The following is a 67,472-nucleotide window of genomic DNA, read 5'->3' on the forward strand; positions in this document are numbered from 1 at the left end:
CTGTAGTCGTTGCAAAGTTTTTTGATTAAGACAGGAGAAAAGGCTGTTGCAGTAATCAAGGCGCGAGGAGATAAAAGCATGTACAACAGTTTCTGCATCTCTAAAATTTAAAATAGATCTTATTTTTGCAATATTTCTGAGGTGATAAAAACATGATTGGACAAGCTTTGTGATGTATTGCTCAAAGCATAAATTACTATCAAACAGGACACCATGATTTCTTGCAACAGGCTTGATATGTTGTGACAGGTAACCAGTCGATGGAAGTATTTGTTTTGTGATATGCTTGGACCGAATGACAAGGATTTCTGTTTTATTAGAATTGAGCTGAAGAAAATTTATCGACATCCAGTTTTTTATATCACTCAGGCAATCCTGTAGTGAACTCAGCATACTGAGGTCAGTGGGCTTAACAGGGAGGTACAACTGTGTGTCATCCGTATAACAATGAAAAGAAATACCATGTCTATGGATGACATCACCCAAGGGGAGCATATATAGGGAGAACAAAATTGGTCCTAGAATTGACCCTTGAGGCACACCATACTTGATATGGGAAAAAGACGACAAGAAGTTGTTAACAGAGACACAAAACTTCCTATTAGACAAATAAGATGATAACCAGTCTAATGCAGTACCAGATATGCCCACCCAGTGCCTCAGTCTATCTAAAAGAATGCCATGATCAATTGTATTGAAAGCTGCACTTAAGTCAAGCAGCACAAGAATTGAACACATGCCTGCGTCAGCATTCATTAAAAGGTCGTTAGTGACTTTTAGAAGGGCTGTCTCAGTGCTATGATACTGACGGAAACCTGGTTGAAACTTTTCAAAGATACTATTATTTTCCACAGCAGCAAGAAGCTGCTTTGAAACAATTTGTTCAAGAATCTTAGAAATAAATGGCATCTTAGAAATCGGGCGATAATTATCTAGGAGAGTAGGATCAAGCCCAGGTTTTTTCAGGACTGGTTGGACACAAGCAGTTTTAAAATAATCTGGGACACAACCGGTAGACAGCGAGCTGTTCAAAATAGAAAGCAAATGGGGCCCAATACATTCCATTATTTCAAATAAAAACTTTATCAACATGGCAAGGAGGGATTGCTGTTCTTCAGACTGAATATGAAAATGTCATGATGCAATTCTATTTCAGTACACCCCCAATTGAACTTTTAACAGCTTGTGTGTCCACTTTGTAAATGTGCTATGTCATCAAAACAGAGCAGTTTTCTCACTTTAACCCAGAGTCATTCACACTGAAATGGGAAGCATAAATCTTGGCTCCCATTGGACACTGTGGGTGCTGACCTACTGTATCTGTAACCCTGTTGTTGTCCAATCAACAGCTCTTCCTGGTAGAGAGGACGGGCCGGCGGACGCTCCACATGCTGGGACTGGGCGGGATGTGCATCTGCGCCATTGTCATGACAGGGGCTCTCGCCTTATTGGTCAGTCTCCCAAAGGATATCAAACGTCCTGTACTGTTATGGAATTAGAGAACAATTGCACATAGAGCACAACATATCAGAAGTCCATATGAGCTTTCCTGTCAGCATGAAAAACAACTGAGACTGATTCCCTCTCTTCTCCCCCATGGCAGGACAGTGTGCCTTGGATGAGCTACATTAGCATGCTGGCCATCTTTGGGTTCGTGGCCTTCTTCGAGGTGGGTCCAGGCCCCATCCCCTGGTTCTTTGTGGCTGAGCTCTTCTCTCAGGGTCCAAGGCCAGCTGCCATGGCTGTGGCCGGCTGCTCCAACTGGACTGCCAACTTCATCATCGGCATGGGCTTCCAATATGTCGCTGTGAGTCATTTTTACCTACAGCAGATGTGGCACATTTGTACATTGTGGCAGCAGGCAGAGGACGAACAAGAGTCCGCACAACAATGAAAGTAATCCACTGCTCACTGGTTTGATTGAAGTCTGGTGGTGAAACACAATGGTTCCAATTTATTTGGTTGCTACTGTATAGATACACTGCAAATATTTCAAAATATGGAGTACCTTCATGATTGTGTGGACAATTCTGTCACTTCTTCCCATCATGCAACTGTAGCTCTAAAGGAAAGGATAGAGAAGAGCACACAGCCAAGTAGAGGTGTTGGAAAAAATGGAATCCGTAAAAAGTAAAGTGTAGCTGCACACTCTGATTGTGTTTTATTTAGGACACAAACGTTTCAGCAAGAAGCCTTCATCAGGGTGACAGATTAGGACTGTAGCTCTAGCAATTTCTGATAATATTACGAATGTGGCTCTAGTAATATCTGATAACCTTCTTCATGTGTCACGGTTAATTTGTGATCTTCCTCCCATCCCTCCGCAGCACCTGTGCGGGCCTTACGTCTTCCTGATCTTCGCAGCACTCCTCCTCTTCTTCCTCATCTTCACATTCTTCCGGGTGCCGGAGACACGGGGCAAGACCTTCGACCAGATTGCAGCCAACTTCCAGCAGCACTCGCCGGGGGGAATGATGGACATGGACCTGGACCTGGACCTGGGCAAGCCCAGCACCGAGCTGGACTACCTGGGGGAGGAGAGCCTCAACTGAGGGTCCCGGCCTGAAGGAGGGGGAGGAGGCTGGGAGAGAGAGAGATGGAACTGGGTACAGCTTGGGGTGAACTGTATATTTGAGCCTGAGTCCAAACTGAAGCCTTCTGCTCTTTTATTTTCTGTGACATGTATACTGAGGTCAACTGTTAATATATTCACATAGATAGGGGTGCCAAAGCAGAGTCTGAGGGGCACAAGAATTTAGGTGGAGGATTGTTACGGAATCAGGTCTTTACTGGTACCATGGCAACAAGAGGGAGAGTTATGTATTAGGCTGTGACAAAGAAACATTTATGGAGTAAGAGTTGACGGATATAGTTTCAAAGAGTGAGCTGTGCATGGTCACACAAGCTTTGCACCGACAAACTTGAATAAGAAAGGGGTGTCTGGACTATTGAGGCATTAACCGCCAAGGTGAACATGTGGAATAGATGGTAGAGTTTTATTCCGTGGTGAAGCACACAGATGTAGTATTGCCAGACGGAGGTGGAGAGACTTTGGAATTCCTGCACTTTATCTACAAAGACGTCCAAAGTTTTCAAAGATGGGAGGTAAAACAGTAGGAAAATAGCCATGGAGTTGACCACGCTCGCCTGTTTTTATCAAGCTGGGCGAGTGCCATCAACTGAAGTATTTTTCTGATCATGTTCATGAGAAACTCATTGCACAGCCTGCAGAAATGCTAATTTGATGAGGGCAAATCATGTATTTTAGTATTTAATGTATATAGTGTGCTGCTTTGACTGAAAATATACAACGGTGTGAGGGTCAAAAAGTTTCAATTCTTTACCTACTCCAGTAGGTCTTTGGTTTCATGGGCAAATGCCCAATGTACTAGAGCAAGATCTCTAATTGCAAGAGTAGATCTTCTCGTAGAAGAATTTTGTATTGCACAAGCCTTTAGTTTGTGTACTTTTCTGGCATCTGTCTCATACATGTGTGCCGTTTGCTGTCCATTCTTTACTAGTGTGTATCACTACCTTCTGAAGATTTGTATTGAGATTGTTCAAAGAGGACCTGTAATTTGTATAAAGAGTGAATACTGATGCAGTGGTCATGATGTGACAAATACTGTTGTTGAAATACAGCAAAAGCCTGGAGAGGCTCTGCTAATCTGTGTCAAGATTTTTTAACTGGTACTGCACGTGGGGTTTTGTACATTGTTCAATATTCTGAAGTCAACATGCAAGTACAAATACAGTCCAAAGCTTTTTTGCTGTAAGGCTGCACCCTTGTCACGGTCATGGAGAAATAAGGAGAGAAGCCTGTTAGTTGCAAACATGATTTATTAATTACAATTTTTATTTACTGACATTGCACATAATCCCCTCCAAAGAAAATCACACAAAAAAATAAGACAAAGTAAAACAAAAATAAGTTTTTCCTTTTCATCAATCCATCCTCAAAACTGAGGCAATGGGGGGTGGGGGGGTGGGGGTGGGTGGCATGTTTTAGAATTGAATACAGTGGTAGGTAGCAGAACTAAAACTCTGACTCCCAGAATGCACCACCAACCTCACACTGCTTGGTTTTCCCCTCAACAAACTTAAAAATAAAATAAAATCAAGGCTGGTTCCTCTAGTCACCTCTTTTGTGCCCCGTCTTAGTCAATTAAAGAAAAATAGCTTGGGGGGGTTATGGAATAACTGGGCTACCAAGCAGATTTTCATTCTTTTTCCATTTTTCTTTTAAAGATGTACTTTCAATTTCTAAATATACACCCATCTCCCACCTCTGTCCCCCCTTACCCAACCCCTCCCCTCTCCAGAAGTCAGTGCCTGGACAGGACAAAACAAGATAAGATATGGGGGGGCTGAGGGACGGCGGTGAGGTGGGGTGGGTTGGAGGATGGGGCAGTGCGGGGGAGGGGAAAGCAGTGCACGTGTTGCGAAATAGGTCCAGTCCCCCAGTTTACCAACCCAAGGACCTAAGAAAACAAACAAAAAAAAAAAAAAAACAAGGGAAACAGGGGTTGAGAGAAGGGGGACACAGGCAGAAAAGTAAAAAAAAAAAAAACAACAACACAGAAATAGACATTAGAACACAAAAAAATAAAAAAACACCTCTAACCCTGAAACATAAATTTAATTTCAATCTGAAATCCAGGGTCCCAGAGTTTCATCTTTTACTTTGCAACCAAAATAATCCCTGTATTCAACAGAAGACCGTAAGAGGACAAGTCCTAAGACTCATATTGGGAATCAAATTTCTTTTCCATCCCACCATAAATCCGTTTACAGGCAAAATCAACTAAACAGCCAGCTAAACGTCGCCCTCAGTGCAAGATAGCTGACATAACACCTATAACACGAGAGGCGCAACCCTACACCCTCATCCTGCCCACCCCGCCTGACCCAGGGTTGCGCCACTTTAGCGCGGGGTCCCACCTCTTGCCAAGGGTCACGTGACGCCGTCCTCCCACCAGCGTCACTCTGTTGGTGCGGGAACTGTTGTGGCAGCTGTCTGCTGCAGGGAGGGAAACTGGAGTCAGTTTAGAAAGATGGAGGTTTATGATAGATGTGCCAACTGTAAGCACAACAACCCCAATAAATCTAAATCTTTTGTATTCTGAGGTGTTTGAGCATAATGCCAAGAAAACAGCGACATCAGCCCCTTACCTCAGGTGATTTTGGTGTTTTAGGAGAGGTTTTGGGGGAGACCTTCGGTGACTTCGATGTGGATTTGAGGTCGGCTGGCTTTGAGGTCTGAGGGGGGGTACCAGGCTCCGAAGCAGACTTCTCTGTATCGTTCTGCAACAGGCACAATAAAGGCACCAAAAAATAGATTAGGACCAGTTTATCCCAGAGACAGACATCCGAATAGACAAATGTTCAGCACACCAACCTCCTTGAAGCATGCAATTAGAAAGACTGACAATAAATCTGACTGAAGGATTTTTCGATTAAATGTGTATGCATATTTCATATGTTTCAGACCAGTGTTATCTATTAAAACTATTATTTCAGTGTCTGAATATCAAATAGTGTCTCAACAAGGCAACCTTGTTGACACTTCAGGGTGAGTCATGATGTTTCCACCCCCTTGGTGGTACATTTACACCTGGCTGAGATCTAATCACAATGGAGCCGGACCACCTCCGGAGGTGGTGGATCATATTCCAATCATAATCTGTGCTGTGTGCGTTTACACCCAACTGGCGCAGATTAATATACGATTCTCATACTCACCTTAGAGGCAGAGGACTCGGAGTTCCTTTGCCTGCGGCGGCTGAACTGGCGGCGTGGTTTCTGGCCTTGGCCCTCAGCTGCTTCTCCGTTGGTCTCCTGGCCCCCGGGGGCCTCCGGCTGCTTGACCTCCTCCTGGGCCTGGGCCTGGGCCTCCGCTGGAGCATCCGCCTGCTGGCCCTCTGCTTGCTCTTCGGCAGCAGAGCGGGGGCGGAGTGGCCTGCGGACCCCCGGACAGAGAAGACACATGGTATATTCTTTCAAAACGTCTTGAGTCATCAGGCAGGTCGTTTGTGTTAAACACTAAACCTCAATCAGTAGCCTATTTATAACATCTGGGAATGAGGGAAGTAACAAGTGTGATGGTACAGAAAATTTAGGCGATGATGTCATGGTCACCTGCGGTATGGGGGCCGGAATCTGCGACGCGGCGCCCTCTGCTGGTCGCCCTCTGCTACTTCATCCTTCTGCTCTCCAGCTTCACCCTGACAGACCAAACCTCAGACCGGTCAACAAGACAACTCTAAACACCTTTAATAACAGTTTATATCATTACTTTGAATAGACTCTCTAATCCTTACTGCACTGAAACTTATTTGTGTCAGACAAATTGATCTTCTGAATAGGGATAGTGAGCAGAAATTACAGCACTAAGTTAAATTTAAGCTATACAGATGACTTTAAACTGCAAATTAGGCAGTATGTAGGATTTGTGCACACACATCTTAAGTTAATCTTTGGTTTAGAATTTCAACACTAACGTTCCCCAACATTCACTTCTCCCAAACCACCTCTATTCCTAGGGGAACAGATAAACAAAGTACTACTGCTTCCCTTTACCTCACTTCCACTTGCATAATACATTTCATTTTACAGTGGATTGTAGAGGAACAAGGTCATTCTCAGTTGTAGTACACCCCAATTTTCCTAAAACATTTCAGTCTGCACCAGTTAAACTGACAGGAAAGAAGCAAGGTTGAAACAGAATTGGTAAACAAAATGCTGTCATGAAAAAGGATGTCACTCCCTGCAGCAACATCCCTCAGTATTGAGCCTCATTAGAAGCTCTACAGGCTTTTCTCTCTCTCTGCCTCAGCTCTCCCACCTCCTGCCGCGGTCTGCGGGGTCTGCGGCGCCGCTGTACGGGCCTCGTTCCCTCGTTCTCCGCCGTCCCCTCGCCCTCTGAAGGCGGGCCCTGGCCATCGGCTGGCTTGCCCTGGTCGCCGGGCCGAGGGCTGCGGGGGAAGAACCGTCGACGGAAGCGGCGTTTGTTGGGTGCGTAGCGGCTGCCTTTGACCGGAACGCCGCCGGGTCCGGTCACATTGGCTGCTTCCGAGCCCTGTGGGATACCAAGAAAAATCAAGGACAGCACATAAAGTTTGTTGTGATACACCGAATAATCAAAACGGATCCCACAATTCTTACCTTAGCTGCTTCAATCACGTCAAACTCCACGACCTCCCCGTCTCCCACACTGCGGAGGAATTTCCTAGGATTGTTCTTTTTGATGGCGGTCTGAGGAGAGAAGATCAAGCGTCAAAAAACGATGTCAAGCTACAAGAAGTTCACTCCCACTTTTAATAAGTCATTAGGAAGAAGTTTCCCCTCGCCTTACCTGATGAACAAACACATCCTCTTTGGTGTCATTCCTGTGAGGATTAAAACCAGTTACTGGCAAACTCAGGCTTTAGATTTCATTTAATTAGACTGCTGTTGCTACTGAAGGATCTGACAGTGCGCCGGGTTTCAGTAATGTAGATAATATATTGCATGGCAGGGCAATTGACAGGGAACATTGTACCTGTTTATGAAGCCATATCCGTTTCGCACGTTGAACCATTTCACTGTGCCTTGGACCAAGGTGGCTGAAACGACAGTGGCAGCAGCTGATTAATCATGTACACTGATGACAATATTCACACAAGAGACAGTTATACAGAAATTAAGTCAGAACACAGAAACTATACACTCTTATCTGACTTGTATCAAGTGTGGCAGGCCCAAGTCGACTTGCCTACAAGTAGAAATGGGAGCTGTGTGTGTCAATCATTAACAGTAACACTTTGTCTCCCACTAGGTCAAATGGGAGGGTTCCTACACAACTGGGCCGCATTTATCTTTCTGGCCTCTTACTGTAGGTCAGAATCACTGATATGAGTCTCTGAAACCTGCACAAACAGTACAAGATTCATTTCTAGTTATCATGAGGACAAGCAGTGAAGAGCTTTACAGCTGAAACATACTAATCATGCTCATAAGCACCGATATCCTCAGATTTCTCAGCTTCTCCTGAAAATGACTAACACCTGTGTGTGCGCGCACCCGCCCCTCTGAGCGCGTGACAGTAGATAAAGGGGAAATTTAGGTCATGTGTTCACACCGCTAACCTATATTCAAACGCAAATAAACATAGTTTTAATCACTTTTTTTTTACATTACAGACTGGACTCTGGTCAGCTGAAGGTAGCCATTAAACACAAATATGTGCGTCAACGGGAAGGGAAGGGATGTCATTTAAATAAAGCATGACACCTCCCATGTAGGCCTACATTTGGATTATAAATGAAACAATACGTTTTTCAGCTGGATAAATGAGTTTTACGTTGACGTTTCATGACACGGCGGAGATTTAACCAGTTCTTTAAAATGGTTGCTCCCCACAAAACCCATGCGTAAAACGCAGGACACGTGTTGCTCCTAAAAACGAAACACTGCGTTGGGTCACAGAAAGAACTGATTGATTAGCATATTGATTGGCGATACAACTGAAGATACAACCTTGTCTAGGATAGATAATAAAACTAAGTTCACAAGTGGATAAACTTGGATTTCTCAGTTACACTGCCAACAGTCGAAAATAACTTTATCCGACAACAATATATGAGTCCAATCTCACTTATACCCAGGCACATAATAAAAAAACAAATAAACTCGGGCTTTAGTTGGTGGTTTCTAAAAGTCTGGACAGCCTGAGTTTGGGCCTGGATCAGACTCTCGCCCTACCTATGACATTCCTCTCCGGCTGTGGCTTTTCTTCCACCGGTGCCGATGGTGTTGCGCTCTGCGCCTCGGCGTCGGTCATACTCGCTGTCGGTACACTTTTGCTCCTGTGTCCCCTCCCTCCTGCTCTCTCCAAAACTTTGCTCTCCACCACGGCTAAGTTTTTATCCCGACATCCCCACGGACTGCTGGCCTGAAGCCGCGCCCTCATTGGCTTCACCGGAGCTCGTCCAGGACTCTGATTGGCTGAGCGCGGTTGGCAATTGGGAGGGAAAAATTGACAGGTGGACGACAGGTAGACCTGAGATCAGAGGTGCGACTCTGTTTATCTGCCTGTACAGACATTATGCTTTATAGACTAAACTCATAGCAAGTAGGCTATTATCAAACTGAGGTACGTTATATGAGGAGGGGTATTCTAAAGGGAAAAAAACACAAATGAATGCTTTTTTGAAAATATAGCCTGGCTGATTTTATTATAATGGCGGTTGTTTCTATGATGATCATGCCCCAAATTTTTATTTAGTAGCCTAAATGTTTTTTTCTTTACCGTTACATCACTGCCAAAGATGTTTGTGTTAAACAAAGATTGGGTTTAAATATATTTTGTGTGTTTATGATTGGCCTTTAAAAAAAACAAAAAAGTATCTACTAGCCCTTAGACCTTTTGTATATAGCCTACTGTTGTGAAACATATGGATAGTAACTGCTGGACTCAATTTATAACACAAGCTATATAACCAGGCCCCCTCGGGTAAAATTAAGGAAAAACCTCGTCATCTGTTCAAAGCTGAAACACTGTGATACCCTGTCCTTTGGTGCAGAGGTTCAGGCCAGGTTCTAATGCAAATCAATTTGGGGATCCTTGACATGCAAAAGTTTGGGAACCCCTGCTTTAGTGAATAATACCCAGCTACAGTTTAAGTATCTACCTTGGGTGCGGCTGTCACCTTGTTGGATATTTCAGCCCCTGCAGCGGTGATAAATTAGAGGCGCAGGCTGCTGTGCTGCAGTCAATATAAACAACCAGAGCTGCGTTGAGCAGTTACTGATAAACACTAATGTGACACTCGTTAATTATTTCACAGCAGTAATTTGTTACTCGTTTAATTACCTGCATGTTCTCTTACCTTCAAATGTCGCGACACCTCCGTTTCACCTCTCCGTCTGTGTGATCAGGTTAACCAGATTGTGTTAATACCGCATTTAATTGTGTCATTCTTTCACTTCATAGAATCAAAATAATCAGAATAGACTTCCACCAGGAGAAAGTTTACTTTTCTGCTATTTCTCATAAGGACGATGACTAATTTTTATGAAAACTAATTGGAGGATAGGGATACTTTTCGTTTTGGGATGATTCAATTTCTGTATGATAGGCCTAATTATTTTATAGACTAATACCACCACTAATACCGCCATAAAATAGAAATTCGTCCCATTACATGTAAAACTAATCAGATTACTGTAACGCGTTACTGAGTAACATCAGATACTAGGCTATTGAATGATCATCGATTGCCTCGGGCCCGCTCTGACTCGCTGCTGCCCCCACACACACTTTTATCCAACATTAAAGGAATAGTTCACCCCAGAATGAAAATTCAGTATTGGGCTTTTTGGACCCACAATGCAATTTTGGCTACAAAACACTTGGATTGTGTTGCACAAGCTGTTTGGAGGAAAGCTGATGGACATTTTATGTTGTTTTTGTTGTAACGTCAATAGTTTAAAGGCTGAGAGATGCAGATGTGATTGGTGGTCCTACCAACTTTAATCGAGTTTCCTCTGACATGAGGCTAAGTAGGTAATGACTGCATTTTAATTTTGGGGTGAACTACTCCTTTAACTCGCCCACTGTGGCCCTCGGCACATAGGTCATAGGACTCCAGTTTCACAGCGCTAAATTTAACCCCGCACCTCTGCCAAGTTCAACGAAACCATCCGCTGTGTGCAGAAAGCCACGGCTCTCTGTCTGAACAGTGAAAAAAAAAAGACTCTAATGAGAAGTGTAATTATTAGTAACAGAAGAGGAGGAGTACACAGAACCAGTCGCCCTGGATTAAGAAAGCTTTCAACGCTGTAATTTCAGGAAAGAGATATAGCCTGTTTGGATTTTGTTTGGCACGCCTGGAATCAAACTGCTCTCCTGTGGGTGCAAAGTCGTGTTACTCACCCAGTGTTAGACAATGATCCACACAGCATCCTAGTATAGGATAGAAGGGGGTAAACGCAGCTTACCCACCTTTTATTTTGGGAAACAGAGTTATAGCCTGACATAAATCTTGATAATGTTACATCACTGTATACTACATCATAGTAAGTGCTATTAAACAATTTACATGAAGATATGTATGGTGTTTTGAGGGAGGAAAGGCATAAATGAACGCTTCTCTGAAAATGTAATGTTTTTTGTTTACATTGGTAGTTATGATGCCTCATGATGATGACAGACTGGAGGTCAGAGTTCACCCACCTTTTCAGCCTATTTGCCACAGTGGTCATCAGACTATATTTTTCTAACTATAAATACCTGTGAAAATATCCCTTAAGATGCGTGTGTAAATGATATATCGTGTTTTCCGCGGTGTTTGTGTTCACGGAGGTCCGGCTGTAAAGTAACGGGTCAGAGGAAGATCCGAGCTGCTCTCCTCCTCTCGGTGTGTTTGTGGTCCACGCTGCTCCAGAATGAAGGGTGACCACGCATGCGCAGTGTGTGAATCGCCGAGGTTCATTTCATGGGTATTTGGATGAGAGCAGCGTTAAGCTAGCTAGAATTAGCCACGAGAAGACCGGAAAACAGGCAATTCTGCCTTCAAAATAAAAGCGTGAAATGTGATTTGTCACTGAAATGAAAGTAGGCAATTGATTATACAAAACAATACAATTCATATTCTCAGTGGAATTAAATATGGAGTAAAACTTTTACTGTAAAACTTTATTATGGTAGACATCCTTCCAGCAAAACACAGTTTTATGTTTGAGCCTTGGTGATTTTTTGGCAGCCCTGCCGAGTAAAGGGCATTTCAGCTGTGGCTTATTCTGGCTAACTAGACACTGGGAAGTGGAGGCCATAGACTAAAAAAGAAAGAGGCCCAATTTTATAGCCTTAAGGAACAATTGTGCCACTGTCAGAGGTTAAAATTAACTTTTTAAACCTAGTAGCGATCCTACAGGCCTGGTATGTTTTGATACTGAGTCTTTCATTGTGTCATTTTGGCAGCCATGTGTATGACATCATGCTTGAGTCTATAAATAGCTATGAATACATGCTGTGTAAAGGACTTTTTGGGAAGAAAAACAGCAATTGTATTTACTTTCCTCTTTAGAGATATCCCATATGTTCACTTTGGCACTTTGGTTCACTTTGTATTACTTGGACAATATGCTGCACCATATTTTTTAGGCTGACATAAATCTTTATAGGGTAAATTCATAGAATCCATCATAGTAAATAATATGAAACTGAGGTAAGTTATATGAGGATGTGGTATTTTAAATGAAAGAGCACAAACTAATGGGCTTCTTTCTAAATAGCCTATAGTTGATTTTTTATCATAATGGTAGTTGTTTGCCCTGTGATGATCACAACTACCCGCATTATGCAGAAGATTGGCCTTTAAAAAACCCCCAAAAGAACCCATCTACTATAAGCCCATAGACCTTCCTTTATACTGGATAGTAACTGCTTCCCCAAGTTAATTTCAATTTCAAAGGGGTTTTTTATTTTGAAAGTCGTAACCGGAAGTGCAGCTTTCCATTGTGTCTGACTTGACGGTGTTGAGCGGCTGGATGAGGGAGAGAGAGAGAGGTGGAGTGTCGGCTACACTACAGTACATACAGTGTGGGGTTTAGGGCTCTGGTTCTTCTCGGGCTGGCGGCTGACCTAAAAGCTAGCGCCTCCATACGAGATCAACAGCAGTCGGACACAACCGGGGAGAGAGGAGAGAGGAAAACGCCTGGAATGAAAGAGGAATAAGGAGATACAGCTAGCTGATAAAGGAGAGGAGAAAAAAAAGGCACGACATCGCAAGCGAGGCACCCGCGGAGACAGACCCCGGCCAGACGACCAGCAGCACGGACACAGGGAGGGGAACCGGGAGGAGGCATTAAAGGGAGAAGGGCTGATAAAGCGGTTAAAGTACCACAAGAGAGGAAACATATTATCACTAGGGTAAGGTCCCTGTCAAAACATCCAGCAGACGGGGCGTGTTTGCGCCTGAGCAGATAGGCTATCCCTACATGCACATGTCTGTCTGTGGCTGCTTGCATGTTATATTCACTCTGAACACCCCAGTGAAATAATAATTATCGCCTGTTTTACTAGCAGACCTCCAAAGGATCCCTATCCTATATGGAGAAACATCAGAGCTTGATTCTGAAACCTGCTAAAAGCATTCGCCTTTTACGTTGTTTGAAAGTTTTTGCATCATACAAGACCTGATTTTACTCTATAATGAATTGATTTCTGTAACGCACCTGTCTGTTTAACACACAGCATAACTTGCACTGTCTCTCCTCCTAGCGATGGTACACACCGTAGCCATCGCGCGTATTAGCTTAGTCATTACTGTACAGTAGCGGGCCAATATTCAACACAACCCTGTAATTGTGAACTTATCAGCGCGCAGCGTGGGACGACAACTGTCAACGGTCGTTGTTGTGGAGATTTACACGAAACCTGCAGCGCCTTTAAATGCCGCACGGCTGCTATTTTGCCTTTGAACTTGAACCTGTTCTCAGCAGGGCCTCGGCCCGAGTGCAGTGCGCATGGATGCGGGGACTCCTCCGTTAACGTTACCGACGGGCCGTGCACGTTCCGTACGCACTAGGCCGCAGTCAGCCCCGTCCAACACTGCGGATATAACCCACGGCGACTGGCCGCACCGTAGCATGTCGGGCTAGTTGACGTTTCTGCCCAGTTTTCACACCGCCGCTGTCTGTGTAAATGTGCCAGCAGCCGCTGCCTGAAATGTGTCATCAGCGCGGAAAGCCGCCACTTACGGCCGTTTTACGGCCTTTTACCGTTTATCGGTGGCCTGCCAATCCGAATTGTAAAACATACAACTTTAGTTAGCTTATAGATACATAGCTTATAACTTTTTAAATTCCATTTCGCTTAATTCTATTTTTTTGGAATCTGTTAATTTTTCTGAATTTTAGCCGTTATGGTAAGCGTCGATAACAGTAGAAGCACGCGTGACAGGTATGTGTGAGGAGCTCGCCTGCACACACCGGGACATGGCTATTTAAAAGTTTGACAGTTAGCAAATGACAGTTAGCCTACAGCGCGGAACAGTTTGTCCTAAACCGCGCAACTAAATATATAATAATTAATCTATTGTCATGCCGAATAATTTGTGACCATTTGATGTTTTTCTTTGCACATTCGGTGAGCAGGTCTGAGCTCGGTTCAGTTAACAGGTGCCATATTTCTGTTGCTTAATTTAGCTCGGTCTGCTCCTTTCCTCTCCCCGGTGTGTAACGTCAGTGAATTTGCTCCACAGCATTCAATGAACGAATGAATGTGTCGGTTCCTCTGTCCCACCCAAGTTTTACTCCTACCAGCCAACTCTCAGATTTCCTTCTCCGTCTGCCTCCTGAGATGATGATACTTGTCAGCGACACTGACATCCACCAGGCAACACTGACTGCTTGTCTTCTTTACCCATGAACTGTATCTAATGTTGCTACATGATAAATAAGTGGCAAGTGTATCCAGTATGTAGCTAACTACCACAATAAAGTTAAAGTTGGGCCTGACCAGACTGGGAGAGAATCGCATTTCTCAATTTCATGGTATAATTTAACAAAGGACCTGTTAATGTGAAGTTACCCAAATTATTATAACTGTCAGCACTGTGGAAATTTGACTAACACCCTTTGAAAAACTCTCCCTCTAGTCAACAGAATCAAACAGGTTTAGAATTCCAATCTACTTCCTGGTGTAAATGATGTCACCAAGTTTTAATGAATGCTGTGATTGGTCGACAGTATGCATAGTTAATCAGGTGTCCCATAGTCTGTCAGATAGCCAGCCAGATACAAACTAGTCAAAATCCAAATTCCAACACTGCATATTTGTCCCCCAAAGATAGAAATATTGTCTGCAGTGGAAGGTTCGGCTCTCAGTCTTACAAGCTAAGAAAAAATGATGCTCTTCTTTAATACAGACCAGACCCAGTGAAACACCTGCCAGCTGTGCCATTAACCGGAGCATGAACTTGCATTAATGTCTGTTTCCTGTGTCCTGGTCTCCGCAGCAGGTATGGCAGATGCAGAACTGGACTTCCAAACGGGCGATGCCGGGGCATCCGCCACCTTCCCCATGCAGTGCTCGGCCCTGCGTAAAAATGGCTTCGTTGTGCTGAAAGGCCGACCCTGCAAGATTGTCGAGATGTCCACCTCCAAGACCGGCAAGCACGGCCACGCTAAGGTCAGTACAGGCCGGAAGATTATCACTGAAAACACAAAACAGCAGCAGTCTTTGAAGTGTTAAATAAATCAAAGACTGAGAATGTTATATATTCTCACAACTGTTTTTTTTGCCAGTATTCTCCCATGGCATTTGTTTTGGAAAAACTGCAAAGCATTCGGACAGGTCTAATTCTGGGTTTATTGGCTACACCCTTCCGGAAGAATACAGGCCAAAGGGAAAATGTTAGTGAAGCATCACTGTACTGTCTGTCAACCCATTTATTTCTGGAACAAAGACAAAAAACACCCTGATTAATATTAATGCACATTAATTCACATTTTCAGCTTATAGGTGAGCATTAATGTGCCTCTTGCAAAATTATTGATAACGAAAAATGAAAACACATTTTTATACTATACGATAGTAAGTTCCCTAAGTACTTGGTTGACTAAATGGTAACACTTTTACACACTGGATCCTCATCAGATATTATATGATGAGCTTCAGCCAGGTAATGATTTTGGGAATAAACTCCTCAATTAGAAACCTGATTGTTCATCTCCTCTGTGTCGTGTCTTTCTGCAGGTCCACCTGGTCGGTATCGACATCTTCTCCGGCAAGAAGTATGAAGATATCTGTCCCTCCACCCACAACATGGACGTCCCCAACATCAAGAGAATGGATTACCAGGTGAGACGGGTGGAAAGGAGAGCTGAAGGGAAGAGAGCGGTGTAACGGAAAGAGGAAATTCAATTTTAAAGTCACATCGAAATGAAAAATGACCTTTTCACCTTGTTAGCTAATTCCGCATTGTATCGTATCGTATCGTATATCCATGTTTCTTTGATGGTCATGGATTTGTTAAAAAGTCATCATGTACAGTAATTTGTAGCCAAATACTTCAGATACTATTGTCTACTTCCTCTTGATCAGACAGTGTTTTCCCTTGCAGAGAGACTTAAAGAACTTGATACTTTTGCTAGTACGCTAAAGAGACTATTCAACGGTAAAACCAGGCGACTGATCGAACCGGTAGGATTAAGACCCTGTTCCGTCCGGTGGAATGCGTTCAGCTTGCCAAACTGAAAAGGCAGATGGTACAGGATATCCCGTTGAAGTGAAATCATCTGCTCTCTACTGTACATCCAGTCCTAGCACTCACATGCCGTTACATCAGGGTGTTCCTGTCTGGAGCCATTCAGATTAAAAAGTCCGTCCCGTACGAGTAGAGCAGGCAATAAGTGTCTGATCTCACACCTTGTCTCCTTTTCCCATCCAATTTTTAACTTGGCGTGTGACATTTGATGGTGGTTTGTTTCTTTATCAATGTTTATCAATCACTGTTTCATAAATAAATTGTCAGTATTTTGAATTGAATTTTAAATATATTTTTTCCCACCATTTTTGTAGTTTAACACATTTTTTGTAATTTTTTAACAAGATCTACTGTATTTTGATGCATTTTTGCCTGTCTGTGGATATTTATTTTATATTAGTATTAGTACATATGTGTCTATTAGTATGTATTATGGAACAAACAATATATTTGCAAAACATTTGTCAGATATATAATGGTGGAAACAGTACTTGATCTTATTAGGAGGAACTACCACAGTAAGCTGTAGAAAGTCATTCAAACTCTGAAACTCTGCATGATTGAAATATACTTTGCACGTTGCAACAGAACGTATTCAAAATACGAATCTTGCATGCATATTTGGAAAATTACATATCAAACAGTTCCGTATACCAAACAAAAAAAAATGCAGTAATAGAATATTATTCACGTTACTTAATATTTAGTTCTTGATGTCCCTTCCATCAATCAGTCATCATACAAGTCTGAAAAACACAACTGAAAGGAACAGAAAGGGGAAAAGGAGAAAGTTTCCATTTATCACAACTTGACTAATCAGTTTTTTAATCCTCCTTTCCTTTCCATGCATCCTCTGCTCTCTCTCTCTTCTTCCCCTCTCCTCCCTCCCTCCCTCTCCACCTGCTCCCCCCACTCCCTGTGCGGTCGCAGCTGATTGGGATCCAAGATGGCTACCTGTCCCTGCTCCAGGACACCGGGGAGGTGAGAGAGGACCTGAAGCTTCCTGAGGGCGACCTGGGCAAAGAGATGGAGAGCAGGCATGATGCCGGGGAGGAGATTCTGGTCAGTAGCTTTCCTCACGTCACGCGTTCAGCTGCATCTTTATGTCTCAACACTTCAGTACATGGCGTCATGGTGCCGCCTGTCTGAACATAACAACTCAAGAACAATACATGCTAGAAACTTAATACTTATACTGCAGGTTCCCCCTATAGAGAAGACGATCTGGAATATTTTGGAGCACCTTACTGCATACATTTGCATATTAATGAGGGAAAACAAACTACTATAACTCCTTCATGCTTTAGGATACAGAGTTCATGTTAATACTACCCATGTGTTATGTGAAGACAAGTGTGTTGACAGAGAAATATGTGTTAATTAATGCATTAATTATCTTAATGGCCTTCTTACCATAACTGTTTATGCTTAATATATCATGGTGATTACGGTGGGGCATTTTGCAGCTCAAGTGCCTCTTGTTGTCTATGTGATGAGATTCAGCTTAAGGCAGCAATGCCGTTTATTCACTTAATTTCATTGTGGTTACATGCACATTATTTTTGGACTAGATATAGCTACATCTCATTGCTGTGAGTTTATCAAAGTTGGTGTTGGATAGAAACCACGTTTCTCTAAAAATCCAGCAATTAGGAACTACGTTTTTTTTTCTCTCCCAGATTGACAAGCATGTATTTTGATACTGCACAGAATGTTTTGAATGAGTTTCATTGGTGCTAGAGTGATAAACTTACTTGGCACTTAAAACACTATCCAAACTTTCACTTCAAGAAAAAAAAATTTAGACATCTGAGATTCACTGCAATGGCAATCTAATACAAACATCAGGTTATGAAATTGGGAAGCATATTGAGATTAACGAACCTACTGTGTTTGACTCTATTGTGTTCTTTCAGATTACTGTTCTACATGCAATGGAGGAGGAGGCTGCCATTGCCATCAAAGCCATGGGTAAATAAGGCACTGCAGGTAAATACAGAGCTACAGCTGCATCGACACCCAGCTGTCCTCTCACCCCAGCTACCGCCTGACTCAAGCCTGCCTGAAGAGGAGTGTTTGTGTGTGTGTGTTGTGTACACGTATGTGTGTGTGTGCGTGTTACACCACAAGACACCAGCATGTGCCATGCCAGTGCAGTGTGTGTGTGATGTCATGTACATGTACAGTATGTTGTTCATCAATGGACCAAGGGGAAGGCAACTCCAACAACAAGAGTCAAGAGACTGTTACCAAGGTGTGGTTGTAGGTTCACTAATGTATTATAATAACGATATTGCCCTTTAAAAATGTGTAGCACATTTACAATAATGCACATCCGCTATATTGGAAATATTATTTTCCACATCCTTGCATAGCATAATGAGTTTTTTTAGTTGTTTTTGCCATGTATATATTTGTTTGAACTGGACATATTTTGTTATCAACCGAGATTTTAAGTTTTATATTTGACAAAATGCAATGAAGCTCGAGAGTAACTTGATAATGAGTGTATTGAAAATGTCACGATTGTATAAACTGATGGTTTCTGAGCAGTATGCTACCGTGGATTTGCCTACCCCTTATGCACTTTCTGTTTAATGTTATTATGAGCATGCCATGTGTATCGCATTTACTTAGAGCCATCAAATATACATGAAAGCTTATCGTTCATATTGTATTTTTGAGCAATGTTGTATTTTTCCGCGCAGTTTGAATTGTGGGCAGCATTTCATTTTACAGCCTGATCCGTATTGCAACAATTTACCCTGACTGACAAAACCGCTTGCAGCATTATAACAGTTACTACAGCGTTGGATCAGACGTTATTATGCACTTTATTACCTGCAAACTGTGGGCTGTAGAATACAGTGTTCACAAAATGTGTTCAAGTTGTTGGTTGTGCAATGTTTATTCTGGAGAGGTTGATTAGTTTTAACACTAATGGATTTGTGTAGTGTTGACGCACTAAAATATATTGCCCTCTTGTTTCTTTTCTTTCCTAAAGATGTCTTTCCTCTGGTTTCTGTCTTCTCTTTCCTTCTTCTCCTCCCTCCTTCCCCTTGTAATTCTGTTACAGGGGCAAACAAGATGCACTGGACCTGGGGAAAAGGAGGGGATATTGCCTCGTCAATGCTATTCTCCCTCTTTTTCTTTCTTTTTTCTTTCATTTTTCGTACTCTCTCTCTCCCTCTCTCTAACACTCAATACTTTCTGACCCTCGTTTGGGTTCAATTAGAGAAGACATTTAATAAATAATTGGAAATGGCAAACAGTAAAAACATTCTCTATGTACATGCACACATAATGCCACATCTGAGTCAAGACGTACAGACTAAAAAAAAAAAAAAAAGGAGAGAAGGGTAGAGTAGAAGAAGGTCTTCTCTCACAAATGGTCGGCAATGATTGAGTAGGTCTGCACATATTCAGTAGCTACCTACGATCAGGGGAAAGGTGGTGATAATGTCACAACTGTGTTTTTTTAAATAAACATGTTCCCCTGATTTATCAAGGGCTTCAAATCTAGATCTGCATTGTTTATTCTGTTCTGGCTTGTTCAGTGGGGGTGCCACGTTCAAAACGTTGATGTAGAAGTGTGCCATACAGAACAGAACTGACGCTGAATACATGACAAGATTTTGTGTCTTTTCTGTATGGCACTTTTCTATTTTGTGATTCCTCTGAACAAGCCCCTCCTTCTGTTGTTTAATATTTCATGGAGCATATATGACCTGAAACCTGTCTATTAAACAAAAGTTATCAAGATGGCACACCAAGGTTCAGTTTCTTTTTTTTTCTCAAGTAGGGTTTCAAACTCGGCTCCACGCTTTCCTTGGATATCTGAAGAACACACCATGCTGTCGAACATACTGATGTCTCCTCATCTGAGCTCTTAAGTCCTTCAGCCAAAATTCTCTTAACTTCATTCACCCCTTAAATCCCTCGGTAAAGACCCTTAGACAGGGCCTGCAAACAGAGCAGGTCGGAGAAAAGACTGGATTACACAGAAAGTATAATCTATAACACACTCCAACATTGTGCTAGGATTCAGCAGGCGGACAAGTTGTGGCATTTTGGTATCCTTAATTTTTGTCTTCATACATTAAGTCCAAACTGCAGAATGTCTCCCCAAAAGCCAAACTTAAAGACGACACAAATTGTTAGATGTGGTGTGTGTGCTTATTCTTTTATTTCAACAGCATAAAGCTTTAAAACAGCATAGACTTGAACTTAATTTCTACTAAAGAAGGCGAGAGAAAAACACTGAAAATCCTCCATCATTCATATTTCGCAGGAGAAACGGTCGTCTCTGTACTGATGGTAACCGACCCTGGTCCTGCAGAGCTAACGGGATCTGGCTTTAGTCGCCACCCATCCCTTGACACATTGTGATTATGAACGCTAGTACTCAAAGAACAGGCTCTTATTCAGGCAATCTTGCTTTATACAATATATTATGAGCATTGTTTAAGCAAAGTAGCACTAACACGATGCCTTTGCTGTGTAGTTTAAGTGATAAACAATTTTACAAAGTAAACATATTTGAAGTTATGTTAATCAAGGCTGGATGTTGACAAACACATGAAGAGATCAATCTTGACGATTGCTGACCACTGATCAAGGAAGTTAAAAGAGCAAAACAAAGCCCAAAAAGAAGATACAATACTACACAAGAAGTGAAACTCAATGCCTATGGCCTAATTCAGCCTAATAATTTGGGGGCTTTTACAGTCAGCCATCATCAAGCAAGTTCTGAAGGGGTCGTTCCGTTATCCGTCTGACAGATTCTGCAGGATCACGGGTGAAGCCGTGAAATCTCAGCGACAGTGGTCACCTTGGCGAGGTTAGGCAGCGGCGCGGGGGTGTGGCCGTGTTTACTTGCCATGGTGATAAAATCTCTGTCCGCTCTGGGCATGAGGGAGGAAGGCGTGGCGAGGAGCGGCTTGGGGAGAACTCTGGAACGGAGCCTGGCGACAGAAACATGAAACAACGTTGGCGCGGTGATGAAAAAATGACCATACATGACCGCATATAAAACTTTTCTCTTGGGCGACGGGCCTCATATGAGACATTTTTGGTAGTAAACAAGAAGTGTACATCACAGACTGAAAGGCGTAATGACAATATAGAAAGAAAGATGTGTCACTGGGTCATCATGACTCTGCAAAATAATTTATAGCCAAAAACCAGGGGGAAAATGCACACCCGTCCCCTGGGCCCAATTTAAAAAACACACCACCTTCCCCCCAGCAACAAAAAAGATAGAGAACTCGCCCCCATTTTTGACCATCCCTCGCCCCCGCTAAATCTCGAACACTCCCTTACAAATCACAAGGAACTAAAGACACTGCGGTGGTATTACATAACTGACGTCTCAGATAATGCAGAGTGGGTGCTTGTGCCATTTGACTGGAGTATGAGGTGATGGAAAGAGCTGTGTGTGTGTGTGTGTGTGTTTTGGGGGTTAACCTTTGCAGTGGGGATCTGGACCGTCATTGGCGGTGTGGGCAGCAGGCCGGCAGCAGAAGCATGGAGGGCTTGAGGGTGCATCGGCCTCAAAGCACCCTGGAAAAAAAGGTAAGGCACGACATGTGAGGTAGAGGGCAGAATGAGGAATATGCTCTAAACCAGCTACTAGGTTCAATTAAATACACAGTGAGCTCCAAAAGTATTTGGACAGCAAGACATGTTTGGATGTTTTGGATCCATACTCTTATTACTTGGCAACTGTGTTTAAGTCCAGTCTGTGAACTTTGAGGATATTTTCATATCAGATGTGGATGAACAGTTGAATGACTATGCATTTTTTTACGTAGCCCTGCCATTTCAAGATGCCCAAAATATCCCAAGAGATAATAATTCAATAAAATATCATTTTGCATATACAATCAAAATTGTATATAGGCATCAGTAGTCTGTTGATGCTCTGCTTTCCAGGTGCTCTTCCCAATATGTATGCATCCCAGTGTATCTTTATGGGGCTTCTGCAGGACTACACTGAAGGATCAAAATTTCAAATGGCCTTACCGCATCAGTGAAGCCTGACTGTTGGTTGGCGTGCTCCAGCTGCTTCTGGAGGGGTATTCCTCCCCCAGGGATAAAACCTGCAGAATATATAGTAGACAGATTACCATAGGAACCAAATGATTATATACAGCAGTATACATAGAGTTACTCTGCAACTGATCCTGCCTCTGGTTGACAATTATTAATGGTTATGAGAGATCTCTAGTAAGAGAATTTAATATGCAAAGGGGATGAAACTGCAGTGGGACCACAGGGAGTGGGGCAGCAGGCTGAGGAACTGACCAGGCTGGGAGGTGAAGTGACTGTGGACAGGGTAGCCGGGCTGCTGGTGGGGGAGGTACTGCATGGCCTGAAACGCAGACGCACCTGGGGAAGGGAGGAAGCAGGAGGGTCTTATTACAATTACTAAATCCCACTGCGATGCGGTCACTCAAATTATTGATCTCTGAGTTTCTCCAAAGTCATGACACGTGCAAAATGACTTAGTAATAAGAAAGTGAATGACGGCATATTGATCTACTGACATTCAGAATGCACACCCTGGAGAGAAATTCATTGTTTTTTCTTACTCTTAGAAAGTGACACAGTAAGTGTGATCCCAGCTAACAGAGGTTCATTTGGTTCAAAGAAAAAAAAAAATCACATAATACTGCATTTGTTGTTGCAGGTGCATTGTGTTGAGACCAAAGTGTTGCATGCATTGCATTTATTCCACGCATTCCATGCATTGATAGTGCATACGTAAACTAAAACAAATGGTGTTGTGCCCCATTTTTTCCAGGCTCTCCATGAGGTTTTCGAGATGAAAACATTTTGTCAGTGAATCAAAAAATTTTCAACAAATTTTTTTGTTGTAATACCACTTTCGATAACCAACTCTAATCGGTTTCTTCTCATCACATTTGAGCCATGGGATCCTTGCGTAGAACTCTGCACACAGTTTGCAGCAACATAAATGCATTACAGATCAAGTGTGATCCTAGCATAACACACACACCTCTGATCTGGGAGCTGCTGGCGAAACTGACTGGTACCGAGGGTCCGGGGGCGTAGGTGGAGGGATGCTGGGCCTGGGCCACCCCATAGGGCTCATGAACCCCCTGACCTCCGCTGAACTGGCCATGCTCTGCTGAGCTTGTGCTGAACCCAGGCTGCGTCTGGTAGTGACGTCCCTGCAGGAGGAGGAAGAAGGCTGGGTAAATAGTCTGGTATACTAGAGTCCTAAATTCTTTTTTTTCCTGAAAGACGTTTGTTAGTTTGTTTCTCTGAATATAGGTGGATTAGAAGAGTGGTGTATGAGTATTGGCTTCACCCAATCCCCTGCAACTAAAACCACAAATGAAGTTTGCACACACACAAAAACTAGTCAGAGATCAAACTCCACACAACATTGTAAGGCTGACTAACAGACAGAGCAACAAGCAGGTACTCCATTTATCCCAGAGGGAAATTCAATTGTCACAGCAGCAACACACTTGAAACACAATAAACACATTACAGTGAATCCATACTCCAGTTCACTGCCTGTGGAGAAAAATCCAGAGAGAGGGATGGAGGGCAGAACGGTGACATTTGGTGGAAAGACAATAGTAGTTTGAGTGCAGCACTCACCGGGATCACAGGAGTCGGAAACAGCTGTTTACTGCGTTCTCCTAGCAGCGCACCGGGTCGACTGTGGCTGACTGGACTGCCTGAGAGAGGAAAATAGAAGGATCAGCGCACTAGTAATAATGTGATATGGATAATGGCATTTTCCCCCACAGCGCTGTTGCCATGGTGCTGTGGGCATCAAGGGGCAAATTCAGGTCAGTCAGTCAGGGGTGAGACACTTCACTCCTCACTACCTGTGAGCAATCAAACTTCAATACGGTTTACATCGCTTTAGAAATCATTTTGCACAAATATGGTCTGTTTATTGAGCGGTATCTACTTAAAAAGAAGCAAAAGTTCCATCAATGTGAAAATGTATCCTTAACTACAATCTTTGCACCTTAGCTGTGATTTTTCACACAAATCCCAGACAAATCCTCTTCACATGTTCAGAAAGAAATAATCTGTCTTCTCTATCTTTTACTATTCATGTCAACATCTGAGGAAAAAACCTGTGTTGTTTATTGGGTATATACTATTGCTGATACATTGCTTATCCACCAACAGGTAGGACGGTTTGGTCACAATTCAAAACTCTGTCTGATATGGATTATAATATTTACACTTTTACAATGCGTTTTGAAATCCTTTTTAGCTAGCTAACTGCAAAATCGTGGGACTGTACAGAATATGTGTGTGTTTCTTTGCAATAACAAAACAATGGATTTCATACACAAAACATTCTCTGTAATTCAGATGATGCTATATGATGCATAAAACCTAAAAGTATCTTACCTTGAATGCTGAGGAGGTGCTGTCCTGCGTGCATGGGCAGACTGGATTGGTAGCTGGCTGACGTCAATGTTGTGATATCACTAGATAGATAGACAGATAGATAGATACTTTATTGTCCTACAAGAGGAAATTTGGTTCCACCCTTTATACACAGCCTCACATACATGTACCCACATACCCACCACACATTATTCATACAAAACAGGAAGACCACAATACATTAACAATACATTGGCACAAGACATTCAATCAATGCATTGAATTCAGAGCTTCAATGGCAGAGGGGACAAAGCTCTTTTTAAAACAGGCCCATCTCCAGGTGAGGGACCTGTACCTGCGACCAGATGGAAGCAATGTGAAGAAAGAAGTAAGGGGGTGAGTGGGGTCCGGAGTTATGGTTAGTGCTCTGCGTATTATGACAGGTGGTACAGAAATACAAGTGGTCTTTAGTTAAATCCTCGATTCTGACTAAGCCTTGATAACAGCACCATCCTCTCACACAAAAAGCAAACATACCTTCATGTACGGAATTAAAAACAAAATCTCTGAATCCCTTACTACCTCTGCTCCTTTCTGCGTCTCTTCTCCTCTTCATGGAGGACTTTCTTAAGCTGTAAGAAGAGCTGGTGTTTCTCCTCTTGGAGTCCCTGAAGTTTCTCCCCCATCTTCATTACCTGAAATTCAGATGGCAAAGACACATTGAGCTGAAAGTACTGATGCTAAAAGAATATCACAAACTTTTGGTGAGTAAGCTCTTTGATCCGCATACATTGTATAATGAGACTTGGTACCATCTTCACCCACGTGTTTTGTGTATGATGAGCTAGCACAGACCACCTACTGAACATAGTGAAGATGAATTTGCAAAAGCTCTAGCATGTACTGCAGTGACGATAATAATGCTGCATACAGAGGTGAAACTGCTACCAATCTTCTCGTTGCACAGTGATGAGTTGATCAAAGAGCTTATTCTCCAAGAGTCCTTTGATATGATGTTGTAGTCTTTTATGGAGGTGTGAATATTTGTGTTTTATCTCTTTCCAACCTGTTCTTTAGTTTCCTCCAAAGACATCCTCTCCTCTATTTCTTTCGTCCTCTTCCTCTCTTCCTCCTCCTTCATCTTCTGCTCCATCATTTTGTCCACCTCTTCCTCCTCTGACAATTGACAGTTGTTACAGTGTTACACACTTGGCACAGCAATCATTGTCTATTATATATTCACATACACACTCCCAGTGGCACCGCACCTTGCCTCTTGCGCTCCCTCTCCCTCATGATGTGCTTATGGAGGGCTCTGGCCATCGCGTTGGACAGCTTGGGTCTCTCCAGCAGAGCGGGCATGGTGACAGGCAGTGGAGGGGCCAGCTGGTGTAGGAGAAATGTAGTTTACAAGTAGTGAGGGTTACGTTTACAAGAAAGAACTGCTTTGCAAATTGCAACGTCTATAGCTGAAGAATAGATCTAAACGTTAAAGGCCTAGCTTTCTTAGCTTTTAAGCTAACAGTTCTAGCTTGGGTAACATTAGCTGCTGCTATGCATTATATACAGTACTTAGTAGTGTTAGTTATCTATATAAATGGTATTACTTGAGATGAAGATGTGTGGAAGTTGAGTATATCAGGTAGCGGTTAACGTTACACGAAAAAAATTCCTTTGAACGTGCCCAAAACGTTAGCTAGCATTAGCTATTTACGCAGCTAATATTATCCGTGCTAGTGCGGCAAAGTTGAAGTGGAAAACGGATATCTTACTTTCGTTGCTTTGTGGGTCGTTTAATAAAAAACCTAACCCTGTCACGGTTTGGATTTGAGGTGGCTTAGCTTTGTACTTCTGCTGTAATTCAACAAAATAAAATCCAAACTTTTCCCCAAAACATAAACATAGCAAGGGGGTTTCTGGTCAAGTAAATATTTTAATATTGTACTTCCTGTGTCAAACAAAAGACGACATCCGGTTTGCGGTCTGGGGCTTGTCAAGATGCATTCTGGAACTGGTAGTTTTTCTGTATTTCGGCCTAGCTATCCCCGATGCCTTAGTCAAAATAAGAAAATATAAATGACAAATGAATCAAAATAAATCCCTGCTGACCAAGACCTTTACACTGAGTATGGACACATTGTAAAAACCAGTTCAAACAATCTAAATGTGAAACAGTAGGCCTTGTCTTGAGCCAAGCTGGCTCCTCAGATACAAAACGTAAAAAACACCTATGGCCTTGCACAACTAGGGCAGGCACACATGCAGCCACAAGCTCTCTAATATGATAAGGCACTTAGTGCAACTGTGGCAAAACAAAGCTATTAAGGTTGAACTAAATCAGAATTTCAGCATGTATGTTCAGTTCACTTACACAAATAAATGCCCTGAAAGGCATGGACTAAACTTCACCAGGGTTGTAATTACTAGGGACCAGACCAGTCCATCTGGTTAGATTCCAGTCCATTCCACCACCTTACATTTACAGTTTAGCCTCTCACTTACACACACACAAAAACACAGTTAAGTTGCATGTCTTGCTTTTACTTCCCTACAAAGTCTTTTTTTTTTTTTTTTTTTTACAAAGGATGCTATCCTGAACAGTACCACATATTCAGTATCCATCTTACAGTGAAAATAAGGAAAGCACTTCATCAGCACACCTCCATCTTGGCTCTGGTGAAATCTCTTCCTCACCCATACACTTAACACAACTGATGCAGTAGGAGTGGTTGTCGGCACAGAGAATTGCAGCTGCGGCCGTGGTGCTGACATCTCTGTGGCAACTGGTTGTTAAATTAAAATTATCAAGGGAAAAGATACAGTGTAATAGAAGAGTAAAAAATGCATGTGCAGTTCCGTAACAGATCGTTCACACCAGATAACATATAGCCTCCACATGCACTATGATATTCAATAAAGACAAGAAACACAGTTAGCTTTTTATCACATTTTATCATGTATGGTCATGAGTGGAGAGAAAGAGCCAGTAATGCAGCTGTATACCGAGTTCAAATCTTTTTTTTTTTTTAAAAAAAGGAAACAAAACTTAAAAAAGAGAAATTGCACTCAGCTTTACAATACCTTTAGAAATTAAGCCATCTAAAATTAAGAACAATAATAACAACGATAATCATAATAGCAGTCAAAGTAATAGTCTTACCACTGAAAGCAGAGACAGAGGGAAGATGATTGTTTAGTCTGAATTCTATTATACTCCTTACAAAGATCATATGCAGGGCGGGAAACTATGATTCTTATTCACTGGCTTTAGTGGCTGGTGGATTACAAAAATTCACTAGCAATTGTAGTTTTTTTTTTTAGGGGAAAATAACAGCTGTAAAACAGTTGGTTATCTGTCAAAGTAGCTGATACAACAGACATATTTACCTGCCACAGACAAATTTACCTGGTGGCTGCTGTTAATTTCCAACCCTGGTCAAACGCAACACATCCTCATGCAAACTATAATGACTATAATAACCAATAACTATCTTCATTGTCAATAAGAGCTGATTTTAACTTAAATTCACATTCTGTGCCTTTCATCCCTTGCCTTTGAAATAACTGCAATTACGGTCTAGTTCTAACACCAAATTCTCTCTCAGTTTTGTAAAGTAGGATCAATACACTACAGAAAAACTGGCCATGAGACCACTTAAACAAAGACACTATCGAAAAGAAAACAGGAGGCAAATACAATTCAGACTGCAGGAGAATAATAAAGACGTAAATGGATGGGAGAGGGGGAAAGGATGGGTGGTGAAAGTGCATTTGACATATTTACTCTGGGAACTCTAGGCTGCTGAGCTGGATTTAATATTTTAATGAATGGTGGAGGTCTTGGAGAGGTGGATGGGTGGGGGTGGGGTGATGGTAGTGGCATCAGATTTCCCTTTGGCTGTCCCCATACACGCTCTCATCACTGTAGGCAATGTAGAGGAAAAAGTCCTCTTCATGATGCTCCTGTGAATGAAAGAAAGTAAGAAGGATATAGAGTGTGAAAGAGGCAGATAAAAAGCCGTTATGACATGAAAAACAGAAAAAAAATAGCTCAATAAGCTGATAAAGACGCAGTTTGAGAGCAGGTCATCGGTGGAGAAAATTAGATAAGACTCCTACCTGGTACAACAGTCCCATGGTAGCTGAGGTGGGTGGAATGACGTTGTTTACAAAGAAGAAGAGAGCATCCTCAGCTCGCAAGTGGATTCTTTTCCGGATGAGGAAGTAAAACTGGCCCACTATTAAAGAGCGTGAGAGAGGGCAAGGACATTTTTTAAAATGTAACTAGGAGATATCAGTGTCTCTATAACATTGTCCATTTTTGGCAGCTAATACAGTTTTTAATCTTACGGTCTGTTCTGTTTACCTGTCAGGTCGGAGGGGACAAGGTATTTCTTCTTGTCCAGATCTCCTATTCTGGCTTTGGGGGCTTTCTCCACAATTACCTGAAAAGGAGAAAAAAAAACAGTGACACTAAAATATTAAAGACTTGATGTGCTCTCAGCAAATGAATCTAGTTATCTTTTCCACTGAGCAAAAGTTGTGAGCATTGAGTAATTACTTCAGCTACTGAGTGAGTAATATTTCACCTGTTTCACATTTCTCAGAAAAGGGATCTGAGAACACACCCTAATGTTCAGTCAAATGCTGATTAAAATAGAAAAAGATTTAATCTATGTTGTTTTTTTTGGTCAAATAGTAACCTGGGTCAACATTTTTCCAAGATCGCCCCCAATATTTTGTCAGTGGTTTGGAAATAGGCAGGTTGATTTTCTTTACTGTTTGGGCAACCGACCTAGGACACAGAATAGACGAGTGGGGGAAGGGTCAATGTGAAACCAAATCTTTAAGAGAAAGAAACAATGTGCTTCTTTCTGTTCTTTCAAAGAAACAAGCCTTAAAACCAAGCAAATGCATAACCTAGATTTGGGGAATAGACAACTTGAGACAAAGCATTATTACATTAAAACAAATCTATTACAAAGTATGGCTAGGAGCATTACTACTGAAACCAAATTCCTGCTATAGCTACATATAATACTTGTCATGAAGAGAAGCTTGAAAGACAAACTATCTTAACCCACTGGCAGTTTTGACCTAGCCATTCTCGTTTAGTTACTATGGGTGATAAAAGGCCAGGGAACATGACCGTTAACAATCTATCTACAAGAGGCAGTGCGACGTAAACAAGTGTCCTATTAGTTGACACCACCTATTTTAGGGTACACTGCCGTTGCCATTTCAACATGCAGCCTAAAGCTATAACCAGGTTTTAGTATACATCTAGCTACCTCTCCGTGAACACTTTTAAAGTATGATCAGCCAGCGTACACTTGATATTTCTTTCACTGTGTTGAACACCCAAGGTACGGCTAACGCTGTAACTAGCGAAACGTTACTTGGTTTATCAACCGACTGAAACTGTTCTTTCTCTTTGTATCGGTAACGTTAACATCAGAATTGTGGGTATTGTGGTTGTCATTGTAACGTTGAATAAATAAACACACACGGGCAGATTAGTAAATTAAGATATCATTAGCTGGCCTGTATGACATTTCGGGGCCGTAATTCCTGTTGTTGGTTAACATTAATATTACTGTGTTGTTTTCTAACGTGGCAGTCAGTCAACCGAGGAGGAAAAATAACAAAAACTGTGTGGGTAATTAGCAACCTAACAGTATCTGTTACTGTTTAAATTTAAATATGTACTATAAATGGCACAGTAAGCTAGCAAGCAGCAGTCGTAACAGGGTATGGTTAGCTACAGCAGCTAGCTATCTCAAACGGCTATCTCGTTTGCCAACAACACCGAACAAGCTAAAGTGTTAGCAAGCTAACGTTCGCTACTTACTGGTACCCTATCCGGATACTTCTTCCTTATTTTCTCGCCTTCGGACCGTCTTTTCTCAAAGGGGTGCTCCTCTTTGTACTGGAACTTCATTGTTAAAGAAATGACAGACAACTAGTCGGTCACTCCGGGGTGTATGATTGCGGTTGCTCAAGGAACGACTCAATTCGGTGACACTCGACAAAAACAAATGTTGCTAGCTAGCGTTACTTAGCTCGCTACAGCTGTTTTCCTAGTGCGACTGCGGCGGAGGGATACAATAACAATATGACGTAGCGAGTCTAAATCGCAGAATAAAAGTCATGCTGTTTAGACACATTGACATTATTCATGGAGCGATACCCAACGTTTCTTCCAATAAACATTCGTCTTTTGAAGTAGTCACTGTGTGGACCGGTTTAAATACTAGGATCACATCTTTATTGGAACTATTTTATTTTGATCAACCACTGCGCGTAAAACCTAGGGGAGGGCTGTGATGAGGCATCTGTCCTTGTCATATGACCGAGGCCCTGCGGTTGCCAGCCAAAGAGCCCTGCTGAAAAAGAGACGCAACAACACGCAATTTTAGGCGGAGGGTATTGTAATTTTGTCTGTGCAAGGCAGTGGTTGTTAGTCCCACAACATCCAGGGGGTTCCCAGAAAAATGAGGACTGTTTAATCCACTATCCACTGACTAATTTGGGGATTCCCAGCAAAATGGGGTATAGTTTACACTGACAGTAGCCTATAGACAGTTAAGCAATAACTAGTAGTTACTACCTTCAAGCCCCATTTTGGCAAACATCCGCCCTGCTGAAGTGTCCTTGAGCAAGACGCCGACTCCCTACCAGCTCCAGCAGTCCTGCTCTGCATCTGATTCTGACCTCTGACCTCCTTGAAGGGGGTGAAGTGAAAAGAGAAGCAATTAAGGATCACATTATTACCATTATAAATGATTGCTAATCACAAAAGTCTTCACAGATGGGCTTCCTTGGGACAAAATCTTATAAAATGGGGGTCCATTGTCTTGAGCTGTTGAGCTATTGCCAGTTAGTATTAGATTAGATTAGATTAATTGATTGTCATGATTACTAGCCAATATTGGGAATTGGGAACAAGGAACTACAATTTAGAAGATACAAGGCTTACTAGCCGAATTAATTACTTTACTTAACTATAAAGTGCTGCTGCCTATTCAATGATTAGTAAAATAGATAATTGAAAACATAAACAGGAATAGTGGCTGTTAAATTTCGAATAGTGACCAACAATCATTGGATTCATTTCTGGTAAAAAAAAAAGTAACGTATTCATGTCAATATATTTACATTATTAAGTAAGATAAGCCTGAGAAGTGAATGTTAAAACAGTTTTCTGTCCATAATATGCCCATTTCCTTAAACACACCCTCATGGGATAAGGTGACAACTGGGTATTGCGTAAGAGACCATAGTTCCCTGAGTCACACTGAGCTCGACTTCCGTATCTCTCCCTGCTCATGTGATGCCTCCACCTAAACTGACCTGAGTGCGTAATACTCTCCTGATGGTTTGTTCTGCGTTGAACCACAGGCAATCAGCCAGACTGCATGAATCTGAAAAGTCCCTCCCTCCTTCATTCCACAACACACTCCCACCTCGCGTTCACAAAACAGACAGACTCTGAATTAAACTTCCCCCTTCTGAATGCTGGAAATTCAAACCATACTACTAACTGATGAGTTTGAATGATACTACATGTTTGTTTGTTTTTCCAAAGCTAAACTGTATTCTTTCACTATCTCTACCTAAGCGCTATTAGATTACATACACAGCTATTATAATAGCTTTAACTTGTATTTACTTTGTAATGGTCAGGCCTGTGAGGAATGCAGTTTTTGTTTTGTACCTTATGAGGAGTGTTGGGCATAATGTGTATCAGTGTACTGCTAGTTGATCTCAGCCCATTCACAGTATTAGAAGATTATCTCTCCACTTCACCCACCTTGTTTCAGTGATTGAAAAACAATGTTTGAAAATTACTGAATGACTTGTTTTTTATTATTCCGTCAGTTAGTTTTAGCAGTAGTTTAGGTCTATTTTTTCCTCAGTGAACATTTGCTTTTTTATTTCAGTTTACAAAACTTTTTAGTGACTAGCCTGAGTTTCACTATTGTTTCAGCATTTCCATCTAGATAAAAACATACAATTGACTAGTGAATAGTTTTTAATTGATATTTTAGACCAGAGGAAAGCACCTTTAGTGTCTCTGAAAGAGTTGTCTTTGGATTGTTTGTTATACATGATATACAGTACTGTGAAAAAATATCCCCCCGTCCCATTTGATTTTCTGGATTTCTGCACATTGTTCACATTGAGTTTGGTCAAACCTTTTCATGCATTGTGGGACTTTATAGAGGGAATCTGAAATAAACAAAATGACACTCAGGTTTGCTGCTTCTTTCATTTGTTTGGTGTGCAAGACAGTGGGGATTCTAGTATTTTTTAAATGGGGGAGCCATGGGGGTCCGAGGACCATAAGCATAAAAATGAGGTTGAGAGTTAAAAATGAACTATAATGAATATAGTTTGATTGTTTTTAATCAATTGTGTGTACCCAGGATTCAGCAAATAAGTTTTAATATGCTCAGAAACAAATTATTAAACAAAGTATTACCTGAAGGACAAAGTTTTTGTCACTGCAAGGACTAATTTGACTTGTATTGTCCAATGATTAATTAGAAAAACAGACTATGGACTGGACGGTGAAATGTCTGGAAAAAACAAAACATAAAAACCTGTCACACTCTATGAGGGGTGTCAAAAAGGGCGCCTTGGTCACTTAAAACAACACAGTCTTACATTTCAGGCAATTTCAATGTGTCAATCAGAGTTAAACAGCCAATGACGTACAGGAAAATTTGGGGTGGCACCAAGGATGGCCAATCAGATTTCAAGGATAGCCAATACCACCCCAGCCACCCCTGTAGCTCCGCCCCTTGTGCAAGATGATCTAACATGCAACCTTCAAGTGAGAAAAATAATGCCCACCAGTTAACACAACCAAATTAAAGGGATAGCTTGGGACAGTTGTTCAAATATTTTGGTTCACATATCAGGCCTGCTTAGGGCCAGTCCTGTCCAATAAACATCTGACAAACTTTGACCCTTACCATCGGAGTGAAGTTATCAGTGCACAGGTTCTTCTTTACCTTCAATATGTCTTGCAGAGATTTTAGGGTGTAGGGCTCACTCCGCTTCAGCAGTGTGGAATACCTGTGTCACTTGTGAATGGGATTTGATTCCAGCTCCTGTGGTTTCAGTGAAACAATAAATTATCTTCTTTCTGCCTTCATGTGAAAGCGCAGAAGGTGCCATTTTCAGTAGATTTTTTTTCTTCATGGACTTCCATAGTAAAATGAGAGAAGAGAAGGTGTGCTGAAAGTGCCCCCTCCAGAAATAATATAAGTTAAGGAACAGACACTAAAATATATTATTTCTTTCTGAAGAACAAACCCCAACCATAACCATATATAACCAGGTCACTCTAAAGTGGGTCTTCATTGGTTTAAAATGTACACAAAATACATCTATGCAGAACCAAGGATGGTTTGTTGTATAATGGTTTCATATAAAACCATTGATTGTTCTTATTGGTTATAAAACAACTCACTGTAGAACCAGTAAGATAGATATCTGCTGCGGTGGCTCTTTTAAGAGCTCAACTATCTGCCATTCATCTAGGGAAAATACATGTAATTGATGCTTTTTCCTCAACACAGAATGGAAGTGCACACACACACACACACACACACACACACACACACACACACACACACACACACGACCTGCAGCCTTCAGGACAGAGGAGCATGAATGATTGATCAGTATATCTCATTATTGATGCTTGGTTTGTGTTCAGCAACTACCTGTGTGCTCAGACTTACAGGGTTGACCAACACAATATAGACACAGCAAAATTCCTGTGGGGCATAAAAAAAAAGCACTTTAGTGCCATTTCTGTTTCTCCTTTACACATTATTTCAATCATGAACACTCAGCAAACTATAATCAAATGTGCACTGCTGAATAGTTAAAAGAGAAAAATACAGCGGTGACTGCAAAAACCTAAAAACAGAGGCTGGGAACTGTTAGATTTGTACTAGTAGCCTTAAAAAAGTTAATTAGCCTACATTTACAAGTGATTACAACAATCAACAGATCAAAGAGAAATGACAAGCCAGTTGGATCTGAGACGGTGCTACATGGTACCATATGAGATACAATACAGTTCTTAAATAAGTACAGCTGTTGTCAATTGCTTTAATTGTTTAAAGGCTAGAGGAGGCTCAATGTTACATCCCATGCAGATTCCTTCAAGAAGGGGAAGGAAACAAAAACCTTAAGCAACCTTAAGACATCTGTTTCATCTCCAGTTTTGGTTCTGAAGGGGACATTTTTGGAAAAGCCTGAACCAAAGTCATCTCAAGTAAGTCAGGGGCAAAATACTGGAAAGACAGTTGCAGTTTCCTGTCACACCACATGATGGCAGCAGATCATGAGGAAAAAAAGTTTGCCTGCCACAGAAATACAGCATGAATCCATCTCTCAGGTATCAATACTTCTTTTGCAACCCAGCAAAGTAATTCACAGTTGACAAGTTGTAAATTATACGCCTCGAATATATTACAAAAAAGACCGCAGGAGAATAAAGAGTATAAAAAAATAAGCTGGATAGGAATTGGTCGATACTGACAAGTGTTTTATTAGTAACACAGACCTGGAGACAGAGCCAATAAGAAGCCGTTGTGAGCCTTGACAAGACTGACATTGTTCAGAAGGCATTTAAAGACGGAGGGTCTAATAGTTGAACCCATACAGTAAGGGGAGCAGGTAAAAATTGAAAGGGGCAGGCTGCAAATTTTTTGAATCAAATACGAAACCAACTGCAACAAAAACAGAAGGGAGAGAAATTAAGTGCAAGTCCTATTATTTGAAATTAGGATGGCATCAGATGGCAAAAGGGGGGAAAAGCGAAATGTCATGGTATCCAGAAGTCATATTATCATACATTATGGTAATAGAGAAACAATCAGATATTGAAAGGCGGCACAGCAGTCCACATATCTTTACAAGCCATTCTTTTTTTCTCACAACTTTTCAGTCCAGTCTATATCACTGAGTCCCATAAGGAGCTTTGGGGAAAGTGATGGTTGTGGTTGAAAAAAAAAAATAAAAAAATACTCCGGCTGCTTGGCTATTTATCCAGAAAAACTTCTGAGGATGGTACGTTGCAAGCAAAACTTCATCACATCACTTACATTTATCCGTTCTTGTGAAAAAAAAAAAAAAAAAAGTACCTCAGGAATTCAGTCAGAGCCAACAAACCACCTTTGGGGTATGAGGTTGATCTAAAAAGGGGTGGTTTCGTATTTTCCCCCTGCCCCGGTCGCTCTGTGAGGTTAAGACAGTAAAATGATGGGTCGTCATCTATTGAAGTGCAAAGTCCGAGGTGATGAAGAATAAGAAGAAATAATAGAGAATTGTCTTTGTTGCCTTGCTGATTCTTCTCCTTCCCCTCGCCCCAATCGTCAAAAAAGTTTAAAAAGACTAACGAACGCAGCAAGCATACTCCGACTCACGTACACAAACTCTCCATACGCACACAGTCAGTATCAGGAGCTATAAGGCAGAAGAGGCTCCGTTTTGTTTTTGAAAAAAAAAAAAAAAAAGAAAAAAAAAATTTACAAATAAAGAATCAAGAAGAAAAAAAACAAGCTGGCTCCCCCATCCCTCCCCAGTAGTTTCCGGGCTCTGATGATCCCATACTGTTCATCCCATGGTAGGCGCTCACCCCACCCCTCTTCTCCTCAGTACCCTGCTGCTGAGAGAGGCTCCTAGAGGGCTGGTGGGTCGTCTGTGTGGGAATGGAGGGCAGGACGGAACCGGCAGAGAGAGAGAGAGACAGAGAGAGGGAGGGGCCGGTCAACAAGCCCCGCCCCCTCTCGATTCAGCCAATCACCAAAGCCGGTGCTGGTGGAGGTTTCGACTGAGGACGGAGCGCACATCAGCAGTGAACCTAGGAGAGAGAGCAGAGAGACGGTTGTAGGAAAAGGCCTAAATCAGTCGGTACTTGCTGTTGGTTATCAGTGTTATGTTGAGAAGATGACAGAGGATTGGATGGTAGAGCTTAACAATTAATAATAATAAAAAAAAAAATCCAAATTGCAATATGAACTGCTGCAATTTCCAAATTGCAGAGGCTGCATTTAATTGCTGAAGAGAGAGGGGCGTCCAAAATGGATTTCTGAAGAAGGTGTTTTAGAGCTGCAGGTAATCTTTGGTCCATGAATCAAGTATAATATTGGTGAAAACCTTTCACCATACTACTAAAACTCAGCGAATTCTGTACACTGACTTTTTTTTTTTTTTAACAAAATCACTTTTCTTTAAACAATTTTAAAGTTCTAAAAAATGTATGACAAGAAAAACTTGTGAACTTGTGATTAAGTTGCAGTTTAAATCACAATTTTTTGTCGATATTGTTCAGCCCTACTGGATAGGTGTAAACATAAAACCAACAATTTAAACCATGAGAGCCAGCTGGAGCTATTAGCTTGCACCACCAACAGATCACTTGAATACAGGCAAAGGTGCAGCAAAATGCCATGGCGGACAGTGTAAGATGGAGAGTCAAGGTGTTCATATAGTCGATTTTCATGCTTATTTCATCACGCCTCTTACCTTAGTGCATCCAGCATAGGCAGCAAGTTAAGAAGTGCTGTGTCACTAGGGTCGCTGAACCAGGACTTGATGGGTATTGCATTGTCTGGAGGGGAAAAACACCCAGAGAACCGTGTCAGAGAAAAAGACATGGTTGTGATTACATGCCGTTCTGTTAACAAGGACATCGAGTGTTACAACTGCTGCAGATTTAATGTGCTGTTACAACAATTACAATACACGTCTTGTATTGGAAATGAACAGCTGAGTTAGTTGCTCTGCTCCTGGCCCGTCACAAGGCCTCATTTGATTTTGTTTGCTAAAGTCAAACATACACACAGAGGGGAACACCCTTTCACCTCAAACCCTTACCAAACTGAGGAGGGTGACTGGTTTTAATAACATCACTAACACTTAAACCCAGCAGCACATGAGAGGATGTGAAATTACTTTAAATAGACAATGAACACCCATAACATATGCTTAATTGTTTATGTGAGAGAGAGAGAGAGAGATGAGGTAGAGAGACAAGTTAGAACTAGACTTTAGATTTCAGATATTCAAATTTGTCTAAGGCACACATGATTCATCTTACTGAAACGTCAGAAACTGAAGACGGGCTCTCAAGCGCAGTTATTTGCATGGTACAATGTAGAAATCCCTTGATATTTTGCATTTCACATATTTCAAAATGTATTCAGCGACTATTTTCCCTGGTCTTGAGTGTAAGACAGTAAGAGGCAGAGAAACAGTGAGTCAAACTGATGTAGGTGTATGTGCGTGTGTGTGTGAATCTGTGTGTGTGTGAGGCTGCAGTCTTACCTGGATGGCTGCGATAAGCGCCAGGCGAGTTGTCCAGGATGACAATACTGGACAGGTCATCATGTACTACGGACAGGTCTTTAATATAACTACCTAGATCCAATGTACAATGCTGTGCAAAGAAAAGAAAACACAAACGTCAGTGATGCCGTCAAAAGGGGTTTTAGAGAAGGAAAAAACTGTTCCAAAGCAGCAGTTTTAAAGGCCCAATAGGACCAAAGAGCTAAATCAGTGTCATCAGGAATCACATTACAATAATTCCTGATATGGCAGAATGGCTGCAGATCCATGAGGTCTCAGATTTCGTAAACCCATAGATAGATACATGCAGCATTGTGTTCAACGGTTAAGCGCAGTACCTGTCTGTAGTATCTGCGTTTCAGGATGTTCCTGTTGTTGTCCAACTTGTCTGCCACTGCCGAACCATAGATCTCCATACTGGCTGTGAACACCACCAGCTCGTACCACTGGCTCACCTGCACACACGCACACACACACACACACACAGAGTACAAGGATACCAGTTAGAGTCAGTAATTAGTAAGTCACCAAGATTAACAACTTAAAAATTCTATGCTTTATGGTATTAGATAGTGTGAGAGTGCAGCAGAGTGACAGGTAAGAGTCAGAGTGAGCGACAGGATGAAAGGCGACCTGGACCATGAGCAAGACCCCCAGCCCCAAGTTAATGTTCCAAGCACATAGACAGTAACACTGATCACAGCAGTTGTTCAAACAGCACTCACCACTTCTAAAAAGAAGTCAACATGTGGCCTTTTATGTACGAAGAATCTGACTGGGTGCTTATCAATGACGACCTGCGTGGAAAAGGAAACAGAAGGACCCATTTGGTTTAGATAAGAGTGGTGTTTGGGCTTGCCTGTGTTAGTGTGCAAACATGCACATGTACGTGTACGTGCACGCACCTTGAGGATGAAGTCTGGCGGTGTGCCGGGTCTAACTGTGGGTCTGAGGACCCCGTCATGGTGCGAGTGGATCAGAGTCTCGTCCAGGTCCAGAACCAGAATCTTCCTCTTCACTGCATCTGGAGATACACAGAGTTTGAATAACAAATCTTGGTAAGACACATACATGTATGATACTTTATATACGCATTGGGAAATTCTCTAAGGAGGTCAACAGCACAACAGTAGAGCTGGTAGGGATTCAGTGTCTTCCTCGAGGATACTTGTTGACATGAGGCTTGAAGCTGGGACGTCCAGTTGAAGGACGATCACTCTAACCACTAGGCCTCCCTTCACCACACTGGTTGACTAAACTCGAAAGTAAAAATATTATTTTTAGCCCCGTGTCAGCAGGGGCTCTATGGATCGTATTGTTGGTCGGTCGGTCGGTCAGTCGCTCTGTTCACCACTTTTGGTCAGGTGGGTGAAAGTGTACCGCAGGGAGTTAGATTGCAGACTCTCAAGACTCTCAAGAGTTCGATTCCCAGCAGGGACGCTTCCACAAAATGCGACGTCGCAGAGCTGTTAGACCCTTAGTCTTGCTCATCTAATAATAAGAGTGCGCTTTTGAGTCAGGCTTGAAACAGACTTGAAATAAACAAATTTGATTGGTAGTACAGGTATCTATCAGGCTAGTAAACAAAGGAGTTGCAGTTTTGTAGGTAGCAATTGGTTGCAGTTTTGTAGGTAGTTTTGTGCGTGGGGTGGGGTAATTTTGGTTGAGACTCAGGTTAATTCCAGGGTGAATTCCAGGATTAGAATGGCTCTTATTTGGACACTTATATCATGATATGGACAACTACGCTCTAATTGCAAATGCAGCTTATTTTTGGGGGCTGACTGAGCAAAAAGACTACGATGGATTCTAATCGATTTACATTTGTCAGCTGTCGGGGGCGACCGCAGCTAAATGAATGTAAAGGAAACACTCATTGGAGATAGGACCTGGATTACATGGTGAGCAGCTCTCCAGCTTGGGTCACTGCTGTGATGTGCAGGGTGAGTTTCAAGAGGTGAATATAATAGAGCTGAAGAGATCTCATACATTCGATTGGAGGAAACACAGTCCTTTGTCAAATTCAAGACTGTGCTTTTGAATTAGCTCTACACAGACCAGAAGGTAGCTCATCTAGAGTACACGCAGTAGTCCAGGCTACCATAAATGCCGCCTGTAACGTTCGCATTTCCTCTTCACTTCCAGACCACAAACTCATCTTGTCACCATTACAAGCAGGGCAGGAAACAGTTCTGTCCACAAGCCACAGTGGCAGATGGATTCAGAAATTTACTCGCTAATTTCACTATTTTACCAGCCAAATATGATGTTTAGAATAGAACAGTACATCTAAACTACCTACTTTTACTCTACCAAAATTTACCTGTGTTTTAATTTGGCGCCCTGGTTACAGGTCTTCAGAAACGCAATATATGCTGCGTCTTTGTAACTACAGGCATGATGTACGGTGCAATTCAGAACGCCTAACATTATTTGCATTTTACATTGTTCATACCACGTCCTTAAGTGTTTTACACGTCTGAAGCACATGTGTTATGTATTAGCTGTCAAAAAAAAAAACAAAGCTGTTTTGAACTTGTAAGACCCACACATGCTTCAGTAAAACTTGGTAAGAATGCAGATTTGCAGTTGTGCGACAGACGAGTCGTTGTCTGGGGGGCATTCAGGCGGCATATCCTCAGCAAATTCACCCTTGCACTTCTTACTGTCAGTTTGGCTTGTAACTGTGGTGACGCAGGAATGTAAGCTTATTCTACTGTCGCACTCAATGTAACTCACTATGGAAAAGAGCTTCAGCCAAATGCCTAAAATGTAAACTCGATCTTTCTTGGTATTCCATTCAAATTAATGAGAGGAAGAGTTTATACTTATCAAACTAACCAGTATGTCATAACAGGTGCACTGTTCAGGGTGGGCAATGTGAGAGGAAAGACATGACCCAGCTGTGGTTTGGATCTAGCCATCTGATCCATCTTAATAGACTTACATGCAACATTAACCCAAAGACCTGACACTAGGATGACAGTTGACAGCTCGTCTTGAGTTAACACACAGGGAGGAAGTGACATTATGAGTGTTCCTGTCAGTGTGTCTCAGCAAAACAACTGTGGTGATGTTCATTTACTCTGGGATGAGGAAGGTCACGATAGAAGGATTCACGGTGTGTGCAGTATTGTTGTAGGTAACTTTTCCTGTCTGCCTGTCATTTCTTCCTTGGTTGACTAGTTTAATCTCACCTTAAATTTCTACATTACATACATGTTGTGATAGTGACCTAGATTTATGTCTATAGCTGTGTCAAATCAGGATCAGGCACATATCATGTACTTGTGAAGTCGTAGGTTTGATTCAGACTTATGACCTTTGTCACATGTCATCCCTTCTTTCTCCCATCTTATCTCCGCTCCACACTATCCAATATCACGAAACATAAAAAGCAAACAGGTCTATATACACAGGATGTGTGTTCATACATGTAAAGGGACCGAACAACAATTTTCTGTACTTTTCCAAACGATTGGTGCAATTCTTAACCTTTCCAGACTTATGTAGGAGCCTTGACAATCTAGCAAAGCAGTCATAGCATAAAATCAATATTCAAAACTGGACAAAAAATTATAAGTGTACTCACTGAGTCTGTTTCTGGAGATAGGCGACAGTGGCAAAGTGTCATATCGCACCGTCTGATACTGGATTATCTGCAAATGAACGAGGCAAATGAAACAGTCATGTTAGTGCTTCATTTCAGAAGACCAGGTGAACACAGAATACAGTTGAAACAATAACCCATATACTGGATGAGGTGAAGTTAGTCCCATCATGGACAGATTTCAAATATATTTTATGAAAGTCAGTTTATGGATGCTAAATTAAACTAGTGTTGATCCTGAGTGCAACTAAGCCTCCAAACCTCCCATTCCCTACTCCCAGACTCTCTAATCGGGAAAATGTGCCTGTCTCTATTTCCAAGGCAACAGCATTTTGTGTGACTTCGCACAGAAAGACAGAGTTAGATTAGTGTTTTGGCAATCGTTGGGGGCATTTCAGAAGTGGCTTTCTTTCTTGGTCTTAATCCCTCAGATCCATAATCCATTAAAAAAAGAAAGCATCACGGTTGAGATTTAACTCTGCTTGACTTAAAGGCAGAGGGATGCACAGCAAAAGTACACCGCCAACATCTTGATAAAGTCTTACGCTATGCATAAATCCTGAAACTTATATTTGGTCCTTTTAGACAATACAACCTCAGCACACCTGTTCTCCTCTTTTACATCAACACAGATGAAACAAGAGAACAGGGGAAGACAGCATATTGGAGTATTGAAATGCACCCAGGTGTGTCCGCCCCATGGCTGCTCCTCTCTTCAACTTCTTTGCTCTCCTCTAGTGGAAATGAGTGAAGATACAGAGAGGCTCCTTTCCAGTGTCGCTCTCGCCCCGGGGCTCTGTACTTTTCTCCATGAGGGCTATTTTTATCCCCCCCAGCTGTCGGTGGGTGTCAGTGGAGCATGGGGCACAGGCGGAAAGGGAGACTTGCAGGGTGACTTTGACTGAGCCTGGGCTGCTTGGTACCTAAACCTTGGACAGGGCCTCCCTCTTTGTCCCCTCCCACTGCTGCCTGGCAGAGCGAGCTCAGGGGAAGCCTATTGGTGGCAGCAGCTGCTGGGCACCGCGGGGGGACCTGACCCTCGGCTCAGCTCGCTGTACCTCCAGGAGCGTCCATCTGGCCCCCGGCCCTGCAAACGTTGACCAAGCCCTTTGCCTCCAGACTCAGCAATGCTCTGGTCATCCCCGTTATTGTATCAAGGAGATTATATGCAGAAGCATTACGCTGCATTGTTGTCTTTAAGATTAATAAAAAAACAGCTTTTTGTATGTTTGCATACAGTAGCATGCAAAGGATTACGAAACGGTAACACGCGGCCCTATTATGTGTAATCTAATTGAGCTTTTAATAATACAAATTTTGGTAAGTCAGTCCACTCTACATAATGTGGTCTACTCTTTCTAAGGGATTTCTAACTTGCCGTTTTCAATTTCATTCAATTTGCAAACCAAGAAGAATAGTCAGAAGGAATACTTTTGTGCCATCTTAAAATAACTGAAAAATCTAACAGAAGACCTTGAATCCTACCCAATTCACAGATAAGAAGTTACTGGAGAGGCGTCTGATTAAGCCAGAAAGAGACAGGCTTAGTATTTTAGTTTATATTAATAGTTTGCGTTCAAGCTAATGACCGGGTGCATTCTTAAAATCCTAGGCTGTGAAATGTTTCAGCAAGATCACCTGTCCTAAATTACTCAATGGCTATCCAAAGAGTCCCTTACATTATATTCCTCTCTATAAGCACTCACTGGATAGGGACATTGTGCCAGTGCATCACACGTTGTGAACAATTGAGCTAAACTGTGAGTGAGAATGAGAGAAAGAGAGAGGGAGAGAACAGTGCGCTCTCTGTGCTAACATAATCCCTCTCACTTTACCCCTAACCTGGACTGGACTACTCACTCTCAGGGCCTGTTGACAACACGTGAGTGTGAGTGCTGCACAATAAACTGCAGACAAACCTCTAACAGCAAGACTATTACAACACAGGGCACTACTCCAGCTTTGTTGCCTTGATACAGAGTTAAGAGTCAAAGTCCACTCATATTACACCACATATACATAATATCTATAACAACAACTCAACAACACTTGTGTATCTAAGTTACAAGCAGGCAGCCTCTGTCACCTTACATGCCATGTTTATTGTCGTGGCATTAGTGGGCAGCTGAAGGTGACCGCAGGCTTGTACTGGCCACTCCATACATCAAGAAGCGTTTGGATGTGGGAGGCTTCCTCTCTGCACTGTAGTTGGATGGGTCATTCATTAAAACCATCACATCACACCAAATTAATGATAAAAGGTGGAAGAGTACGGCTTTTCAGATAGTGGTCTTTGTTACCATCCACTCACATGATGATAAAACTTATGTTTCACAGAAAAAACATGATTGCTGCACATGTTGGGACATAAATAACCAGAAAATGAATATCTAGTTCTAACACAGATAAGGAACACGGGCCATCTAGCTGAATGAGAGGGCAAATTGAGAATGCTTGTTGGTGAATGTGATTTGGAGAATAATGTACCGGCATATGGGCGCCATGGCAATATCATAAGGACTTTGCTCACTTGTCACAAAACACCCATGCAACACAATCGATTAGGAAATAGCTTTTAAACCCCATGCTCACCGTTCGTAGGTGCTTCCTGAGAATGTACAAGATGAAGCCCCATATTCTGGACGTTACGCCAAGGAAAGTGCGGATGCCAAGTAAACACTGTCGGGTCTTCAGCATGTTGATGAGCACGCAAAGACCCCACAGCAACTGAACTTGAATTCGTAGCTGATGGCACGCTTGTCCGAAGTTGTTACGATAACTACAAGGAACTTGCTTGCTAGTGATATTCAAAATCCGTCTTTAGCCACAGCAGCCACACTAGCAGTTCAAATTAACAAGAGGCCAAGCAAACGTGTGAGTACCTCGCTCTGCACACTTGTGGCACAACTATCACTGAATAGAGTGCATTCGCATCGTAACGATGATAGAATGAGTTTGTAAAAACGTGGACGTGGTCAAAAGTAGACTGCACGACGTCTGCTGCTGCTGAATGGATCTTACCACGCAGCTCGCTGACAAGCTAGCTCAGTAGCTGTGTAGCAGCTAGCTAGTAGCCAGCAAGCTATCGCTAGCTCGATAGGGTGACCACCTTGAACCTTGGAGAAAAATACCCCAAAAACTTTCGGGCCGCTCGTTGTCAAGCACCACTTCAATGCGCCTTTACTCTACGTGGCGTCCAAAGAGAGAAAATGTTTGAAAAGTTCCCAAAAGTCAAACCAGTCGGGATAAAATCAGTTTGTAGTTCACTGCAAATCCGGAATGAAACTGCGAGCCGCCATCGCCGCCTTGCCGTCACTTCCGCGAGGAACCCAATGGTTGCGCGCAGCACGTCCACGTGGAAAGAAAATAAACAGACGTGGACGAGCAACAGTAGGAGGGCTTCCACTAGATAAAAAAAATGACCAATCTGGTCAGTTTTACTTATTTATACTCATTATGTTCAGTCGATTTTCACCTATTCTGGTAGTGGTTCTAGTGCAGGTTAACATGAGTATGATTTCTGGCAAGAACTCAACCAGTATTTTAAATATCTCCAAGGGAGAGCTTCAACAAGTTTTCAGCTGTCAGCAGACACTTAACACCAGAGGGCTTGCCAATGGCACAGTCAATTCAAAAAGTCTGTAACAAATTAATCTATTGAACACAAACTCTCAGCCATCTAATAATAATCTCTAACTATAAAATGCAAATAGCATCACATACATATTTGGTGTAACTTTAGTGATGTTATTTATAACGGGGTGATTTTAGTGAAAACCGTATTACTTGTCACTTGGTGAAACTATTGCAGAGTTGGACCATAAATAATGATTTGAGCAGATCTCAATTGATGAGATCCATCATCCAACATCGTTTACAATAAATTAACAGATTGATTACTTGAACTCATGTATGTCTGTCATATACTGACAATCATGCTGTAAAAAGGTCAGAATACACTTTGAAAATAAATATTAATTCCAATAAACCACTGTGTGAACAGTCAGTGATTGCATGACAGTGTTTAAATTGACGCACTATACTGTAATCCAAGATTAGGACTTTAATACTCAAACTCACACCAGTGCAATGGTTAGCAACAGAAACTACATTAATCCAGTGACATGATGTAGCAAGCCCTTATAAATTCAACATTTCTCATCCATTTTTATAAACAAATTGTGGTCACTGAACTCAAGCACATGTACTGACAAATGAATTGGCTGTTAGTTACATAATGTAATATATAAAATAAGAGTTGGGTAATATTTTGCATCATTTTATTCAACCACCAAAAAAATAACAACTGAGATATAAAACATTTTTTTAAACACAACACAGATTTCTTACAGAATCATTAGGGAATTTGTTAAGAGTTTCAAACTTCCATAAGATAGTGTTAAGGCGGTGATTCTGAACCACTGAAAACGTCTCAATGAAACAGGGCACTTCTTTGCTTTCAGTGGCTTTTCCGCCCCGGGCCTAGACATCCAGATCATCATCAGGGTCTTCCTGGTCGTAGTCGTCGTTGGCATCGGGCTCATACAGAATCCGCCCTGAACCCGGGCCTGAGTGAAGGAGAGCTGTTTTCCTGTTAGAAAAAAGAAAGAGGGGAGTTAAAATAAAAATATTCAAACAAATGGAATGCAATCTGTGAATAAAAAGACCCATAACAATTGTGAAAATGTTGCTCACTTCTCTTTACTGAAGACAAAGGGAAGTGCCAGTTTTTCCTTGGCTTTGCGCTCTGTGTCGGATAAACGGAGGTTGAAGGTCAAGTTGGCTGTTGGGTCCGCCTAAGGAAACAAGACAAATGCAGGGTTGTCAGTCCCTCCATGTCTGTGCCCTTTCTTTATTCTATTTATCAGAGTATGGTGTACAGATATGGAGCACCTCAAGTTCCTCTGGGTCAGTCTGCATGGTGCCAGGATGACTGGGCTTGCTCTGTACTGTGACTGTAAGATCCTCTTTGATACTGAAAATCTCCTCCTGAGGACAAACAAATTAACTCGTCAATAATTTATGACATCAGTGTAGGAACAGAAAATGGTAATCCCAAAGGAAACTCCTCTTACATCTTGCATAACCTTCCCCGATTTTGAGCGCCTTGTTGTCTTTGCCACTGCTTCGTCTCCCCTAAGCCCAGGTATCACAGTGACGACTGAAGTGGCCAAGTGGCAAACACTTCCCACCGTACCCCGCTGATGCATATCTGAGTGCAGCAGGCCGATAATAGTTCTCACAGCTCCCCCTAACGAAAACAGAGGAAAAGATCCTAAATAGTGGCATGGACTGCAAGGTCTCACAGTTCCACTTTACTCTGGAGTAAATCAACGCAGATAGTCTGTTTGACAATAGCTAGTTAGCACTCAGATGTATTTTTAAATAAAGATTTGCACTGGTGTCATGTCAAGGGTGAAAGTGCAAGCATGCAGGTCTCAACAGAGGTTACTGACAGTGATTTATTATGGTCGTCATGGTTTGGTTTGTGATCCTTACAGTCGCTGTTGGAGCACTGAGTTCTTACCTTCATCCAGTTAAAAAACAAAGACATTATTATTATACTGATATGCTGACATTAACAAGATGATATCAAACCTTTTTTAAGTTGCTGAAGACTCTGGCAGATGGCAGGAGGACTGAGATGTCTCAGAATCCATGAAAGAGAGTCGATCACCAAGGTAACTGGTTTGTGTTGCTGTGTTTGCTTGATGACATTTGTAAGCTCCTTCAAACTGAACTGGTGAACTGTGAAAGGTGGCTGTTCAGTCCAGCCAAGGGGGTCTGCGTAACCATTATGAAAGTGCAGCCTAAAGTGATAGAAACAAATGATAAATGGTTAGTTTGACAATGAGTTAAATAAACTGTCTCCCAAAAAGGACTTGTGTCCTTAGTTACCTTTGCATGGATGATGCGTTCAATCCATCTTTGATCTCCTCCTCACTAACCTCAAAGCCCAGCACATGGACAACTTCCTCCCTAAACTCAAATCAAAGGTTCGATTAGTTTTTTAGCAATATCTGTCAGCAATTATATAATATTACAATAATTATAAAAAAGGTATACACTGTAAGTATTACTTTGCCTACCTGTTCAATGCGGCATTGATGAAGCTCTTCAGAAGGGGTCGACCAGAATAACTTGCAGCATCTACGAATGCAAGTTAAGTTTGACAATAGTTTAATGATACTGCTTCTTTACTTACAGGCAGGCATGGCACTGTTAGCCATCAAGAGCACTTACCTTGTATTATAATAAACCCTCCAGCATCAGTTCCTTGCAATAATTCAGGTAACATGGTAGAAGCGGACTGTAGCAGGTCCAGGCAGCTTCAGCTAGCTAGCATGTTTCTGATTCACCACCAGTTTACATCTATAAATGCCACGATAAACACCCGAGAACTCAGTATTTGGATGATAAAGAAGATCAAAGCTTGTAAAAGTGAGAATGGCGAACATCAAAGACAGCAAGTCAAATTCCACAATAAGTTTAGTTTTCTCTCCTATCCGAGTCCGAGATGATTAGGTAGCATGTCAGGGACCGCCGTGAAAACTTCATATCCCACAGATCTACTTTATCTCGATCACATGTGGGAAATGTAGTTCAGCAATGTTTACTATCAACCCGTGTATGGGTGAATGATTATATAACCAACTACAATACCCAGCATGCCCTACAGGAAGCCACCGCGCTGGCAGCCACAAGAGGCTTCTGCAGTCAGTGCGCGCGCCGCGCAAGACAAGACCGTGCGGAATTGTATTTTTAGTCAAACTCCAGTCGTTTTCTGTGCGTACATTGCAAGAAACGAATAACTTCAGCTGAAAAAGTTCTCGTTAGAGTGTTTTTGTGTATGGACCTACACAGGTATTAATCGTGCTCATCCAGCGGGCTTTTACGTTTTGCTACACTTCTAGTTTGATTGCGAGGATTATGTATGCAACAACGTTAGCAGTGACGAAGAAAAATGAGCTAGTACAGCTAAGCGACACACGAATTAACGTTAGTTTTCTGTCGGGCAACGTTAGTGTGGCGACGGTTTAGACGCGGTTTCCTTTGGAATAACTCTTGTAACGGATCAACGGGACATTACAACTTCGACCTATAGTGGACTGTTTTTGGAAAGAGTTGAAATCGGGGGTCCGCGCCCTTGGTCTGCTGCTAAAGTTGCCTGTAAGGTGCAGTCACGCCGGGGGAAAGGCACAGCGCGACGGCTGCTACTCTGGCTAGCTCGCCTGCTGCTTCTACTTGGATCGAGGCCTTGTTGCTGAGGCGACAATGCTTGAAATAATGTCTGAGCACCAAGGTATGTTTCACCAGTCTCAACGACAAGCCAATAATCACACTGTTCATGTTGGATTTCAATATATTCATTGTTAACCTAGCTATCTGTTGTGTTTTGCGGGCATTAGGCAAAGCTGAATGTGGCTAACGTTACATTTGGTGGTGTATGCTAACATTAACGTTAGCTAACGTTACTTCGCTTGTTCTTTTACAAATGTTTTAGAATACAAATGTTATCATCAAAATACTTTGAAAGTTAGGTTAATCCTAAAGCAAATATCAACCTGGTAACGTTAACTTATAACGTAATGTTAACGTTGTATTGCAGAGTTAAGTTAGCCTGCTAGTTAACGCGCCGACACAACAAATACTAGCTCGCTAATTCGCTACAGGAAACAATTCTGTTACTTGCGTAACTTAACAGTTAATGTTAACTGTTTAATGTAACGTTATCGTTAAATTGGCCTTAAATTGTTTAGCATGAACGCAGGCAGCAGTAGTGACATGATCGGTTAACGTTGCACCTTGCTAACACCAAGCTAACTTGGCTAACGATAGTTAGCCACCTAGCTGTACTTCGAGCTAAGTTAGCTAGCTAACTGGATGGCTTGCCAGTACTAGTCCACTCACTTACGGGCTTTAGTTACAATCCACATTAGCCAATTATAATGCGCTTACTCAAGAGTATTTCCGCGGTAGGAAATCAAACGCGCTAACTTTACCGAACATAACTTGTTGCTTGTAAATGACCATTCTCGTTACAGGCGACATAACGTGTTGGGTTAGCTTCTTCCCTAGTTGTCAGCTAACATTGGCAAGCTAACATCAAGATAATGTAAACTAACGCCAGTTTAAATATTGGGTAGCCATTGACTCTAACTCTATTAACTAGGCTAGGTAATAATAATGCGTATTTGAAGATGTTAAATGAATGAACAATAAGGTACGGGTGATGAAGAAATTCAGCCAGTCCGAGTTAAATTTAGCTAGCGAACAAGTGCTGACTGACCGCCGTGCGGTTGATGGTAGGGTGATGCTAAATTAACAGTCGATGATGGTCTTGGCCACAATTTTCCAAGTAGATGGTTGTGAGTGAACTCTGATGGTCAATCTAACGTTAACTAAACGAACGCCACTCCGATAATGTTAACATACACCCCTCACCAACACAATAACACCACGATTGGTTAGCGATGTTAGCAAGCCCGCTAATGCTAGCATTAGTCAATTCGTTTGTCAGCATGCCCTGAAGCGAATGTATGCAAGGTTACTTTATTTATACTGTGTAAAACATATGCGAATCAAGAATAGTTAAATGTACTTGTGACTCACAGAGTTGCTTTCTCTCCACCAGATTCACTATTGGCGTGCAAAACGGAGCCTCTGGTAAGTACACTTCTTATCAGTAGTTTACTTAAGACTTTGAGAGTTGTTTGGATGAACTTCACCTGTGGATGCTTGTAGACTTGCTTTAATATTAAGACTTTTGCTTTCTGCAGCCTCCAGAGAGGAAAAAGAGGACTGTTGAGGACTTCAACAAGTTCTGCAACTTTGTCCTGGCATATGCCGGTTACATCCCCAGCCCAAAAGAGGTAAGCTGCCTAATTATGTTGTTATGAATATCAAAATTGCTCACATTTACAGCTAAGTTGCCTCCCATGTTCAAGTTGTGAGAAAATACCCTCAAAAAATGTCTTTTCTCTTTTTTGCAGGAAAGCTCATGGTCCCCTACATCCTCCAGCTCGGCACACAGTTCGGGGCTGTCGGCAGACGGTGGTGGTGGAGGCAGCAGCTCCATGGGTGCGACTTGGGGAGACGGAAGCTCTGACATCCACACCATCCACACGTTTGTCCGTAAAGCCCGTGCAAATAAGGGCAAAAATATTCGCCGCATGCACTCAGATAGCACTCTGCTGGACAAGATGCGCCTTAAAGACTCCCTGTACGAGAGCCAGGCCAGCACTAAGGCAGAGCGCAAGAAGGACAAAAAACTGAAAAAGTTGTCTCTGGGTTCGGCCATGGCAGTGGTCGATAGCGGCAGCAGCGAAGGCGAGAAGAGAGCGCGCATCAAACGCAGCAAAAACCCCAAACCGCCGAAAGCACCCAAGAAGCTCAAGAGCTCAGCCACTCAAAGCGAGACAGACTCTGAGGCGGGCCATACACACAGCGAGGTACGACCTGTCAGGGAGGAGTTGGCGGTGCACGGGGGCTCCTCCCCGAGCTCGCAGGGGCTGGGGAAGATGCAGCCAGAGGAGTCCATCAGGGAAGCGGAGATGAGCTCCAGTGAGGGCGAGACCTGGATCGCAGATGAAGACATCATGGTGGAGTCAGGTGTGGTGAATATGTTTGAATCTTTGAATTATTATCTCTGACACATCTGATTAGGAAATTGTCAATACCAAACCCTATGATGCTCGTCTCTGCTGTCTGTATCTTTCTATCCCTTCTTTGCTTAAATAAGTACCCAGTGCGGACTTGTCCAGCTATAACAGCCTATAACTCTATTCCCTTTTTCAACACAGGTGACGACTCATGGGACTTGATCACCTGTTACTGTGGGAAGCCATTCGCGGGACGGCCAATGATCGAGTGCAACCAGTGCAGCATATGGGTGCACTTGTCATGTGCCAAGATCAAGAAGTCCAACGTTCCTGACATCTTTTACTGCCACAAGTGCAGGGACTTGCGGCGGTCGGGACACAAAAAAGACACCTAGACATGAAGGGGATGGGAAGGATGACAACCCCCACCCCCTTTTTTTGCTGTCCTCCAACGCCCGTTGTTTTCTTTGATGCCTACAGCTAAAACAGCCTAAATTCTCACCTGGATGGCAACTGTATTGTCAGTTTGTAGGATTTCTTTTGACAATCACAACCATTCTTATTTATCTCAGTGTGTTTTTTACTTTTTTGCCCCTGTGAAAACTGGACAGAAGGCAACAATGACAGTGGAGAATCATTTATTTGTAACTCATTAATTCCTATGTTGATTGGCTTTATAATTATATACTATGCTAGTGATGTGCACAGAAATATCCACACCTTGGTTTTCATGGATGTTCACAGAAGGTGCATGTCAACTTATTGTGAATTATTTCTTGAGGATATCAGACAATATTTTGTCTTTCAGTGTTCCAAAGAAAACTGAATATTTTCTGTTTATCACTCTAAGTGAGAGCCACATTCTCTCAACTTTGAATCAATGCGATTTTCACACCTTGACAAAATGTATAGCTAAAGAGAAGGAAAATGTCACTCCTCTTTGTTTAGAAGTATCTAATAGTGCTAGATGGGCAGCTCATTTTATTTTTGACTGTATTTTGGCAATTTATTTTCTTGTTCGTTTTCAGTTAGCAGTTTTTTTCTGTCAGTGGTGATCACTGAGCATTAAGACCTAGAGATCTCACTCTAGAATAAACTATCTTTGTATTCAAAGTACCACACGAAATTTGATTTTTTTTTCTTTTCTTTTTGAACTGCATCTAAATTGCTGAATTTCAAATTGCACATAGACAATTGTGTTTCAACAGTGCACTTTTTAAATGTAAGCCTAAAATACCATTTCCTCTGCATATTAGGGTGGTATTGGAAATATGATTAGCTACAACTGATGTAATCTGTACTTAGCATGTAGCTGTTTCTGTACATTCGCGGCTCAGCGCTTAATGTTTCTCCCTGTCTGGCTTGTCAACCATTGATAGCCATTTACCATGAACAACATTTTAATTCGAACATTGAAAGCTGTTAAGTTTTGCTCTTTTTGTTTCCACATTTTGTGTGTTTGTTTTTCATCTTTTGAAAGTCATCTGATATGGGAGGGTGATGTAAGATGAAAGTGGGCCAATGCTTTACAATGTCAAAGTGGCTCTGAGACTTGTGCATGAATGGTTGTAAAATATTTGTTTTTCTATTTCATGTTATTGTTTATTTCTTAGCTTTCTGAGAAGCGGGGAGGAGAGATGCTCCCGTATCAGAGAATGGACGTATGATTGTCTCACATCGAGAACGAAGTTGACTGTAGTGTACAGAAAATAAGTTGACGCCGCACGAGTTGTGGCATTCGTTTTATGTTGGTTGGTTTTATCATTTTGCTTTTTCTTTCGTCGGTGGGAGAGTCTTGGTTAGTCCCCAGTAGCAGTTGCACTCTCACCACCACTCCTTCAATTCTGTGTACATACCCTGTTCTTTGACAACTGTACATATGTGAAAGTGAAGAGAGAAAATAACCAAGCAAATACTATATTTTCTGCATTCTGATATTGTTTTCTTTAATTGTAGCTCGAAAAATAAAAGTCTTTTGGGGAACATACAGGTGGTATTTTGAGTTGTACATAAAATAGACATGTAAAAAATATACATTCATTTGAAATGCATGTATTTTTATTATCACTTTTTTTTATTAGATTTAAGCACACAGCAGTGTTTGTCATGTTTGTGTTTTTTACCACTAGAGGGAGATGGTACAGGCATGTCACTTTGTTAGTGTGGCAGTAAATTAAATATGAATAAATATCACTGTAAATCTCATATCAGGTGCACAAAAATACTGGAACAAATTAAGCAGCATGGAGGATTTGGTTTGGAGTTGAGAAAACATGAGCCAGCAGCAAAGGCGATAACTTTATTCACTGTAATCTTCCCAGTCGACGTCAGGCTCGTCCTGTAACACACATACAAATGTAATGTACTCAGTTCATTGTCTCTGAGGAAAGCAATGTCCTCAAATCATAGATGGTAAACCACTGTTATATATTAGACTGGTCTTAGGCAGGGCTCCTACTGTCATGGAAAACCTGTACATGTCATGCAGTTTGAAATTTGTCTTTATGGGAGTTATGGAAAATGATAGTCATCCAAACAGTTTAGTAATATGGAGTTTTCAGGATTTCTTTTTTTTTTTTTTGCAATCAACCAAGTCATTCATGTCAAGCTTGGCTGCTTGTAGATTAGGATCATTTGGAGGGAAAATTAACCTAAAGCACAAATTTCCATAATATATATGTCACCACCAGTGAACTAAAACATGACCTGGGACGTTCAAATCAGCTGTTAAAACAGTAACATTTGACCATGTTAGACACAGATCAATACTGATCATGAAAACTCTGCCATATTACATTGAAGGCCTATATGTATACACAGTGTGTCAGGCATTTAAATGTCATTGTGCAACAAGTTGATTTGCATCGGAAACAAGTGAAATTATCTCACCTCATTAAGAAAATCAAGACTTTAAGATTAATACCAGATTATATGACTATTTTTTGCAGTGTAGCTTCTATTGTAGCCGCAATATCAATAGTTCCCAAGAGTGTTTGTCTCTAGTGTCTCACCTTTCTGTTTCGGTAACTGGACAGTAGAGAGCTGCCGATGGAGTCCAGAGGAGCTACTCTCCACCTGTAGACACAGTGAAGGAAAAATCTGAGCCTCAGTCTATTACAGTGACTGTCTGGTAACTGTAGATGCATCAGAATCATCATTCATACTAAACATTCACACTATACTGCACAACTTACTCTTTTCATCTTCCTATTTCTGAATGTGACCAAACACCATGAATCCAGGCTCATTTAACTCTACAGGAGATCCATTTTACTTCAGAAAGCTCTGAATGCAAAAATCAATAATCTATGAAAGCAACGACAGATTTATAGATGCAGAAAACAAGATTTTCAAATGTCTGTTTGAGTTATATTGTAAATTTGGAAATACATTTATGGTGTGATTCTGCTGAAATACAAATTGTCTCACATTTATTCAGATGATGATTGACATAAGTTGAGAGTTATTTGTTTGAGCATGGGAAGATACATTTGCGGTCAGACATTTTGCAGACATTTGTATATCTTATTTTCTGCATCTATAAATCTTGTTTTCTGCATTCATTTAATCCTGAGACTAATCTAACCCCATACAGTGTGTCTCTTTTTTCATGCTGGGTCACACATGTTTGTATGCACCTGTGCGTGACAGACTACATAACTCTTGGGACTGATGCTTTGATAATGATAACTCATATCTCAAAGTAGTCTAAAGTCATTCAGACTGTATGCTATAAGGTTTCACTGTTGTCCTCACCTCTTCTCGTTGTTTTTACGGTGGCTGTGGTGGGACAGGTGTTCCAGCGGGGTGAGGAAGGCCGCAGACTGAGAAGGGCGGCCGTCCGGACCCCGGCCCGTCTCCTGGCCTGTCTCCCGGCCTGTCTCCCGGCCCGTCTCCCCTGCATCCCCCACAGAGAGGTCTCCCCGCTCCGAGCGCTCAGGCAGGCGGGGGAACAACTCCTGGTCCAGCCAGCTGACATCCTGAGGACAGGAGACAGACAACAAAACAATGATCAGAAGGTTAGAAGAATTAATGAATTCAAGTTTGCATGAGTTTGTTGTAAAGTTTGTGTACAAAGGCCTACCCTTCTCTTTCTGAATCTGTTTGGCAAGACGAAGGCAGACGTCTCCTCCAGCAGCAGGTAGAAAGCCAGGAAAGGCAGCACACATCTGGAGCAAAGCATCTGAACAGACAGAAATAGACGATCAGAGTCAAATTCAACTCTTAGGTCTACTCCAGCAAAACCCCACTGATACTAAACCAAACTAGGGTGCTGCCATGGATCACGTGTTCACCTCAAATCTGTTCTCCTCTCTGTGGAAACTGCAGATCTTCAGTCCTCAAAGATGCTGCTTCCAGATCCAGATTTCTCTGTGCTGGCGGCTGGTGCGGAGGGTTTTTGTAGCTGTGCATCTGGGGCGGGTTTATATTATGAGACTGGGATCAAGGGCTGTTTAGGCTAAGTGTGTGTGCGTGTGTGTGTGTGTGTGTGTGTGTGTGTATTGGTGACTTCAGACATGCCAATTACATCTGCTGCCTGGCATTGTCATCATCAGTGTCAAACCTCTGAAGCCACACCACACACACACACACACACACACACACACACACACACACGTACACGCCTCCCCTTCCCCTCCTCCCCTCCTCCCCTTCCCCCCCTCCCCTTCCCCTCCTCCACTTTCCTTTCAGCAGATATGAGGATAGATGAGAACATGATAAGGGCAGCGCTGTGGATGTTGTAGTTTGTTGTTTACAGGCTTGTGTTGGGGTTGCACGTTACCTCCCAGCTGGCTTCAACCGGTTTCACCTCATTTGTATTTGAACATTTTGGCCACATTAAGGTGTCCTAAATGTCCACTCTTATCAATATAATGGCAGATGTTCTGTAAAAAAATTGTATATACATTTATTTATGAATGAGTCTTTTGTGTTTTTTGTTTCAATAAGGTCATCCTGGCCCTCCCAAGAATGATTTCTTATGTCATGTCCCTTCTTAATTCTTTTGTCCACTGGAAGAAATGATCAGTGTCTACCAATCAGATTCAGAGAAAGCTTTATTGGCATGAATCAGGTAGTATTGCATGTTGCCGAAGCATATTACAATAGTACAGGATAAAATAAGCTACAATACAGATGAATACGGTACAATTCCATTCACTCTCCCTCCTCGATGAAGTGAGATTTCCCATCAGCCTTTAGTTTCCCATCAGCCTTTAGTTTCCCATCAGGCTTTAGTGTGTTTGGGTTTGAAAGGCAGGAGCCACAGAGAAGCACAGAGACAGATTGATCAGAGATTGCTTCATGATGCCAGTGTGTGTGTGGCAATCTGGACGGCTTGATCGCTCCGTTTTGCCCAATTTCACCAGCGGATTGCCACCCAAACCACCCTATTCCCCCTCCTCCCACACACACACACACACACACATACATACACACACCCGCTGCTCCTGTCTCCTGAAACCAAAACAGAGAGGAGATAGTGAAGGAGGGATGGATTGAGAGGTGGGGAGAGGAGGAGGAGGGGGGTGGGGTTCGGCCTGGAGTGTATGCGCGTTCAGACACGTTTTCACTTTTCCTCTTTTCCCGCCCTGTCCTAATTACTTCTATTTTTGGGATGGCCAGGCTCGCCAGACATAGAGCTAGTGCTGATAGATCAGGCGAGTATAAATAAACCGCGGCGAGGCCCTGCAAGGCGAGTCAGCAGGGGCAGAGGCCAGATAGGCTGCGCTGATTACCCCCATTATCAGGGACGGCTCATTAGGGGCCTCTGAGTGTGTGTGTGTGTGTGTGTGTGTTGTATTTCTATTCTTTTGAGGACCAAATGTCCTTACAAGGAAACAAAGATGAGGAAAATCCTTCAAAATGAGGACGTTTTGCTGGTCCTTACTTCTTTAAAGGTTTAGTTTAGGGTTAAGATTTGGGTTTAGGCTAGGGTTAAGGTTAAATTAGGGGACTGATTTGTGTTATGTTATCTAGGCCTACTTTAGGAGGAAGAAGAAAGGTTAGTTTAGGGTTGGGGCTTAGGTTTAGGGTTAAGACTAGAGTTAGGATTAGTTTAGGTAAGGGTTAAGGGTTCAGCATGTAGAGGAAAGGGTTAAAGTTAGGGTTAGGGGTTTGGGAATGAATGTAGTCAGTGAAGGCCCTCACAAGTAGTGTAATACAAACGTGTGTGTGTGTGTGTGGGTGGGTGTGTGATAGAACCATCACAGCTTCATCCACCCGTTTCTGTGCATGTGCATGATTTACTGATTTATGATATAATGTGTACTGTGTGTGTGTGTGTGTGTGTGTGTGTGTGTGTGCGTGTGTGTTTGTGTGTCTAGAGCGACGTCCCTCACACCCCGCCCCTGCCCAGCGCCCTATAAGTATCCAGCATTGCAGCAGGTGCCAAATATAGACTCAGCAGAGACTGTGCCCTCGGAAAAGTTTCACCAAATGATGTAAACAATAAATAAATAAATCAACCAAAAGACAAATAATGAGCTATAGTCTTAACTTTCACAGATTGAGAAAATATATCAAAAGCAGTTGTTAAGAAAAAGTTTGTGAGACCTTTTATTCTGAAAAGCGAATGAAAGCCCTGTTAAATAAGTCGTTATAATAAGTTATTTTCATTTGTATTTAATAAAGCTGGACTGCCTTGTATATGATACATCTATGTCAGCAGGAATTAAGTAGATTAAACCCATAACTGTACCACTATACTGGACATCAAGCTACTTTTGTTTTGTGGTAAGGTTTCATATTTTGTGTGAATGGTCATAGTGTTTCACCTGCTTATTCTGAAAGGTTTCATTATCACATAAATTGTTTAAAGGGGATTTTGCACTGGAACGACACCCAGAGCTCAGAAATGGACTTGTTACGAGCCTTTTTCTAGAATAGTAGTTTTTCTAGGAGTAGAATAGTTTAGATTGGTTTAGATTATTTTAGTTTGCTGTGGCTATTTTACTATACTTTAGCTATATACTGTATATACAGTAGCCTATATATATATATATATATATATATATATATATATATATATTTTTATACTTATTTTAATTTGGTTTTATTTATTTCTTTTTTTTACTTTAGTTTTGTTTTCATGCAACAGGTCACACAAGGAACTTGGCAGAATCGAAGTTAATTTGGTTGAATTTATTTTAGTTTAGTTTGTTTCATTTAGTTTGGTTTGTCTTAATTTTTCAAGTTTAGCTCTTTTAGTTTAGTTTAGTTACTTTGTTTCATTTATTTTAGTTTGGCTTATTTTAGTTTCGTTTCGTTTCTTTGTTTCATTTAGTTTAGTTTGTCTTACTTTATTAAGCGGAGTTCATTTGATTTGATTTGATTTGACACTGGGACCTTGGCAGAATGTTTCGGTCCAGCTGACTCCTGGCTGTTGTCGCCCTCTCGCGGCCCTGCAGCAGCTGACAGGTTGAACACGCGCCGTGTTTATCTCCGCTGCCGAAGCTCTGCCCTCCTCCTGCTCACACTGATAATAACATGTTATTACCATCATGCGAATCCTCAGCTGCTTTGCTGCAAAAATACATTCACGAGAGCAGCTGTGACGGCTGATATGTGATAATAAGATACATGTGACTAAAACTGTGACAATGCAAGAAGAAATCACCATGCGGCTGCCTTCATCTGTCAAAATAGGAAAATGTGCAGGTTGTTGATCGTCTATATGGCGCTGCAGCTGTTTTAGACGTTTTCTACTGTCAAAACAAAATATACAAACGAATACATGCTTGCCTATTTCTGAATATGCACTACAGTACAGTGGGCTCCATGATACATTTTGCAGGTCTTTCCTGCTCGCTGCATGGCTGTGAGCAGCTCCGATTTTGACTAAATTTGGTTCTGTGCAGCATGTGTTCATGCAGCTACACGGAAGCTTCTTTAAGCATCATGTGAGCATGAAGGGGAGGAGGATATTTCAGAAAAAAACAGAAAGTATGAGGAGGGAGGAGTGACAGCAGGCAGCGACACAGGTTAAGAAAGCCAATGCAAGCAATTCAACTGCGACCATAAAGCGACTCCTCCGCTCGATAGATTAGGGGGTTTTAGCTGTTTTTTAATCATTATTTTGATTTTTCTGGTTGGAGCAGAGAAGCAGCCAACAACTCGAGAGGTAAGATTCTTTATCTTTTACCCCCATTTTCTATTGATAAGTGAAGGATTAGAACGTTTTGCCTTGTACCACCAGGCACAAGGGTGTGTGTGTGTGTGTGTGTGTGTGTGTGTGTGTGTGTGAAAGAGAGAGAGAGAGAGAGAGAGAGAGAAAGAGGCGGGGGGTAGATCAGTGTCAAAAAGTCATGCATTATGCTTTAAAATGAAACACTGGTGACTGTCTCTAAACTGGAAATTCAGGTTGAGTCATTTCCCCTATAATCATCAGTGTGTTGTGAAATAAAAAGCAGGCAGAGCGGGGTGGGATGAGGGAGAGGCGAGGTGGATCTCCACACACACACACACACACACCACACCCACTTTCCATGCGTCTTGTCCTCTTGCCCTGCAAAACATGAAACATCAGGAACAAAAGAACCATTTGCTCCGCATTAGTTTCCATTGTGTCACTAAAAACCCGCGTGTTTCCCAGTGTGAGCGCTGAGAACTGGACTTGTGGACTCCTGACTTGGTTGTAAACCTGAACCGGATGAACTGATGTGGTTTTATGAGGAACAGGAGGCAGAGTGTGATTGGAGAAGTCACTCAAAATGATGATATTATGACTGAATGATCTGGGTTATATGTTATTGTTGTGACTGTGTCTTATTCTCTCTCTCTCTCTCTCTCTCTCTCTCTCTCTCTGTGTGTGCAACCCCTCCCCATGTTCTGATTTACACCCCCCCCTCTCTCTCTCCCTCTTTCTCTCCCACTCTCTCTCACTCTCTCCCTCCTCCTGTCATTCCTCCAGTTTCCCATAGCGACCCTGGGAGTGGACCAGGAAGTGTGACCTCCTTTCAGTCTCTTTCTTAACCGCTCACCATGTCTGCTCCTGGTAAGTGGAAAATACCACTAGATTTGTTTCAGATCTCTTTGTTTAATTAAAGATACCATCCAGATTAATTTCTCTGGCCTGTTGTAGATGCAAAATAAGCTTTTGTGGGACTTTCCTAGCTCGTTACAAGTCAAAATAGATGGCTATTTGTGGATACAGCTGTCACAAAGTGTCAGTCCTGGGATCAGAAGCTCAAACGATAACTTCCAGATTGGAAAGTAATGTGTGTTGTGCTGCAATTACTGATTGGGTTTTGAAGAAGAAAGTTTCTGCACAAGTGAATTGTTTTCTGATACTGATGTGAGAGCTGTGATGTGACCACCTCAATCTTTATTAAATTTTGTGGAATAAAGATAAGAAAAATCCATGCTTTGACCATGGTGAATAGATTTTTTCTCTCTGTTTGTACTTCTATCTTAAAACACGGGCTGAGACAGCGACTTTGTTGAATAGTTCAGGATCTTGGCTAGACATCTGGGTGCTTTTCCCATCGTGAGCCTTATTTATCTTACACTCCTCTCTCCATTATTCACACAGATTACAACCCGCCGTTTTGTCACGTCGCGTCCTGTAGACTTTGTGAAAGTATTCCTCTCTTTTCATCTCAAAAGTTTCCGTCATATATTTTCCTCCAGTGAGCATCATCACTGTATGTAGGGAGTGAAGGCCGTGTTGACGCCCTCCAGATCCCACGAGGCCTCAAGAGAAACCTTATCCTCCCCCAAAAGTGGTGAAATATGAAAGGAATGTTTGCATGAAAACTGAAGTGAAAACACCCCGACATTTCACCAGCCTGTCCGCAGTATTCTTCCATTCGCTGTCCAAATTTCATTTTCCTTCTGAATAGAAAAGAGCAGAAACACGGGAAGTGGACAGCGCTGCTGAAGGTGCCGGTGTGTGTCACTCTGCTGAGTCTCAGTGTGTGTGTGTGTGGGCATGTCTGTGCTCGGGAGGGAAGCCTCTGGTTAAAGTTTTTCGAGTTTTGTTTCCCTCAAGTGGAGGAAGGAATGCGGAAAGAGGTGGAGCAACAAGTAACAAAGTTCATTACTCACATCCTCCGTTTGGCTTCAGGCTCTGGTTAAAATGACAGATCTGCGTTTTTGACTGTCGTCCTCAGTGATTTGAGACTTAAATTTAGGAAAGTCTTCATTCCATTTATTTAGCTTTCAGTGGTCTGTGCAATCAGAGCGCTCATGGTCTCAATCACGAAAACCCCAGTGAGGTTTGATTGGGTGCAGTCTGTCGATACCAAATAGTCAAATGACCTCCAAACCAGGTTAGCAGACGTGTTAGGGACCATTGTTGGACCGTCTGACGACAAAACCTGTTTGGTCAGCTGAGAGTCAAGTTGCTCACCACAGCACACAAGCAAATACTCCTGAACCATCAAGACTCATGACATCATGGCGTGTGACACTGGTTTCTGTTGTGGGAAGGAGCTGTGGTGCGCCAAATAACACATAGATTATGAGAGAATAAAAATTACAAAATGTATACCAACACAACATCAAATGCAAGATATTCTGTATCTGTATCTCTATATACTGCACCGAAAAGAAAAAGAACATGCAAGTAGCATCCAAAATAGAGGCGGGAAATTCACAAGAAAGGAGACATTTCAAGTCTTTTTGGTTGAGTTGACACCACCGGCTGAGAGAGAAGAATAGATAATTATTTATGTAAATGGTGAATTCTATTGTATAGTACTACCTGAATGCCATTTCTATGTCCTGCCGTTGTTTGAACACTTCTTTCTTCTGTCTTTTGTCTTCTTCTTTTATTCTTGAACACCAAAGGACCACAATGGAAATAAGCCCAGGGATTTCTTGTTTTTTTATTCATTTTTCAAGTATATACAGCTAACTTGTCTCTGTCTCCTTCAGAGCTGATAGCTGTATATCTTGTTTTTTTAAATTGCATCAAATAAAATCAATTAATATGTGGAAGTGTTTGGCCATAGGATCGTCCAAATCGCCTTCCTGAGAGCGGTTTTGTGTTTTGACACGATCCTGTAGATGTAATTTAGTTCGTCCAGCGGAGAACACATGACAGTCAGGACATTCCAGTTTGTAAATTATAAACAAGACAAGGTTGGCGCCTCATGCACGGTGGTGTTAGGATTCTTTTTATTGAGTAGCCATTTAAGGTAATTGTCCACAATCCACATATTATCCCTGGCTACTTTAAACTCTTTCTGAATGACTGTAGGCTGACTGATTCAGTATTCTGTCACTGAAGTGGATCCTCTTGAACCTGATGTCCTCTGTAAAATACAACTGTAGCTGCCCCTGTATTATCGTGTTGAATAACAATGTGTCTGCCTTGTGACATGTTCTGTATTGTTTGTATTGTTTTTGTCTCAGAAACTCAGGGCACAAAAGAACAAACAACATCTGAACATCAAAAATCCACTTTCTGTGTGTAAAAGTTGTGATGATGTTTATATCATTAGCAAACGTTGAAGTGCAGGCCCGCATTTTGAGATCAGAGGGCATGGGAAAGTTTTGAAAAACTGATTTTTTTTCATTTCTCATCAAGAGTCTTTGCACACACAAGATAACTGACATGCTCAAACAAACTGGATTGATGCTTCAAACAGAAAAAAATATGAAATATATGATCGTGTCTCAGTGGATACTTTCTTCTTAAGAGATAATTAACAATATGCAGCATTTGGGCCGGCACTAAAAATGAAGTTAAATAGCCTAAGAGTGGAAAAAAAAATTCTTTGGCTGGTGACACAGTTGACACACCCATGTCAGGTTTGCAAGTAAGAATTGCTTCACTTTCAAGCTTTGAACCAGCAGTTGAAGCCGTTACTGATTAGTGTGGTTTGTTTTGGTCAGATAAGAATCCAGAGGCAGTTGAATGTTTGCCCAAATAAAGACTGTTATCAGTTAAGTGTACTCCAAAATCAATAAAAACAGAATATAAAGAAATAAAACAATGAAAATTTAAATCTGAAAATACTAACACATCTTTATGTGCTGCAGCCCTGTATATTTACATGCTGTCCTTCCCTCATGTGGTCTTTTCCTGTAAGCAGTGTCAATCTGCACTGTGTGTGTGTGTGTGTGTGTGTGTGTGTGTGTGTGGCTTGGCTGTCCGGACGTTGCCTGATAGGAATAACAAATAGTTGCAGACGTCCTCTTAATGGTATTGTTGTCCCAGTGGGGGAATAGCAGGACGCCCCACACACTTAGTGAAAGTGACTTGCTCCCTCTGCGGTGTATCGTACTGTGATGTGGTGCAACGAAGGCCTGAGGGTATTTCCACGTGTTTCTGCATAATGTTATTAGTGTCTGGCATTGGAAGATAGGAAGTTAAACCCAGGTGTCGGCATGTAAAAAACATCTGATCAAGATTCCTGAGATTAGATGTTGAAACCATGTGTCATATGTTTCATGGATACAATGAACTTCTGTCGCGTCCAGGATGAATTTGAATGTGGTCTGGTTTTGGTCCGGGTGTCTAATAATAGTTCCTACTATAAAATGAGGAAAACTCTGTCTGGCTGTCTGCATCCATTTTGCTCCTCAATGGGTTGGCCAATCAATCTGAAACTGCACATGGGCATTGAGCATTGGCATAGGCAGGGACTGACGAAGCTGATTTTTCCATTTTCCCAAATTTACGCTGTTTATGCACATTTTTGGCAAGTCTGCACGTAGTTGTGGCGCGCGCATCCCCGAGTATGGACTAGTTAAATTATTAAAATAAAGTGTAATATAATGTTGAGGTGAGACAGTATGTGGATGATGTTTGTCTTTTCCCCAGGTTACCCCGGCGCTGCCGGCCAGGCTCCCTACCCCATGCCCCAGCCTGGCGGATACTCCACAGCCCCTTACCCCGTTCCCCAGGGGGGGTACGGAGACCCCAGCCAACCCCCCCCGCCAGTAGGCTTCAACATGGGCTACCAGCCTCAGCCTCATCCGGGACAACCCGTCATGTACCAGCCAGGGCCGGTGGGCCATGGCCCGGCTCCGGGCCAGAGTCCCATGCAGGGGCCGGAGTACGGAGGGCCTCCGGGGGGGATCTCCCCCGCCCCGGCCTCAGCTCCAGCTGTGGTTGCTGTTGGGGTCCCACCTGGGCTGGAGTACCTCACACAGGTAGGCCGGGGAAATGAGCCAGGGGCAGCAGGAGTACAGTTGCTACTGCAAGAAATGTATTGAGTCTTAAAATCCTGTTTTTCTTAAAACGAGTGAAAGATCAGCCAGTGGAGTGAGATAATTTCACTTGCTGGAATCGACTCCGATAGAGTAAACCACAGGAAGCTACACTTGAGACCGCTGTGTATGTGGCACCCAGGAGGCTAAGCTGTAGAATGTCTGTTGTAAGGGAAAGCGTTCTTGCTAAGTACCTCATTGTGCATATTTCACAACAACTTTGTCATATTTAAGTGAAATAAATCGCCACACTGTGGATGTAGCCATAGTCTACACAGCTAGTTTCTCTGACACAGTGAGCGAGCCTGATACCTCTTGGCCAATTAGCTATTTATGTAGACAGACAGAAAGAAATGGTCGGAAAAGCAAAATCAACAGCTACCAAGAGTTTCTGTTCAGTTTTGACTCCTTGGCTGAGAGGGGAACCTGAGGAGCCGACTCTTTTGGGGTCGACTCTCCAACACCAAGACGAGTATCAAGATAGTCTCACTTGAATCAAGAAAATTCTTGAAACAAGTTGATTTGTCCCTATTGGCAGATTTTTTCACTTGTTTTAAGAAAAATATGACTCTAAAACTCTCAGCACAAACTAACTGACATATTCAGATGGATATCTAGATTTCATCATGGCTGTTGTTTAATAAATACGATATGGTTATGGTGTTTTGCAGTTTATCTCTCTCACATGGCTTCCTCTTGTGTTTCAGATTGACCAAATTCTGATCCACCAAAAAGTGGAACTTCTAGAAGGTAAAGCTTGTTAGTCTTCCCACAACGTTTCCTCAGACCTTAGTAAACAGGAAGGCAATCTTTTTGTTCCTCTGGCTAGCTTCAACCCACTCATTAATAAATCAGAAAGATAAAGTGACCTCAGCCATCTGACCTCTTTACTTATCTGTGTACTTCCTTCTTCCCACCATGTCCACCCTTTTCCCATTCCACTTTCCCCCGACTCCTTCCCTCCCCTCTTCTCCCCTCTTCTTCCTCCTCTGCCCAGCGTTCATCGGGTTCGAGACCAACAACCAGTACGAGATCAAGAACAGCCTGGGCCAGAAGATCTACAAGGCCAAGGAGAAGAACGACTGCTGCACCAGGAACTGCTGCGGCTCCCTGCGCAGCTTCGACATGAAGATCAAGGACACCATGGACAGAGAGGTCATCCGCCTCATACGGCCCTTCCGCTGCGTCTCCTGCTGGTGTCCCTGCTGCCTGCAAGAGGTCTGTGTGTGTGTGTGTGTGTGTGTGTGTGTGTGTGTGTGAGAGAGAGAGTGAGTCAGTGAGTGTCAAAAGCATTTCTGAGTGACCTTATCTTATATTGATTTAGCATGCCCAAGACCAATAATGTAACAATTCACAAGTCTATTGAGTGCCAAACTTGCCCTGAAAATCTACTTGAATTAGTCCTGGGCAAACAAACACTCCTTGATATCTGGATTCTAATATTTGACCTAAGTGTTGTCATGCTGAGGTTCAAAGATAACTGTGTTGTTGATATCGTTAATATTTAACCGTATTGATCTTCTGTACAGTTTATGACTCTGGAGATTAAGCCAGGACTTGCTAATGCTGTTGATTTACAGTTTTAACTTCACTGACCTATCCCCTAGGCATATCTTAACAATAAACTTTATTTATAGGGCAACTTTTGAGATAAACTGAAAAAGAACACCAGATAAGGAAAACGGTAAAAACAGCCAAAACAAAAAACAGCAGTGATAAAATGAACAGATAATAAAATAACAGAGATGGTAGCGATCCGTCTAGACAAAAAAAAGTGAAAGCAAGTTTATAAAAGTATATGTTTTTAGGAGTGATTTAAAAGAAGACACAGAAGAAGCTGGCCTGCTTTCCTCTGGCAGCTTGTACCATAATGTGGGTTTTGGAACGGCTAACAGCGGCGTGCCCGAGGAGCTCAGGCTGCGCTTTGGCTTGTTTGGGGATTAAAAAGCTTCATGCCTCACCCCAGTCGTCTCCAGCCGTGTGCCATTCAGAGCAGAGTGTGTGCAGGTTCTCACTCCAACCAAACGCTACAGCAGCTGATTTCACAGATTAACACACCTTCAACCAGAGAGGAGGAACTTATAAGTGAATTCAGCTGCTGTAGTGCCTCATGTTTAGAAGCCGTTGCCTTGTGTTACTGTTGCGTTGCTGCGTGAGGAGGGGAACCGAGCGCCGGTTACACTCTCTTTGTGCGGCAGCTTGCTCAGGCAGGGTTTTGTTAAGCCTCTGAATGGCCCTTTGTCAGTCCAAACTATCTCCTAGACTCCCCTGATCCTCTGCCATCCCTCCACCTCTGAGACCTTCCTCTCTCTCTCTCTCTCTGTCTCTGTTTAATCACATTGTTGGCAAGCGGGCTACAGTACGTTCCCATGGGCCCGAACCCAAGCCTGCACCCTCACTACAGTGCTGTGCTCTGTTTACCGGCCAGACAGCAGCCATGTGAAACATATTATCTTTGTTATGCCACAATCGAGCAGTCACCGGCTCACTTATCACTCTTCTGCTGTCCCACGTGACACGGTGAGGAACCCCGTGATGTTTTATTTATAGCCGCAGTGTCAAGGGTTGAGGGCAGATTTTAGCGCTTTCTATTTCTGTGCTCGTGTGTCTTACTCGCACCTGTGTATGTCAACCACAGATGGAGGTCCAGGCGCCGCCCGGCACCACCATCGGCTATGTGAAGCAGGACTGGCACCCCTGTGTGCCGCGCTTCTCCATCCAGGGAGCCAACAAGGAGACGCTCATGAAGCTGGAGGGGCCCTGCTTCGCCTGCAACTGCTGCGGGGACGTCAACTTTGAGGTCAGCCTGGAGTCTTGTTGTGTCGGCTGGGGAAACTCGGCTCCTTTGGGTAGATTTAATGTGGCTCAGCAGAGCAGGTTCAGTGACAAATCCATCCTCAACGCCCCACAGCTATACAATCTAAACCGAAACCGGAGTTAAACTTTACTTTATTGAGTAAAGTTTGGGCTTTGTGGCCAGAACTGGAACTGGCCAGAACAGTGTGACTTACTGAGGTATTATACCACTTCCTCTTGCAGTCAGAGATATTCACCTCCCCAAATTCAAAACCATATGCACATATT

The 67,472-nt window shown here is 42.3% G+C and overlaps 10 protein-coding genes across 14 annotated transcripts in view; 4 read left to right on the forward strand and 6 right to left on the reverse strand.

Moving 5' to 3' along the window:
* Positions 1–4,126, forward strand: part of LOC139911466 (solute carrier family 2, facilitated glucose transporter member 4-like) — a 17,327-nt gene extending 13,201 nt beyond the window's left edge. Inside the window, exons 9-11 of the mRNA XM_071899001.2 lie at positions 1,350–1,451; positions 1,604–1,807; positions 2,328–4,126. Of these exons, the coding sequence (XP_071755102.2) occupies positions 1,350–1,451; positions 1,604–1,807; positions 2,328–2,552 (531 nt within the window). The 3' untranslated portion in view covers positions 2,553–4,126. The remainder of the gene's footprint in view (positions 1–1,349; positions 1,452–1,603; positions 1,808–2,327) is intronic.
* An 855-nt stretch (positions 4,127–4,981) lies between these two features.
* On the reverse strand, positions 4,982–8,857 carry LOC139911469 (Y-box-binding protein 2-A-like). The gene is made up of 9 exons (XM_071899004.2): positions 8,743–8,857; positions 7,541–7,604; positions 7,355–7,388; positions 7,165–7,254; positions 6,845–7,078; positions 6,139–6,224; positions 5,743–5,959; positions 5,173–5,304; positions 4,982–5,035 (listed from the first exon to the last, which is right to left on the reverse strand). Exons 1-9 carry the CDS (start codon positions 8,819–8,821, stop codon positions 4,982–4,984), a joined length of 990 nt encoding a protein of 329 aa, XP_071755105.1. The 5' UTR covers positions 8,822–8,857.
* A 3,728-nt stretch (positions 8,858–12,585) lies between these two features.
* On the forward strand, positions 12,586–19,775 carry LOC139911475 (eukaryotic translation initiation factor 5A-1). 2 transcript variants are annotated; one of them, XM_071899012.2, is made up of 6 exons: positions 12,586–12,913; positions 15,003–15,175; positions 15,743–15,847; positions 17,184–17,315; positions 18,170–18,242; positions 19,330–19,775. In XM_071899012.2, the coding sequence occupies exons 2-5, from the start codon at positions 15,008–15,010 to the stop codon at positions 18,230–18,232; spliced, it is 468 nt and encodes a 155-aa protein (XP_071755113.1). In that variant the 5' UTR covers positions 12,586–12,913; positions 15,003–15,007; the 3' UTR covers positions 18,233–18,242; positions 19,330–19,775. The 2 variants fall into 2 exon arrangements, with proteins under 2 accessions (XP_071755113.1, XP_078147904.1); XM_078291778.1 differs by having other exon boundaries at positions 18,170–19,775.
* Positions 19,776–20,415: 640 nt separating this feature from the next.
* Positions 20,416–26,555, reverse strand: gps2 (G protein pathway suppressor 2). Of its 2 annotated transcripts, none has more exons than XM_071899017.2 (11): positions 26,414–26,555; positions 25,910–26,027; positions 25,708–25,817; positions 25,224–25,336; positions 24,663–24,742; positions 23,889–23,968; positions 23,275–23,449; positions 22,560–22,643; positions 22,278–22,354; positions 21,720–21,815; positions 20,416–21,217 (listed from the first exon to the last, which is right to left on the reverse strand). In XM_071899017.2, exons 2-11 carry the CDS (start codon positions 26,001–26,003, stop codon positions 21,125–21,127), a joined length of 1,002 nt encoding a protein of 333 aa, XP_071755118.2. In that variant the 5' UTR covers positions 26,004–26,027; positions 26,414–26,555; the 3' UTR covers positions 20,416–21,124. The 2 variants fall into 2 exon arrangements, with proteins under 2 accessions (XP_071755118.2, XP_071755117.2); XM_071899016.2 differs by having other exon boundaries at positions 25,221–25,336.
* A 1,898-nt stretch (positions 26,556–28,453) lies between these two features.
* On the reverse strand, positions 28,454–30,725 carry LOC139911467 (gamma-aminobutyric acid receptor-associated protein). The gene is made up of 4 exons (XM_071899002.2): positions 30,493–30,725; positions 29,008–29,086; positions 28,761–28,879; positions 28,454–28,604 (listed from the first exon to the last, which is right to left on the reverse strand). The coding sequence occupies exons 1-4, from the start codon at positions 30,580–30,582 to the stop codon at positions 28,524–28,526; spliced, it is 369 nt and encodes a 122-aa protein (XP_071755103.1). The 5' UTR covers positions 30,583–30,725; the 3' UTR covers positions 28,454–28,523.
* A 4,469-nt stretch (positions 30,726–35,194) lies between these two features.
* ctdnep1a (CTD nuclear envelope phosphatase 1a) lies at positions 35,195–44,930 on the reverse strand. Of its 2 annotated transcripts, XM_071899013.2 has the most exons (8): positions 44,218–44,930; positions 41,608–41,674; positions 38,921–39,039; positions 38,741–38,812; positions 38,354–38,470; positions 37,995–38,106; positions 37,194–37,278; positions 35,195–36,528 (listed from the first exon to the last, which is right to left on the reverse strand). In XM_071899013.2, exons 1-8 carry the CDS (start codon positions 44,320–44,322, stop codon positions 36,468–36,470), a joined length of 738 nt encoding a protein of 245 aa, XP_071755114.1. In that variant the 5' UTR covers positions 44,323–44,930; the 3' UTR covers positions 35,195–36,467. The 2 variants fall into 2 exon arrangements, with proteins under 2 accessions (XP_071755114.1, XP_071755115.1); XM_071899014.2 differs by lacking the exon at positions 38,741–38,812.
* Positions 44,931–45,695: 765 nt separating this feature from the next.
* elp5 (elongator acetyltransferase complex subunit 5) lies at positions 45,696–48,166 on the reverse strand. Its single transcript, XM_071899021.2, has 8 exons — positions 47,869–48,166; positions 47,715–47,775; positions 47,524–47,604; positions 47,224–47,435; positions 46,701–46,876; positions 46,519–46,614; positions 46,321–46,421; positions 45,696–46,216 (listed from the first exon to the last, which is right to left on the reverse strand). The coding sequence occupies exons 1-8, from the start codon at positions 47,921–47,923 to the stop codon at positions 46,108–46,110; spliced, it is 891 nt and encodes a 296-aa protein (XP_071755122.2). The 5' UTR covers positions 47,924–48,166; the 3' UTR covers positions 45,696–46,107.
* Positions 48,167–48,373: 207 nt separating this feature from the next.
* Positions 48,374–53,243, forward strand: phf23b (PHD finger protein 23b). The gene is made up of 5 exons (XM_071899007.2): positions 48,374–48,928; positions 50,261–50,292; positions 50,406–50,498; positions 50,619–51,237; positions 51,429–53,243. The coding sequence occupies exons 1-5, from the start codon at positions 48,901–48,903 to the stop codon at positions 51,620–51,622; spliced, it is 966 nt and encodes a 321-aa protein (XP_071755108.1). The 5' UTR covers positions 48,374–48,900; the 3' UTR covers positions 51,623–53,243.
* Positions 53,244–53,280: 37 nt separating this feature from the next.
* On the reverse strand, positions 53,281–55,676 carry LOC144543551 (uncharacterized). 2 transcript variants are annotated; one of them, XM_078291763.1, is made up of 6 exons: positions 55,523–55,676; positions 55,312–55,410; positions 55,107–55,207; positions 54,984–55,070; positions 54,239–54,302; positions 53,281–53,565 (listed from the first exon to the last, which is right to left on the reverse strand). In XM_078291763.1, exons 2-6 carry the CDS (start codon positions 55,408–55,410, stop codon positions 53,527–53,529), a joined length of 390 nt encoding a protein of 129 aa, XP_078147889.1. In that variant the 5' UTR covers positions 55,523–55,676; the 3' UTR covers positions 53,281–53,526. The 2 variants fall into 2 exon arrangements, with proteins under 2 accessions (XP_078147889.1, XP_078147888.1); XM_078291762.1 differs by having other exon boundaries at positions 54,984–55,207.
* Positions 55,677–59,209: 3,533 nt separating this feature from the next.
* LOC139911477 (phospholipid scramblase 2-like) overlaps positions 59,210–67,472 on the forward strand; it is a 9,888-nt gene continuing 1,625 nt past the window's right edge. The window contains exons 1-6 of the mRNA XM_071899015.2: positions 59,210–59,349; positions 60,139–60,222; positions 64,000–64,331; positions 65,096–65,138; positions 65,386–65,606; positions 67,027–67,188. Coding sequence (XP_071755116.1) covers positions 60,210–60,222; positions 64,000–64,331; positions 65,096–65,138; positions 65,386–65,606; positions 67,027–67,188 — 771 coding nt within the window. The 5' untranslated portion in view covers positions 59,210–59,349; positions 60,139–60,209. The remainder of the gene's footprint in view (positions 59,350–60,138; positions 60,223–63,999; positions 64,332–65,095; positions 65,139–65,385; positions 65,607–67,026; positions 67,189–67,472) is intronic.

The sequence above is a fragment of the Centroberyx gerrardi genome, chromosome 23 (genome assembly GCF_048128805.1).
Source record: "Centroberyx gerrardi isolate f3 chromosome 23, fCenGer3.hap1.cur.20231027, whole genome shotgun sequence".
NCBI lineage: Eukaryota > Metazoa > Chordata > Actinopteri > Beryciformes > Berycidae > Centroberyx > Centroberyx gerrardi.

Coding starts and splice junctions, on each gene's coding strand:
- gps2 (XM_071899016.2), bottom strand. CDS start 26,003: ATGCCCGCTCTGCTGGAGAGACCCAAGCTGTCCAACGCGATGGCCAGA. Junction 23,969..24,662: donor GCACCTCCTCAGCATTCAAG/GTAAGATACTTT, acceptor TTCCTCTCTCAG/GCAGTCCAGTCAGCCACAGT. Junction 21,816..22,277: donor AGTCAGGCTTCACTGATGCG/GTAAGGCCATTT, acceptor CTTTTTTTCCAG/GGTGCTTTGAGGCCGATGCA.
- elp5 (XM_071899021.2), bottom strand. CDS start 47,923: ATGTTACCTGAATTATTGCAAGGAACTGATGCTGGAGGGTTTATTATA. Junction 47,776..47,868: donor AGGGTTTATTATAATACAAG/GTAAGTGCTCTT, acceptor TTGCATTCGTAG/ATGCTGCAAGTTATTCTGGT. Junction 46,217..46,320: donor TTTGTCTTCAGTAAAGAGAA/GTGAGCAACATT, acceptor TTTTTCTAACAG/GAAAACAGCTCTCCTTCACT.
- LOC139911467 (XM_071899002.2), bottom strand. CDS start 30,582: ATGAAGTTCCAGTACAAAGAGGAGCACCCCTTTGAGAAAAGACGGTCC. Junction 29,087..30,492: donor AGTATCCGGATAGGGTACCA/GTAAGTAGCGAA, acceptor TCTCCTTTTCAG/GTAATTGTGGAGAAAGCCCC. Junction 28,880..29,007: donor TGTCCCCTCCGACCTGACAG/GTAAACAGAACA, acceptor GCTCTTTAATAG/TGGGCCAGTTTTACTTCCTC.
- phf23b (XM_071899007.2), top strand. CDS start 48,901: ATGCTTGAAATAATGTCTGAGCACCAAG. Junction 48,929..50,260: donor AATAATGTCTGAGCACCAAG/GTATGTTTCACC, acceptor TCTCTCCACCAG/ATTCACTATTGGCGTGCAAA. Junction 50,499..50,618: donor ACATCCCCAGCCCAAAAGAG/GTAAGCTGCCTA, acceptor TCTTTTTTGCAG/GAAAGCTCATGGTCCCCTAC.
- LOC144543551 (XM_078291762.1), bottom strand. CDS start 55,410: ATGCTTTGCTCCAGATGTGTGCTGCCTTTCCTGGCTTTCTACCTGCTG. Junction 55,208..55,311: donor ACAGATTCAGAAAGAGAAGG/GTAGGCCTTTGT, acceptor TCCTGTCCTCAG/GATGTCAGCTGGCTGGACCA. Junction 54,303..54,983: donor CGTAAAAACAACGAGAAGAG/GTGAGGACAACA, acceptor CTGTGTCTACAG/GTGGAGAGTAGCTCCTCTGG.
- LOC139911475 (XM_078291778.1), top strand. CDS start 15,008: ATGGCAGATGCAGAACTGGACTTCCAAACGGGCGATGCCGGGGCATCC. Junction 15,176..15,742: donor GCAAGCACGGCCACGCTAAG/GTCAGTACAGGC, acceptor GTCTTTCTGCAG/GTCCACCTGGTCGGTATCGA. Junction 17,316..18,169: donor ATGCCGGGGAGGAGATTCTG/GTCAGTAGCTTT, acceptor GTGTTCTTTCAG/ATTACTGTTCTACATGCAAT.
- LOC139911469 (XM_071899004.2), bottom strand. CDS start 8,821: ATGACCGACGCCGAGGCGCAGAGCGCAACACCATCGGCACCGGTGGAA. Junction 7,255..7,354: donor AGGATGTGTTTGTTCATCAG/GTAAGGCGAGGG, acceptor TTCTCTCCTCAG/ACCGCCATCAAAAAGAACAA. Junction 6,225..6,844: donor CCCGCAGACCGCGGCAGGAG/GTGGGAGAGCTG, acceptor TTGGTCTGTCAG/GGTGAAGCTGGAGAGCAGAA.
- ctdnep1a (XM_071899013.2), bottom strand. CDS start 44,322: ATGCTGAAGACCCGACAGTGTTTACTTGGCATCCGCACTTTCCTTGGC. Junction 38,107..38,353: donor AACGCAGATACTACAGACAG/GTACTGCGCTTA, acceptor TTCTTTGCACAG/CATTGTACATTGGATCTAGG. Junction 36,529..37,193: donor CCTATGCTGGATGCACTAAG/GTAAGAGGCGTG, acceptor TCTCTCTCCTAG/GTTCACTGCTGATGTGCGCT.